We start from the raw sequence: 72,089 nt of genomic DNA on the forward strand, positions 1-72,089 counted from the left end.
AATTAATAATTACTGTCAGTAAATAATGACAAATGCTTGTTGTAGGTTAACAACAGTGTTGAGCTAAGAAGTTGAGAGGTATGTTTCTATCATATTCATCCTGCTCAGTCCTCATTTGCTCACTTTTGTGTTCTGTTTTATGTTTGCTTCCCATTGATATTGGGTCTATATTATGTGATCAAAGAATCTCTTCTTCGAACACATAATAATCGACACATATACAGCAAACACTGTAAACTGCGAATAGCCACGTCCTCGGGGGGAAAAAATCAGTTGGTCATTGTCGTGAATTGCCCTTTTCTTCAATGTAGAGCAATCTTGGAGTTGGTATATTTAGTTAGGGAGGTATGAGGGGCACACTTAATTAGTGTTTTAAAGTTTGTTTTTTTATTTTATGGCCACGTGAATCCCCCCCCCAAAAAAAAATTGAGGACGTGGCCATTCGTGGTTTACAGCATTCACTGTAAACCTATTGATTATTATGTGTTCGAAGAAGAGATTCTTCTATCACATAATATAGACCCTTTTTATCTATATCCTATACTCTCATTTTCAACCTTTAATCTGGTTGAAAGTAGGTGACCACACCAGACAAATAATCTTTCTGTGGCCATACACTTTGTGACAGTTTGCACAGAGCAATTTCAATGCCCACATGCAACCATAGAGAAATTACACTTTTTGATCTATGGCAGAACTGAAGAAAAACTCTTGACAACGCACATGGAATCTTCCCAGCAATCTTGCAACTGTGCTGAGCACAGGTGTACATTACCAAACAATAATGGAATACGGTAAGGTTAATATTTCTGCAATGGCCTCTATGACTCAACATATTCATAAAGTGATAAGTCCATTCTCAGTGGGCCAGGTGCAGGGTTGTAATCCACTGAAGGTGGAATGTTCTTTTACAATGTCACGCTTTCATCATACAGTGTAATTCAATTCTCCTGTAATTTTTTTAAAGCCTTTCTTTTGAGCATGACCATGCTTTGGTTCAGGAAATATGAGTGACTCAAGCATGGATTCAGATCCATTCAGGAGTATGCCACTTTTTTCTGGTGTCATACATTCCATTAATTTGAAACTTGTTTTACTGGCACCATCTCTATGTATGATTTTGTAGCATATCTTACTAATACTCAGTTTTGGAGAATATGAGTTTCACATGCATGATTTCAAATCCATGCAAGTATATTATCTATCCTCTCATATGTTTCTTTCCACTGAAATTAAACATTCTTATCTTCATTGTGCACATTATGCCAGGGACATTGGCACTGTCTAACAAAATGTAAGTATGGGGTTATCATCTAACATTGTAGAGTTAAGAAGTTAAGAGGCATGCATCAGTCTCACCTCCATCCTGCTCATTCCTTGTTATCTCATCTTGTGTTCTACCCTTTGTGTGTTTCCCATTTTCATCTTGATCCTATACTCCCATTTCCAGCCTTCAAACAATACATAAAAAAACAATAAAAATGGTCACAAAATATATAAACCGAGCACACACATACCCACAAGGGTATATAAACGAACTATTGGCAGAGAGCAATGCCAATGGTAATATGTAACACAGAGGAATGGTACTTCTTTCCCTGTGGCAAAAATGATGAAAAAAATCCTTGGAACATGCTATGATCCTGCTATTGGCCATGCAAATGAGCTAAGTACAACTGCATGTCAGCAGGCAAATGTACAATACAGTTAAGTGAATGGCTTTATCCTAGCTGTTCTGATGTCTCAGTGCACTCTCAACATTATTTTTATTGTGTCTGTGTACTGAGTGGAGCATTCAACTCAGATGGGGTTTGAATGCTGTTTTACACTGTTGGGTATCCACTCTGTGAATGTGCTACGTATTCCTGATATGTGTCTTCTTAATGACCTGTTACAAGCCTGACAGCTTCAGTGGCTGCCCTTGCTAATGCACTGCTATGGATAATTTGACTACGAAAGCATTACTTCCAATCCATTGAATCCCTTTTCTTTGTCTTGCTGCTATCATTCTGCCAGTGTGTTACATTTCCCTGATATGTGTGTTTTTTGACTCCTTATATGATGACTGCTTCAGTGGCTCACCTTGCTAATGCATTTCTATGAATCATATCAATATGAATGGCACGGATTCAAATCCATTAATATCTATCAGTTTTCTTCACCCACATCAATCCTTGTCTGCTGCCAAATATGTTTGCATCCCTTTTTCATCTCTGCCCTATACTCTTTCCTGCCTTTAATCTTTTTTATACTTTCCTACCTTTAATCTTATCAAAAAAGATTATCATACCAAACACATGCATAATAAAGGGCTTACAAAAGAACAAAAATCATATTTCTGTAGTCATACATTTTGTGACAGCCAACAGAGACAACTTCAGTGCTCATATATCACCACAAAGAAATACCAGTTTTCATCCTATGGAGAAAATAGAAAAAAAATATGTGAATGAGCTAATATCATAACATCCATTGTGCAACTGAGCTGATCATTGATGTACATCACCAAGCAATGTTGAAATAAAGTGACATTAATAGTTTCACGATAACAGCTTTCATGGCTCATTATAGTCATGAAGTGATGTATATATTGTCAGTACACTAGCTGGAGGGTTTTGATCCTCTGATGGTTATATGTTGTTTGGGTTTTGATCCTCTGATGGTTATATTTTGTTTAACAATGGTCATTATTCATTTTTCAACACTTATTCTAGCATTCCCTTGAAATGTTTGTTTTCTGACAACTTCATTATAAGTTATTCTGTGGCTTCATTTGCTAATGAGGTGGTCCAGACAGTAACAGTTAAGCAGGCAGGGGTTCAAATCCATTGAGTATACCTTGCATCAGTCTGCAAAACAATCCATGTCATGCACTAGTCACTTAAAATGTAAATTTGAAAAAAAAAAGTAAACATAATAAATGCATGTTAACAGTTTCACAGTGATGTGTACATTGTCAGTATGCTAGGGGAAGTGTTTTGATAACCTGATAGTTGCATGTTGTTTTACAATATGCAGTTTTCGATCAGCAATGATTTCTAACATTCCCCTGAAATTTGTTTTTCCTCAGAGTGCTTCTGTGGCATGTCATGCTAGTGCACAGACCTAGAGAATATCAGTCACAGAGGCATTAGTTTAGTTCCATTCAAGTGTATCTCTTTTTGCTTGCTATCATGGGTTGAATTCCACTGAAATGAAGCATTGTCATCAGCTTCTAAATTATGTCAAAAGGTTTAGCACTTTAAAAACAATTTTATATATGGATTCATGTACCTTTGTTTAAGTGAGACATTGAATGCTATGGGTCCCTATCTCATCTCCATTCAGCTCATTCCTTGGTGGCTCACCATTTGTTGCACACTCTTGCTTTCCTTTTTCATCTCTGCCCTATACTCCCATTTCTAACTTCTAAGATAGTCACAACACAGAAACGACATACACTCAAGTGGACACACACACACACACACACACACACACACACACACACACACACACACACACACACACACACACACACGTCCATAAAGGGTTGATAAAAGGTAATCTTTCTGTGATCATACTTTGTGCATCAGTTGGCAGAAAGCAACATTGGTGGCCATCTATAACCATGGTGGAATAACACCCCGCATCCTGTGATGCCACTTATATAAAATAAAACATACAAATGTGTGCAATTACTACATTTATTCTAACTCCTTCAATATCTCATTGTACTCATGCACTTATTTTTACTGTGTCAATGCACTGGATGGGGGTCTGAATCCCCTGGGCATTATATGTTGTTTTGCAATGTTTAGTTTATAGTCTGCACATTTGCTACATTTCCCTAACATGTGTTGTTTATGAGTGCTTTTACTCTGAATTTTGCACTGGCACCCCTTGCTAGGCAACTGTAAACACACTGACATGTAGATTACATTGATGGATGGATTCTTCTGAGGGTATCATATTTTACTTATTTAAAAACAGTAACATTATAGTACAAGTTTACTGCTCACATGCTGATATTGTCAGGACTGCTGCAGGTTGGTGGATCATGTTTCTTTATTGTATCCCACCTCTGCTGTGTAGATTTTACATTATTCTGCATTTGCATATTGCCATACACCTTCTCCATTCTGCTTTTCCATCAGTGTTTGTTGCTTACTTCCATTCAAACTTTTTTTCTGTCCATTTCTGTGGATTCTTTTACTGTAGTATATCCTATACTCTACCCTGATCAATCACCCTTTTATTGCTCTTGACTATGTACATGTGATTGTGTGTGTATGTATGCATGTATATACATATGTGGACATCATTAAAAGTTGCTTATCGTGCACACTGGCCTGCCTGCCTGCATGCATGTATGATTAGCATTGCTGCTTGTCATACGCATAATGTAAATATTGATACCTTGGCTGCATTCACAGACGGGATGTTTATGAACTCTCAGGAGTATGTGTAGGTAAGGAACAAATTCAAGATAACAGAAAATGACATTCAGATGGGGTTTACATGATAAAAATAGAATCAGAGAATATGTTTGACATGTTAGGAGACTGGCAGTCTGATCAAAAGAAGAAAAATGAGGAAGACAAGAAGCAGGAAAAAAAATTCAGTGAGGAAAGAGTGAAAGTTGGAATGAAAAAAATAAAACAATTTTCACACAGTATTTTAAAAGGAAAAAAAAGTAATGTAATATTAGTTACACTGAATGTGAACAGCATTTTGTATGATGCTATGAAAATTTGTGTTTTAGACCTGTGTGGAAAGCTGGATTTATATATATTTACTTACAAGACATGAGATTTATTACTGAAATAAATAGAGTTCAGACAATAAAGCCATAGTAAAGCAATATTTTATACCATATGGATCAGGACAGGCGTTCAGAGGTTGTTTTTCTTTTTACAGAAAATGGTCAAAATATTAGATTACTGCATAGTTTGTGCAGGTAGGATAACTGTGGCAGGCAGAAGGAAAAATACATTTTCAGATTAGTAGGTGTATATTCACATAAAGGAATGAAGGAAATGGAAGAGAACTGAAGCTATGTGTGAAGGTAAATATGGAAATAAGATTAGTGGTCCATTTTAATTGCAATTTAAGGGCAATTAAAAAAAAACTCAGCAGGATATGAAAAAGTTAAAGAATTAATGAGACAAGGAAAGGTAATGCTGGGCAAACAATGCAAACAAAGATGATCTACCTACTAAAAGAGGAGAAATAAAATCAGAAATATATTATTTTTGGATATCTGAAGGAATAGAAGTGGTGGGTGTAGGTGTAATAACTACATGTCTTTTCAGATCTTGAAGCAGTTTGCAATGATAAACTGTAAAGAAGGTATCAGTATCTAGAAACTGACAAGAAAATATTGAGGAATATAGTTTATTAAGAAAAATTAAATAGCTATGGAAGGATCAGCCGACTGATATACTTTTATGAATATTGGACAGAATGGTGGGTTATTTTTAAAGAAAAGTATATGAAAATGTATCTAGAGCTGGAATTAAGTTGTATAAAAAAGAAACAGAAATACATATGATTAATGCATTAAATGGAGCAAGAAAGTAGTAGTATGGGGTATTTAAAGAAGGAAAGAGAATTGTGTGAAACGAAAACAGGAAGAAAGTGGAAATACTATTGTATAAGCAAATATATTATTTATCTGTATTTAGCAAAAATTGTGAGAAACAAAGAAAGTGTAACAAGAGAGTTAAAAGATAAAGAATGCAATAGAAAATATACGTAGGATGAAATTATACAGGTTAGTGAAGAGTACATTATTGAAATTTACAAAAAAAGAAAAAATAAAGAAAAAAATAAAATGAAATTTAAAAAAGTAATGTTTTTGCAGGGAAGAACAGTACATTTACAAAATGAAATCATTTTAGAAGAATTGAATAACATTTTTACTAATATGAATGAAAATTCAGTTCCAGATAAAAATGAAATATAGTATAGGGTATATAAGAAATTGGTAGCTTGGCAGAAAAATACATTTTAAATAGACTTAATGAATAGAAGAATGAAAGCTCTGCTAAGGTAGGGATATATGAAGGAATTATTAAATGAATATAGAAGAAAGGTAATAAAATAATATTCAAAACTGGATGCTTGTAAATTTGAATGATTTCTTCTATAAGATTTTAAAGAAAATATTACTGATGGTGTACAATAATGTTACAGGAATTTATGATTGAATGAGGATATGGTATAAAAGAAATAGAGAAAAGAGGAATTACTAGATCTATTAAGAGAAGTGATAGATGGCATATTAAATAGAGATAGGGATGTAAAGGTTATTGTGGGGGGTGTTAACGAAGCTTTTGATAATGTGGGAGCATGACAGTTTATGAAATGTTCTTAAAGTACAGAATTTAAGGAAGGATATTGAGACTATTATAATCAGCATATGAGACCAAATTATGTGCCAATTTTAATTAATGAATAGCCTACTTCAGGTATTATTGTTAGTTGGAGAGCCAGAAGAGAGTGCCCCACGAGTAGCATTTTATTTTCTTTACCTATTTGTTATTTTATTTTATTGACATTTGTTTACCCCGAAAGTCCAGTTGGATTGCAAGAACCCTTTTCAGTGGAGGCCCAGGGAGAAAAGCTTCATTTAACAGAGACATTTCTTTCAAAGATATTACATTAAAAACAGTTGAAAATATACTTTTCAAAAATAATCAACAACATTGTAAGATATAAAGATATAACAAAACTGTGTTACAAAGATAACAGTGAGAAAAAGCAGAGTAAAACATTATTTACAATTCAGGAGCGCATCCTTTTGGCACTTTACAGTAATGATAATTAAAATAATATGTTTAGCTGAATTGTGGCTATAAAGGGGGAAAGAGATTAGGACAGACTAATATAAATGGGGAAGATGTGATAGGAAGAGGTTATGTAGAGCACTAGGGAGTGTAGGATAGCCAGGCGAAGATAAGGAAGTGGTGATGGGTAGAGAATCAGTACAGATAGGGGTGGAGAAAAGTATTAATGCAATTACATATGAATTGAGTAATACAATGAAAGCTGGAGCATACTGGATGGAAAAAAAGATTAACATCCTAGTCTTTTATCCATTGCAGATGGTAGCATAGTTGTTTCTAAGAATAAGTTAGATAAATAGATGAAAGAGATATTAGTTCATCTAAATAGTTTATTGCAGAAAGAGTGAATAGAAATAAATATATAAAAAGGAAAGGGTTTGGAGACGTAATTAAAATAGTAGGGATTTACTTTTCAAGAACCTGAATTTCTTTGTTGGAAATAGATTCTGGCAAAAAAAAAAAGTTGGCCGAAGAACAGTAGAAAAAATTAACTGAAGAAATGAAAGAAATGAATATGTGGTGGAGAACTTTTAAACCTTCTTTTGAAAAGAAGGCATATTTAATAAATTCAGTTGTAATAGGAAAATTAGTGTATTTGGGAAATGTCTATATGATGCCAAGTATTAAGGAGAAAGAAGTATTACAGATAGTTTTCAGTATTATTCAAGATTAAACCCAGAGAAAAGAGGAGTATTATATATTAGTGACATGGAAATTGGGTAGGGATTAATTAAGCCAGTAGCGTATACTGCTTTATTACATTTATGTTGGTGTTTGAAATGCAGGAAAAATGAAAGAGATGCATAATTGCAAATAATTTTGTTGCAAAATATAAAGAGTATTTGAGCAAAGACTGAAAAACTAGAAGAGAAAAAATGTTATCAATGAATAATTAAGACTGTATCAAAATAAGATGTTTATGTGGAAGACTGATTTACAGAGTATTAAAAATTATGGAACAGTGATGCATCACTGTTGTGGAAAATGTTTTAATCACTGGGAAATTTGAAGTGAAATATTAATGTAGTTAAAAAGAGGGGATTGAGATGTAAGACTATGATAATGTGCCAATATTTTCTGTGGAGTATGTCTGTTCATGAACAACCAGTGAAAGATATTATGTTCTATAAAGCAATAGTAAAAAGATCATGTTGTTATTGCAAACAAGAAGAAACTACATAGTATGTTTATTTACAATGTGAAAGGGTAAAAAATATTAGAAATAGTTTGAGGAATTCAGAAAGAACACAACCACTGGTGGTAAGAGCTGTAGCCAAATGAAACTGTTTCTCTGATAAAAACAACTCAGGTTACCAACTCCAAAAAACAGCTTGAACTCCAAAAAACCTCACGTACAGCTCCCAAACACAGTAAATAACCGTGAACGAATGTAAAACAACTTTTACATTCGTTCATGGTTATTTACTGTGTTTGGGAGCTGTAAGAGAGGTTTGTTGGAGTTCAAGCTGTTTTTTTAAACTGTTTCTCTGTTGTGGGAAATTGCAGTTCAGAAACAAGTTAGCCTAAATGAGGAAAGAGCTCATGATCAGCTAATGTACATGTCTCTGAATCACCTTTAAATACTGCGAGTACAGATCATCATTTTCCTGTGGTACTCAACACTGGCGGCCCATGCTTCATGTTGACACAGACACTTTCCTCATTTGCTCTCCAACTTGCATACATACACACACATGAACACACCATAACTTACCTCTTACCTATCCCCAAGTTGACAAAACATTTCCAATACCTCTTCATATTTTTGTCCCTGCCCTTGTAAATCACGGATCCTTGGAGTCATTCAGTAAAGTGCCAGACTTTAGCTTTTCATTCTTTTTGTTGTTTGTAAAATGCACTATGATGTTGAAAAAAATGATATGTTATCTTTTTAAGTGACCAGAATTCTCCCTGGTATTGTCTTGTGTTCTTCTCAGCTTTTTCTCAAATCTTCCCCCGACTTGGATACACAGACGCACTTCTATCCCTCTCGAGTGCCTGCCCTAATTTTACAAGATTCTCAGGTTGTTGCCATTTATATGTGCTCTGTCCCTTGTAAGCCACAAGTACTGTCCCAAACCTCTCCCACTTTTCTTTTAATTTTTTATATTTTTAAAGATTTAGGAATTATTTGAGGAGTATCGCTGATGTCTGTTGGTGGTTAAGAGGATTAACACACTCTGTGGATGTGCCAAAAATACAGGGTTTAAATCTTTTTTTAAGTGTCTTTCAGACATGATGTAAATGTTATTCCCTGGTGTCCCCCACATGCCCCATGTCTTTTATGATGTGAAGCTGTTGTTTTGTTCTTTTTATGTGTCTTTAAGGCAATCTGTATAGCAGTATCTCTGGTGTTTAGTGTCCTCCCCATGGTGCAGGATTTGTTCATATTTGTTAATTAGTCTAATGTGGAGATAATATAGCCTCTAAATGCACACATTCACACATTCTTGCATACACACACACACAAAACCCTCACCAGCATACCTCTCATCTGTGCAGATTTTTACAGAATGTCCAGATTTTTGCCTCAGATGTTTCATCTATTGGTGTTCTGGCAAATCACAGAGGATAGAAGTCTTAAAATAATGACATACATTTGAGTTTCAGATGTCATATCCTTCAGAAAATACATGCTAACACAAATCCTGTTATTCTATCAACTTTCTAAGTTTACAAGAGCAATATTTATAATCTGTCCTTATTTTTTGGCATTTGCTTCCCTCATTATTTTTGTCTCTGTCCAGACTTCTTGAGCTAGGATGTTGAGAGGCATGCTTACCAGATTGCGCTCATGGACACGCTCACCCATTCCTCCCCCCCACACACACACCTTACATCACTCATACCTCTACATACACTCACACATGCAGGTACATGTACATGCACATGCACACAGCCCCAGGACACTACTTGCCTGCTACACTTCCTGGTATTTACCTCTAACACAATCAGATGAACATGAGCTTTTAGCCATGCTCATTAACACAGGTGACCAATGTAACAGATGCAGCCAAGCCATTCCCTGAATTACTCAGCTGTGTAAATGCCTTACTGCAGGCATTTCCAGTGGGAAAGCAAATGGATAATTAGCATAGACCCCTCCCCAGAATGTCTCATTAGCATGTGTGGTGGGCCATGGAGACAGCCTACGGTTGTGCTGTATCTCTTCATGGTGCAGCACTGTGGTGGGGCTGTCTCTGTGAATCAGAAATAGTTAGCATGAGGTAACCTTTTTGAATCCAGTCGATTGTTTAAAGAAAGTAGATTGGGGATACTAATGATATTAAGAATATTGACATGAGAATGCTACTGTATGGTTATTATGAATAAAGAATTGAAAAAGATATGGAAGATGTCGACACGGATATATTTTGGATAGTCTGGGAACTATGGAAATCTAGAACAAATGAGGTATTATTTAACACAATATGGATGTGATTGGATTTTTTAAATTAAAAACAATAAGAATGTGGGAGGAGGCATAAGGGTAGGGTGAGTACTGAATGGTATTTTCATGTAAGTTAAAAAGCAAAAGAAAGAAAGATGTACATTGAAGTTGTTTGGTTTCTGCATAAGAAAATGAAGGAATATAAATTATGATTTAGCAGTTAAAGATATATACGAAATATAAATGCATGTAAAATGTAGATATGCAAATAAACGACCCCATTGCTTTTCTTTAAGTGCCATGGGATCTTTAACATCCACCCGAACTACCACAAACTAAGGCAGATCGGACCTCAGCTTAATGTCTCATCAGAAGGTCAGCATAATATCATATGTATTGCTAAGCAAGTATAAATATCTGTAAAATGGTAATTTGACAGCATTATGTCAGCTTTCTTTGATACCACGAAGTGCTACCTAAGCAGGGAAACCCAGTAGTACTTATATTAATGTAGCACATATTCATAATTTTGAATGAAAACAAATCACACTTACTGACCATTTAATTTCTGTCTTGTAGCATTCTTTAAGTTTTGTGCTGACTTTGCTTTTGAATTGCTGTTACTTATTGCTTCCAAGAAGACTTGCCTAAGATACTATACTTGGTCATTTTTAATTTTTCAACACTTATTCTAGCATTCCCTTGAAATGTTTGAAATGCCTAAGATACTATCATAAATATGAAACTTATACATATTTTATTTGGAAATAAAGCACAAATATTAACAAAGTGGTGGCAGTGAGTCTGTTAGTGTAGAGTTTTACAGCATTATTCACTCATTCATTTGATGCCATTAAAATGTTTATAGACTCCTTCTGGGTCTGCAGCCATTGTTGACCTGTGTGCTAACTGGGCCTGAGAAATGCTATTCTACAATATTTCAAAGTAGACACTGCTTAAGATATTTATAGACATATGATAATTATGCATATTTGATTCTAAACAGCAAATGGCAGTACCATACCTGGTCCAATTGGATAGTAATCTATTCAGGTGTCAGCACAGCTCATGATGACCTCAACAGAAATGTGAAGCAACGTACAGCATTCAGGTTGAAGAAAGGAAGCATTTCTTAAAAATATATAGAAAAATGGACAAGACTACTTGTTTTGATTATTTCATCTGCACGGCCTTGAAAGGACGCTATGGTGTTTATTCTAGTATCCTTGACTGCTCTCAGAATGCTGTTCGATTGGTATTTTTTTTAATAAGCAGTTAAAGATGCAGATGAACTTGCTGGCCATCGTTGTGCAACCTGAACTGTTCACATTTAAAGTTATGAGTGCAGCAATGAGCTGTAGATGTGAGGGGGAAATTTGCTGTTTGTTAGGCTGCACTGCAGAAGAGGAAAGGATAAATATAGAAATGGTGCTATAATCCAGAAAGAGTCAAAGATCAGTTGGCCCACTGCTGCAGAGATTCTGCTATTTGTTATGATTTCAGCAGGGTACAGTAAGTTCAGGAATGAGTCCAGGTAACGAGATGGCCATGATGATGAGGTGGATGTAGCACAGAAGACTTTTAGCGACTGTCCTCCCCTGTGACAGGGAAGAGGACACAGCTGCTGTGCTAATATCTGCCAGTGGCAATGGTGGTTTATAATGGAGGCAATTTGGGCAGCCAACGTGGCCCACAGCTTCACATTGTCTATCACCTTTGCAGGAGTGCGGTGTTCCGTACTTCTTCAGTCCAGAGTAAGCACTATCTGTTGGATATTCCTGGAGAGCTAAAGCATCTTCTTTAGTAGCCTAGCAGCCTCTGTAAGTTTCTGTCATCCTCATTTACTCAGGACAGTCAATGTATTGATTTGTGCACATCAGGGATGATTGCTGATATGTTTATCTCTGCCCACTTTCTCCCACTCCCTTCCACACCAGCAAATTCTGATAGGTTGGATCAAGTGTCAAGCAACCAAAGCAGTGGAAAGAAGAAAAGCCCACACTAATTAATGAATAAATATATATGAGGTCAGATTATGCAGTATTTATTAATGTTTTGCACCCTGACCTTCTATTTATTGAAAATCTTTGGTACAACTGTATTTTTGGTTGGAGAACTTAAACTGGAAAGATGCAGCGATTAAGATGCTCAGTTGTTTTTTCACTGAGAACAAAAGGAGCACCAGGAGCAGAGGCTAGGAACTGACAGACTTGTGGATAGACTTTGGAAGTCTGCAGGAGAGGGGGGATTTGCTAAGCATGAAGCACTGGGAGGGAGCAAAAGCCAGAAGTCGACTGCAGAGAGGAGTGAACACACAAAAGGAGGCAAGGCAGGCAGGTTATAGCAGGTGCAAGGAAAGAGAATGAAAGGTATTTCATTGCAAAAAGATTTTATTTCTTTAAGTAGACATAGGACATAAGTTAGGAAGGTAAGTGGTTATTTAAAGGGAAATATATTCCTGCCTAAATGTCTCGACTGTACCTGATTTTGCAAAATGTTCATGATTTTGCTGGATTGTTTTGCTGTTGCCCACATAACTTGTTTTTAATTTTTTTTTGTAAATTATTGAAGATTACAGATAGTCCATGCTTGAAGTTTGAGTTTCATCATACTTATTATTGTTTAAAAATGCATGCTGATTAAAACATCTTTTCTTTTCTTAAATGGGATAATCTGACTGAGCCAAAGCCCATTTTCAGAAGAGGCCTTGGAAGAAAATCGGCATAAGAACAGTAATTATACAAACTAGATATGGCACAGGTTGGAGTGATATGATTAAGGGTTAATTATAACTCACAAGGCAAAGCTAAGAGGCCCAGAGGCAGAACTCACCTGTCAATTGTATATTCAGCATGATAAGTGATTGTGTTTCCACCCACTTAAAGGGGGGCGGGGTGCATTAAGCTTCATTATTCTAACTTTATATTTAAAAACTGTAATGATTGTGCCATGGTCTGCTTAACCGCAGTCATTTGTTTACTGAAAAAGAAATTTAAAATTGAAGAGCATAGATTTACATTTGGCAAAAGTAAGCAGTTATGAATGTAACACCTGTAAGGTGGATGCTGCCTCCCTTAACCCAAACCATTTATTTACTGAAAAATTTAAAACAGAAGAATGGCTACATTATTTATTATTGTAACCTTTAGACTTCATGTGTAAGTGTAACATATGTCGAGCAGAATAAATGAATAAATAAAATACATACATAGATATGGATCTACTTTGGAAGCTCGAACTTTCAAAATGTCAAACTTCATGGGGTCAAGACCATAACACTGAAGTTTTGAAAGTTTGAAACTTCATTAAAAAAAACACATTTTTTTAAGTTTATGTGTGCGGCGGGGGGGGGGCAAGTCCCCCCCTACCAATTAAATATACCAACCCCAAGATCGCACTATAGTGAAGAGAATGATAAATTTGCTGTTCTGCACTGTTCAGTGATCTCCATTTAAACCTTTTGAAGTTTCAAAACTTTGATCTTAGGTCTCAAACATATGAAGTTCGAAGTTTTGAAACTTCGAGCTTCCAAAGTAGACTCTACGTGCATAAATGCTAACAAGTGAAAGGGGTTTAATGGGTAAGGCAGCCCCCTCCATTCATATGTATCCTAGTAATATAGGTGCTATTCTTACTTTTTTACTTATTTTATTTATGTTTTCTTTTGACTCAGTGTAGTTAATTGTAGTTGATAAACATGGACTGATTATAATATTGACCAGCAAGAAATCCTGTCATTCATATTGATCTCTAAAGTCTGTATAAATGCATTTCTTTCTTTCTTTCTTTCTTCGCTTGTTGCATTATAGGAGAAGTAAATTATCTCAGCAAACAAACTTAAAGATTAACTGCAGGATTCAGTAAACTCCATGTAGGCTCCATGTAGACCCTACACAAAGTGTACCTGTGTACATGACCACAATGTGGTCTTGGCAACATGCAATGTATATTAATGTTGTGTGGCATGCCTAAGTGAGTTTTTGGGGTGCTCCCCAGTAGTGTTGGCCACAAAACTTCATAGAACAACATGGTTAATGAATCCGTGTACAAGAGACCACAGACCATACTTCACAACCTCTTAGAGCAAGACATCTGTACAAAGCCACTAAATACAGTGGGGCAAAGGCCGGCAAATAGTGGCATCTTGCCTTATAAACCTAGGAACTTGACAAAATGAATCTTTTAAAGATTATGAAGTCCTAAATGAAAACATCTGTCAGTATTTAGTGCCATCCATCCAGAATGATTATTACAAAACGACAAATTTTATAAGGAACACCACAAAAATACCAGCTAAAACCCTGGAAAGACTACCAGAACTAGTTATATCTATATAGTTTGACTTTCTTCCTAATTTTTTTTATTTATGCCATGTTTGTGTAGTGTGCCTTGTGTTAGGCAATGCTTACCTCATTTGCGCAGCAGGAGCACCCATGTATCAGACATGACCCAGACATCCAAAAATAGAAACCAGATGCTTTCTATTGCTATTGCTCAGTATTGCTGAGCATCATGCAAAACTGGTAAGTGGTGCTGCACTGTGCATATACCATCAGCTAAACAGTGAATAGTAAAATATGGACTCAGGTAACAAATCCTGTGATGATATGTTTAGAGTGTTGGACTGGAGTGCAGATGATCTTGGGTTCTAGTCCAGGGTATGCAAACTTTATTTATACTGTTGTGATGCTGTAGCATATGCAAATAAAGTGGTAGTGTAATGAAATAACTATGAAATAGCTTTAGTTGTAAGTTATTTTTGGATACATCTGAAAAAGGTGTGTGGCACTGAGCATTGTGCAAACCAATGCACTTGTTTTACCATGTTTGTGCGATGGTAAGCATCACAGTTTTTATGAATGTATGAAAATGTAGACAATGCGCACTCTCAGTAAGTGTAATTGGCGGGAAAACATGCTATATAAAGTTGAATAGGTGGGAATTGTACTTTAGACATTTTGAGCTTGATCTTGTATAGCAATGTCAGGTGTTGGAGAGGGTGTGCATTTCAGAGCACAGCTCCAAGGGGTCCAGGAGTTCAAGGTATTTATTGGGCTCTTGGTTAAGGATCATGGGCCCTAGCTGCTGCATATCTATACCAGCTCCCAATATAAATCTGAAGCCTGAGATAGCTTGGCAAGGGCCCTTACCAGTGCGACTGGTATCCCCCTGCACTGGGGAACAATGTTGTTACCATTATGACAACCTGTGCTGCAGAAAGAGGGATATCCTTGATCACTGGTTCAGGGATTGTCAGGCAGGGAACACCCCAGAGATGTGTATGTATGCTTTACATTTAGTACTCATAAATATTCAGTCTGAATATGGTAGAAACTGGTGTTCATAATGCTTTTTCATTTTCCCTTTTTCCACATCTGCAGAAGAGAGGGCCTCAAATGTGAGGTCCCATGCGAGGCAATTGGCCAAGATGCGACAAGCATGTGGTAAGTAACCATAATTATATAAAGTACTGTTATTGCAGCATTGACAGTGATAGATTAGTTGCTGTATCATACAGCTATATGAACTTGGGAATGCATGTTTGAACTGTAAAAACAAGTATGCATGCATTACTCTGTAGCATAAGCATTCAACTTATTTCTGCTGAATACCCAGATTTAAGAATCATTGTTTTGGTCTGTTCATTGTAGAATTCATGGTTGTCTGGAAAGCAATTTATATTGAAGTCAATAAGTAATGAGTGTCAAAATGTATGTTAACACAAATCCTGTACAACTATTCATATGTGTAACAGCAATATTTGAAATATGTTCCTAGTAATGGGTCATTGTATACCCATTAATTTATGATATGTCAAGATATCCTGGTCTAAAAGTTGGAGAGGTATGGTCTGTAACACAAAGCAACAGTTGCACATTCTCAGATAACAGTAAACATGAGTCTATAAAGTGTAAAAGGAGTGAGTGCTTGCATTATGTTCTATTCCAAAGAAAAAGTACAGTATTACAGTAGTCACTGCTTGTGGGGTCTAATACTACACTCCACAAATGTAAAGATCAGCTGATTACAATACTGTTTTAGCTTGCCATCAGTAAAAATACAGTACTGTTAAGTAATCATCATTATAGCATTTGAAGGGCATACCTCTAGACCTGTGTCTTGAATGGCTTGCTGTGAAGTATAATCACTGTACATGTATTCCAGTGAATAAAGAAAGTTCTTAGCAGTTGGTATTGCTAACAGTGGAATGTAACAGAATATAATACCTTAGTTGTAGAAAGCTTTCTGTGTTATCTGTGAGGTTTGTGTATTGTCTGTGAGGTTAATAATGTTCCTTTTTCTCTCACCCCACCATTCTCTTCTTTTATTTATTAATGGATTTCTTATATTTATTTATTATGATTCTATTATTTATATAATAAAATTACTTATATTTGGTTTTACATCTTATGTTCTGTTTATTATGTATAATTTCTTAATTCTTTGTTGTGAAATACATTTTCATTTTTATCATTTTGTTCATAATTATATTATTTGAAACTTTTTATACTGCTTTATTATTGCTTATTTTTTATAATTTTCATTTAATGTATTTTATGTTTATATACCTTTTGGTTTTAATTTTATTTCTGTTTTTACTACAGCACAGCAGGGTGGGCCAGTTCCCAGTGATACACCTACATTCACTCTACTGTCTGAAGCACCAAGGCTCAGCACTTCTGGGCTGCAGCTTGGTGGCACCCCCCCCACTGCCCCTGCCCTACCTGGACCCTCAGGTAGTTCTGCAGTTCTGCCTCAGTGGCAGACCTGTGGTCCCCTCTGGGAACAAATGCTTCTGCACCTTCCCAACTTGTGTGCTCCAGACTTGCCTATGTCCCTTCCCCAACATTCCACTTTCTCCTTAAAAAAAGAAAAAAGGGCACCTGTCCCAAAAAAAATGTCCCATATATAGGTCTGCATATCACACATGTTCTACTTGACACAATTGGCTTCACAACACAATTATGTTGTTGTCACCTTCTCTGTGGAGGTGACGGTCCAAATTCAGCTAATAAACTGCACATGTTGAAGAAATGGCTAGCTATGTTTTTTTCTGACACCCTTCCTGCACATTCCTGCTTTGTTTTTCCACTGCTTGCTCTCCAATTCACTGCTTTCCTATCTTCCCAATTTCCTTTCTTTAAAGCATCATTGCACGGTTGTGCTGAATATGCAGCATCACTAAGCAATGGTAAGCGGCTGTAGTAACAGTGAATGTATGTAAAATTATCATACACACTTGTAAAATTTATGCCGATAACCTACTTCAAACCCAGTGCTATCTGACTTTATCAACAATGCATTAACCCATCCAGCCACAGAATCAGTTAATTAGCAGATGTAGTTTTAAAAAGTCAATACTAATTGTCACATATCCTCAGTAAAGCATATTTGAGCGATGTTGCACATCACACTGCATCTCTCAGCAAGGCTGATAAGATATTAAAAAATGTTAGGAATATACCTGTCAGCTTGATAGAGCAAAACATCTAGACAAAGCCATACACAATGGGGGACAAGGGGCCAGCACTAAAGCGACATGTTGGAAATATTGCTCTGACAAACTTAGAAAAATGATAGAATAACAGGTATTTCATTAGTGTTCATTGGTTTACTTAAGAAGCAGGTGTATGCAACAGCACTTTATTGTGCAATTATCTATACAATGTGTAAAATACACCTGCTGCTCAATTGACTGTGTAATGCCTTGCTGGTGTATTTTTTTGGTTGGGTCAGATGGTACTGGGTTCAAATACAGGTGTATCTATTATTTTAAATACATCAGGATTATAAATTGTGATATTTATGAATCTGTGTCATCAGCTGTTTATGCACTCAGTACTGTAATGATGAAATGTCTGTTGCTAGATGGTACTGGTATTCAATAAAAGTTAATAAGCACCTTTTAACATTGCAGTGCAATGCTATGCGTCGTGCAGCATCACGCAATGATCCTTTAAAGAAAAGAAATGGGGGAAGATAGGAAAGTGGTGAAATGGGGACCAAGCAGGGTGGAAAACAAAGTAAAAGGAAGGCAGGAATGTGCAGGAAGGGTGTAGGTAAGAACCATAGCTATCCATTTCTTCAATAGTAACAACTGGGCACATGTACAGTTTATTAGCTAATTTGGCTGTCACCTCCTCAGAGAGGGGTGACAACAACATAATTGTCTTGTGAAACCAATTGGACCAAATTGAGTGTGTCAAGTAGACATGTGTGTGAAATAGAGAGCTATGTATGGGTTGAAATATTTTTTTGGGACAGGTGCCATTTTTTTCTTTTTTTAAGGAGAGAGTGGAATTTGGGGAAGGGACATAGACAAGTCTGGGGCAGGCAAGTTGGGAAGGTGAGGAAGGATTTGTAGACAGACAAAACATACAAGACAAGAGACAGGGTCAGTGAAGGGCACAACAGGGGGGTGAACCTTGGTTGGGTGGGGGTGTGGACATCATGAACCTATGGACATGAGGTTTGTTGACAGTGAGAATCAATTCCTCACCCACTGGATTGTCACCACTGTCACCTCACTGCACCGGTGGCCACAGTGTCTGACATCTGTGTGTCCTTGTATTATTCAGGATGATGATGGAGAGCAGTGACTCCACTTGGCTTAGACATGCACCAGACCTGGTAGTTCAGCTCAGGTGACAAAATCACCCCCTCTGCCTCTGCTCCCATTAGGAACCACAGGCCTATCTTCTAGGGAAAAACTACCTGAGAGTCCAGGTGGGGCAGCAGCAGTGGGGAGGGGGGTGCCACCAGGCTGCATTTCAGAAGTGCTGGGCCTTGGTACCATAGCCAGTGGAGGGAATGTAGGTGTACCACGGGAAACCGGCCTACCCCACCATGCTGTAGTAATAACATAAATACAATTAAAATTCCATTATGAAATAAAACATAACACAAAATAATGGACAGAATAACATTAAATAAAATGTAAACATAATAATAAATGAATGAAAAAGTAATAAATAATAGAGTTACAAACAGAATGAAAATTAATATGAAACGAAAAGGTATTTAACAGAAAAACAATACAAAAATTATACATAATAAACAAACCATAGGTAATAAAAAGAATTATGATAATGAAAATATGATTATACATATCATATAATAACACAAATAATAAAAAATATGAATAACATAAAAAAACAAATGAAGAGAAGGGGTGGGGTGAGAGAAAAAAGAAATAACATTAGTAACCACATAGATAAGATACAAAAGTTTCTACAAATGTACAATATTCTGATACATTTTCCTGTCAGTAATACAAAATGCTAATACCTTTATTACTTTGAATACTACCCTGTTGCTAACACAGACACACTGTAGTGCAGATCATATTGCATCCAACAATCATTCTTGGGGGCATATATTGCATATATGCATGTTTCATGTACACTGATTACATTTGACAACAGGCCATATGAGCCACAGCTATAGAGGTCTGCAAATGCTATGAATATGTAACACTACTGTACTTTTATTGATGATAACCTAAAACAGTTTTCTAAAGAGCTAATTTTAAATATGGGGAATGTGGTATTCAAACCCACAAACAGTGTTTATTGTAATATTGTACCTTTCCTTGGGAATACAGCATAATGCAAGCACTCTTTCCTTTTACACTTTAAAGATACATGTTCAATGTTATAATGATAATGATCTGCAGCATACTGTTGTTGTCCCTGGTTTATAAGTCATACTTTACATTACAATATTTACATAAACTTAAACAAGTGCTGTGTACTTTGGACGTGTGGTTTTCTAAATTACCACACCTGTCTGCTCTGTAATACTGGACTGTTGTTCTAAGCAACATACTTATGCATGCATGCTTTTGCTTTACAATGGAAAAATGCACACTCAATATGATACAAGTGTTTACCACAATAAGCTGTATTTACACCTAATGCTAAAATAACAGATGATACATACCACTTGCTTCTTACATCCTTCTCATTCTTACTTCATAGGTACACACATTCAGTGCTCATTCTTTCTGCATTAGCTGTGGAAAAAACAGAACACAATAGAATACCATTAGGAACAACAATAATGAACATATGCAGCTGCTACCCCCAAAAGTTGTGCCTGTAAGTGATACATACACGTCTGTGGAATGCTATCATTCCCGCACTCCTCAATCCAATTGTCGAGGGTATCCTTCTTTCTCATCCTGAGGTCTCAGTAGTTATTCCTATAGTGTTCGCCAGTGTAGGGGATGCCAGTAACACTGGCAGATCCTGGGCCAAACTATTCCATGGATCTGATTTGTAGCCAGATCCATGATAGCACTCTTGTAACAGTCGAGGACCATAATCATTCACTAGGAGTCCAACAAACACTTTGGATTCCTGCACACCCTACCTTTGAGACCAGAATCTCAAGACTACTCCCTGAACACCAGCCATGTCCAATGCAGATGAACACCAGTGTATAATCACTTTTCCCGCCAATTCTAGTTATGACAGATACTGAGATTGCACACTATTGGACTTTGCAACATTTGAAAATGGTGCGTGCTGCTTAACATTGTGCAGACACATTGCCCATGTTTGAGTGATGGGAAATAATAAAATGAAGTTCATTAACACAGCTATTATCATATCATTACACAACTGACAATATTACTGTCATCCATCAGGAAAGTACATTGGATATGAGAAATACTAGGCAACTGGTATAATTCAGGGTGACTATAATGTGAGGTGGGCCACCACTGAAAAAAGAGAGATGTCTGCTGTAGTAGAACCATTGACCTCATACGTGGTAGTCCTACACTCACAGCTGTTGCCAGTAGAAGGATTAAAGATTGCATGTGTATGTTTAATTACATTTCAGTGTAATGCAAGGACACATTAGTAACATACAAGATGCAATCCTTGTATCAGAACTCAGGAAAATGTGAACTTCAGGGAAACACTTAACATCTGCAGCCACAGGAAGATCTACTACATTAATATTTATCCTGAGGTTCTCACTGTTACACACAGCGTAAAGATGCTTGGCAGGTTTGTGTTATACAGACAGACATTAAGAGAATGCATCCCAGGTCTGTTTGTAGATGTCTGGTTCCCATCTGCTACCTGGGTGGTCCACTTCTACAATTTGTGCGCTGCTGCTGTGTGCGCAAACCAACTGCACATAGCTCGTGCCATTTGTGCTACATGCAGCAATGTGCAAACTCCACATATTGAGGAAAAAAGTGGTAATAGGCAGAATATAAAATCAATGTATCACATACACTACTAGACTATGTAACTACACAGGAAATATCCCCACATAGTTCTACAATCCAATTCACCATCTGATGCACATGCCAAACACAGGATGGGTGCCTTAACCCAGTGTTTTACACATACACCTTTGTAGCAAGCAGCAATAGGCATCCAGCACCATACCTCTCAACCTCTAAGAGCAGGGAATTTGGATAAAGACACAATTAATGGGAGGGACAAAGGCCAATAAATAGGGACACACTTTAAATATTACTCTTGCATACTTAGGAAGTGGATAGAATAACAGGTTATGCATTAGCTTGACTGTTCTGAAGGATATGAAGTCTGAAACTGAAATGTGTGCCATCAGTCCCTGACCTTAGTCCTCAATGATTTGCCAGTGATTTGACAGACAACCACAATTGTAGGAGAAACAGACCAGATATAGGAGTCCAACATCTGGACATTCTGTGAAAAACTGTGCAGTTGATAGGGATTTGCAGCACACAATCAAACTGAAAATAATGTAGTCATAATAAAATATTACATGTTACCTGTGCATTTGGTGACATGTTTCACATTTACAGTACTGGAGTAACTGATTACACACCCCGTTATTATGTTTAGTTGCAAATATACAGCACTACTTCACATGTCTGTGTTTCTTGTTATTATGTTTGGTTGCAAATATACAGCACTGTTTTACATGTCTGTGTTTCTTGGTCATTCATCAGTTATCTGTTCAGTCGTCTAGGGCATACAGTGTGTGTGTGTGTGTGTGTGTGTATACACCATTCATTATCATTGTATTTACAATGTCAAATGATATTAACTAGGACTAATATGATATGTGGCTGCCAACAAAGGAAAGATAGGATGGATCTCACAAACAAGTATTGACTGCTCTTTTGGGGATGGGGGAGCAAAGATTTGTGTCTGCTATGGCACTAACAAGACTTTGTTGGTCTGGTTACCCTACATGTCTGGCATCCTGCCTGTTGTATGATTTAGTTATGGTTGAGAACTGTCATCTCTAATGCATCCCTAGTACAGATGTATAGTGATGTTGGAAGATTGTTTAGCCTCCTAGGTGTTGAGTCAGTGTGCTTTGGCTTGTCTCATAGCCAGTGCAAGGACTTACTGAGAATGACTATATCTGCTTACAACCACACCTGCTGCTGGTTCCTCTCCTGGGTCATCAATGGCCTGTGGATGTGGTGACCTTGCCATTGTCGGAAGGATGTGTTTCTTGTCACCTTGATGATCCTGCTACAGCTGTTTCTACTATATTAACTTGGGAAGCATAGCACATACTATGAGCATTGAGAGACATATCATTGGATTGTAATGGTGCCCTCGAACAGAGGTATGTAGGCACTGGCACTGAAAAACATGCAGCATTGGCTTCAGGCTATAGCACACACAATTGTATGTAAATTGTAGCTGCTACTAACACTCTGTCAGTGCTTACATTGTATCTGTACTCCACTATTTCCTCACTGCACATATAAGAAAGGACATGGTGTCTACATTGCTGCTTTATATTTTGTTGAGTAGCTTCACAGGATCAGTTGATTAGCATGCAATTCAGCAGTGCATGCTGCAGTAAGCATCTCTGAGGGACAAACTAGGTCAGATGCAATTAATTACTAATGTATACCATTATAAAAAGGCAAATGTGTAGGTAGGCAAACCAGTATGGATGAGAATAGTTCTAGAATTCAAACTCAGTGGCACATTTATTTTGGAACAGTATATTTCGACAGAGGAGTACTGTACTCCATTAGGTATGTATCCATTTTGTTGACTAAATAATGAATATGCTGGAATGTACGTAGGAATGATGTGAAGTAAATCAGTAAGCATTTGTTAGAACTGTACTCATGACATGGCTTTGTTTACCAGCCATTTGAAAGGTACAGAGGATGTAGAGTAGGCCGAAGGTCTAATGCTGTGTGATAACTATGTACTCATGTTTCATGGATAGGTTCTTTGAGAGCACTTTTGAATTTACATTGTTGTTTGGTTAGCACATTTGTCCATTAGCCTGTTATATTGTTTTTTTTTTTTTTTGGGGGGGGGGGGGTAGGGAGATGAGTCACTGCTATAGTACAAATTAGAATGGACTGGTGTGTTGGGTGTGTAAGCATAAGTGAGTATCTGTTATGGCACAAACAAGGATATGTTTGTCATGCTATTTCCTTGTTTTGCAGCCCCCATGTTATTTGTTGACCATTGTTGAATCTTTAAATTGTAATCAAGTGGTGAATACTGAGATCCTTCCTGTACTACCTTCTCTTTACACAGTTTATTTGTGCTTATGTGATCATTAGATATGTTATCATTATTTTGTCTTTCAGTAAACAATATGCTCGCTTGGTGTAGGCCCCTGTTTTCTGAGGGAGAGAATGACCTCATCATTGAAGAATTAAGGCAACATCATGCGGTCCTGGTGTCCAGGGGGTGGAACAATATGTTACAACATGCACTCCTGTGGGACGAATTGGTCCAAAATGTCTATACAACTGGATGACAAAATCGCAGCTATGAGCAAGTGTGACACAGAGCCATGGACATGATTCACGCTGTAAAGAGGCATGCTGCTGAAGTGGCACATGCTCATCAGGTCACCAGTGGTGGGCCTGCAGCAGAACAACCCCTCACCACCACCGAGGAATTCCTTGGCAAGCATTGCCACACAGGAAAGCTCCCAGCAGTCCATCAGCCATTCTGTTCTGGACATGGGTGCCCCTCCTGCGTCTCAACAGGAGCTTCCAGGTAGGCTTTGTTAGATCATCAGTAGAATACTGTTGCATTCATAATGTAATAGTGTATATAGTTTTAATGTGTGTCAGGTTGCTTTTTTGGTGAGGGTATTTAAGATAGCTGTAGTTTTAAGGTCATTTAGAGGTTGTCACCCGCATTCTTGTTAACACTGCAGTTATTGCAGATATAGATTATTAAACGTATTACCTCCTGTTATGCTGTTAAATGGGGTGCTGTTTCCATTATCTCTCCCTTTACATTTTTCAGGACCATCAGGAATCCAGATATATAGGACTCCTGTAGTTGATAAGCATGATTTATGTCAGCAATGTAGACAAATTCCAATATATCTGCTAAAGTGTCATCTCAAGCCGGCTGTATGGATTGCTATACTGTCTGCAGATTGTCAACTGTACAGATATTTGCAGAATGTTCAGATGTGTGGCTCACACCTCTGGCCCATATTTAAGATCATAGTGATTGAGTTGTAAACTGTTGACAGGTCATTAAATATTGGAGACATAAAATAATAACAGAGATCTGACATGCAGGTGGCATACCCATTATAAATGTCATGGTGAAGCAATACCTATTATTCTGTCACCTTTCTAGGTTTGTAAGGCAATATGTCACAATGGTACCTATTCTTGAGCCTTTGTCCACACATTATTCATGGCTTTGTTCACATTCTATGCTCTAAGAGTTTGAGAAGTATGAATGCATGCAATACTGGCAGCTGCATAAATTGCTTAACATATATTGCAGCATAGCAGTACAGGTATTAATGTATTCCTGTTTTCCTTTCTTTTGTCACAGGTGAACATGGAAGTGGTTCTGTATCCCCTATGCAACCTGATGTAAGTATCTCATCAAACTCGGATGATGATGGTGGCCAAAGTGAGGCACAGCCAGGGCTTGCAGAGACTGATTCTGACACAGAGGTTGACATCCAATGACCCCCCAATTATCACCAGACACAGCCAATATGCCAACGCATACCCAGTCCACTGAAGCCATGGATGTTGGACAGTTGGAGAGTGAGGACCTTGAACAGGGAAGTGTGGCTACTACTGCAGCTTCACTTACTGTTGACACTGTCCATAGCAAAACTGTTGGCGAAGTGCCACACAGGTGGATTGATAGGAGTGCTTGGTGGAGGCCTCCTGTCCCTCCCCAACCTGTTGCAGGTGTCTCATCACGTCACTCGACATATGTTTAGGGCCGCCATGGAGGTGCAGGTATGTTCAGAAAGGAACTCCAGGAGAATGCTCCTGGAGTTTCCAACAGTCTTTGTAATGTTGGGATTTGGAGAGTAGGGAGGAGTGTCTGTGGATAAAGGTGGGGAGGAGGTCACTTAGAGAATCAGAGAGAATGGAGGGGTTGTGGTAAAGGTGTGGGTAGGAAGTGAGAATCCAGTCAAGTATACTGCTAATATTGGAGTGCTTATGTAGGCGAGTGGGGTAGGGATTCATTTGGTGAAGCCGTAGAGGTTAATGCAGGTATTTGGGGAGTTGGGGGAAATAGTGTTCCAATCAATATTGACATCACTTAATATGATGGTTTCATAGGAGATAGTTTGTGAGATCCAGGATAGGAAGTGTTTGAGGGTAGGGTTGTTGTTACCAGGGGATATGTAGATAGAGGAGATGGCTATTTGTTGTGATTATTTAGTTTGCAGTTTACTATAAGGACTTCTGCTGGGTGGAAATCTGGTGGAGAAAAGCATAGTGGGCAATTGGTGAGGTGTTCTGAGTACATTATAGCTACACCACCCCCTTTTTTGAAGTTCTATTCTGGCATATAATATTATAGCCTGGAGGAATGATGTCCCTGCTAGATATATGGGGTTTTAGGCAGGTTTTAGAGATGGTGAGAATGTCAGGGGAGTGGAGAGATAATTGTATCCGTCATTTAGATTGTACATAGCCATTTAGACAGTTGCTAGCATAACAGTTTATCTACTGTACAGTGGATGCTTTTGTAAGGGCTGTGAAGTCAGACAATTGCATGTGTCTCATTAATATATCTAACTTTCTCATTAAACATTGTTTAGTACAAGCATTTGGGTGCACATCCAAAGTCAACCCATCAGATTCAGAGCTCAGGATTTGTATGACAACAATGAAGACAAATCTCATCAGAATGGTAATACAGTATGATGTTCCTTTTTGCATGTACATCACCTTATGTTCCGAGGTTCATAGGATGTGACTAGGATATGGACCTGATGGTGTTTAAAAGTATAGCCATTCCATCACAATATTATATTCAAAGGTATATATAATGCATAGCCAGTTTGTCTAACAAGGATCACAGATGTCCAGGAGAGAAGCAGCAATGATCCATGCCAGATAACATTTTTACATCAAGTCATCCAACTTGCCCTTCAACAGAGTAATGAAGGTGCTCTGCTTGACATGGATTTGAAGCCTGCTGCAGAGGAGTGACAACCTTTGAGATATGTATCTGTTTCTACAGTATGTCCTGTGTATGTCATGGTGTACATTGAGGTTCCTGGAACAGGTAACTGATACCTCACATTACTTACGCATGTGCAGCATTGTCATCCCATTTTGGCCAAAGATAGTTCTATAAAGCATAAGCAATCTGCTTCAAAGCTATCTATATGATAGTGCACACAGTGATAGCTATGATCCCACATCACTCCTCAGCACATGTCCAAATCAACACAATCCCACCACTCTGTCTTCCTCTCCAACCTGAGCTGACACTGTAATAATGGTTAATACTCCTGTCCATCCTCTGCCCACACAATGCAAACCATAACATCTGGTAATGTGCAAAACCTGTTATGACTCCTGTTTTTTTGTCAGTGGCACCATCTATAGCACATATTACATAGCTGCTGTCACTACCATGTTGTAGAACCTCCATGTCAGTGTTATTGTTACATGTCTGTCAAAGATCACTCCTGACACTCTTCTCCACCCAATCCACCCTGCATGCTCTGTCTTCTGCACCTGCCTTCCACACTCACCATTACTCTAAAATGTTGATCCACAGTATTCCCACCATATGTGCTAAGCCGTAATGATACTATCCAAAAAAACAGCTTGTTATGCAGCAGAGGTTCTGACAGCTAGATCTGCTCTGCTCTGCATAGCAGCAGCCAATTGTGTTTGAAAGTGAGTGTATTGACTTTTCTGCATGTATGAGGGCAAAGTGTTACAGCCTCTGCACACAATCCAGAGCAGGTAATACAAAGACACACTGTTGAAGGCCAAACTGAATCCAGACATAGTAACTGTCAGTTAGATACTCCTGCTGTACACTCATGCCACAAGTGTACAGATGGGGTTTCTCCAAACAGAGATGTTATCTTCAGCACAGCAGATGTTCTGCTTCCATTTCTATGTGTGCTTTGCATCTTGTTGTGTGACACCAACCACATGTATGTCCTCTGTCACCACATCCATAAAGTTTATGTTAGGCCTCCCTATTTTCCTGTTGCCTGGCAGCTCCATCGTTAGCATCCTTCCCTCAATATATGCAGCATCACTCCTTAGCACATGTCCAAACCAACATAATCCCACAACTCTGCCTTCATCTCCAAACTGTACAACCCGAGCTGACACTGTAATATGTGATTAATACTAATGTCCATCATTGCCTCACACAATGCAAACCATAACATCTGGTACTGTTCCAACACCTGTTATGACTCCCGCCTTTTTGTTAGTGGCACCATCTGTAACCCGTATGACATAGCTGGTCTCACTACCATCTTGTAGACCCTCCATGTCAGTGTTATTGGTACCTATCTGTCAAAGATCACCCCTGACACTCTTCTCCACCCAATCTACCCTTCATGCTCTGTCTTCTACACTTGTTTTCCACACCCACCATTACTCTGAACTGTTGCTCCAGAGTATTCCACATCATATGCCTTTACTAACTGTACTCCCTGCATTCTAACCATTCCTGCATCCTCCCTCTCATTCACACACATATATTCTGTCTTAGTCCTGCTGACCTTCATTCCTCTCCTCTGTAAAGCACATCTCCACCTCTCCAGGGTCTGATATACCTGTACCCTACTCTCAATACAGACCACAATATCATCCACAAAAACATAGTCCACAGGGATTCCTGTGTGATCCAGTGGGTCAACCTGTCAATCACCATTACAAATAGATGTCATGATGTTTGTGCATACAGGAACAGTAATGTCACTGTTGTCTGTCTTATATAGGATGAGGTGACATCTACCTGTCTGTCAGGCCAGTGTGTGATCATGGCCTGTTGTGACATATACAGATTCAATAATCTGATATAATTGATGACATCAGCAGTGTCTGTTGAACACAAAAGGACAGAGTCCCTTAGGCTGCTGTAAAATGCTCTAACATCCACCAGCAGCTCACATACACATACAAACACATTTAACTGTACTGAGAATAGAACCCCTTCTTGTGAAGGTTTACATACTACAGATCAGAATACTTAATGCATGCACCACAGCACAAGTCTGATTTTATCAGGACTGCAGGTGATCTTATGGTAGATGACATCAGCAGGCCACTTGGGGGAGAAGAGGTTGGAGGCCAACCAAAACTTAGTGTTTGTGCAAGCATCAAAATAGTGCAAACCCATGTCATTTGAGAACTCAGTGGGAGATACACATTTCCACTTTCATTTACACACACACACACACACACACACACACACACACACACACACACACACACACACACACACACAGTTGTCTGCAGTGAGAATAGAACCCCTACCTATCTAGGTTTACATACTACAGATCAGAGTACTTAATGCATGCACCACATCACAAGTCTGATTTTAGTAGGACTGCAGGTGATCTTATGGTAGATGACATCAGCAGCCCATATGGGGGACAAAAGTTTAGAGGCCTGCCTCAACTGGATGTTTGCACAAGCACCAACACAATGTAAAACCATGCCATTTGTGAAATTGTAGTGGGATACACACTTCCACTTTTGTTTATATATACACAGTTGACTGCAGTGAGATTAGAACTCCTACCTAAGTTTACAGACTGCAGATCAGAGTACTTAAACATGCACCACAACACAAGGCTGATTTATGTAGGACTGCAGGTGAACTTATACTAGATGACGTAACCAATCCATGTGTTTAACAGCAGCTTGGGAGGCCTGCATGGTCATATTGCTTCGTAGTGTCATCTGCGGCTAGTATCCTAGCAGATGAATACTGTTTAGTAGCTTAGTTGTGTAAAAACAATACCTTTATTGAGCCTATTTGTCTGTTTGCATTTAGATGAGCAAGCCTGTGAGCATCATCAATTGGACTTGTCCTTGAGGAAGAACACAACATCGTATATTACAACTTGTACAGTGGTTGATATATGTGTGGAAAAATCAAGGTGACACAGGGTTGTTGTGCTTGTTGGTGTTATTGCAGGTGGAGAAACAAAGGGATGGCTTGCCAATATATGTATATATATATATATATATATATATATATATATATATATATATATATATATATATATAGTGCCCTCAATTTGTAATGTTTCAGCATGTAGTCTTAAGGGAGACGTGGTGCATGAGAATGATAGGACACCATACCTCTCAACTGCCCAGATTTTTGCATAATGTCCAGATGTTTGATTCATATTTTTAGTCTGTTTCACACAATATTGTGGTTTTCTAGACAATCAATGGCAAATCATTGAGAAATGTGGTCAGTAAATAATGGCAGAAATCTGAATTTTACACATCATATCCTTCAGAAAATTCATGGTAATGCAACTCCTGTTAATCTATCACCATTCTAAGTTTGTACATGCAATATTTAAAAAGTGTCCCTAGTTTTGGGCCTTTGCCTCCCAATATTTGTTGCTGTGCCCTGATTTCCTGCTCTAAGAGTTTGAGAGGTATGTAGGGCACTATGGACACGTATAAAAGTTGCCATACCTTGTACCTGAACCCAGGGCCATCTACACTTCAGTCCCATGCCTAACACCTATCACCACAAGAGTAGTTATGCAAAGTGCCTTAGCAGAGTGCAGTCCTGCTTACCAGATTTGCGTGATACTCACTGATGCTCAGCAATATTAATTGAATGCATCTGGTTTCTATTTTTGGATGTCTAGCTCATGTCTGATACCTGTTCTCGTCACACAAACAAAGTATGCATCTCCCTAACCATTTGCGCAAAGTGGAGCACTGGCAAACAAATGCAATACAATTAAAAAAACAATAAATGTACCTGACCCCCCCCCCTCCAATGTCCTCAGCAATCATGGTAAACATAAACACTGTGTAGGAGCTTACACAAAGTGCAGATCCCTACACAGTTCTTGCTTTTTTTGTGAGTCAAGAAATCCACTGATTATTGCACTCATTTGCATAATAACTGTACTGACAGCCTGGAATCTACACAGTTAGTAGCCATGTAAGCTAGGCAACAGCACAGGAGCACAGTTTTAAAGACACAAGGCAAGGTATTACTCTACCCATTGCGACACTACATTATACTCCTCTTTTCAATGACATTTCCATTATTCATTTTTAAAACCTTTTGCTGAAAGTGGCACACTGTGCAAACGTCATAAAAAAATTATTTTAAATGTATACCAATCTGACATACCCCCTGTTGCTTTTAGACATCCACAGTGTATACATCACCCATTATATGTGTGTTGTTTTCCTTTTCATGGGCATTCTGTCCATATTTTTGTACTTTTACATGCCCTTGCTTCTGTGTAGACACTGTGTCCATGTTGGGAGTCTACACTGTTGTGTTTAAGGCTGTTCGATCTCTCCACTGTGTTGTTTCACTTCATTAGCATAAATTTCAGCTACTTATGTTGAAATTTGCATTCCATGAAAGTTTCTGGTATTGCGCTTGAGTGTGCATGATTGCATGCCACTACATGGAGTTTACTGGATCTAAAACTCACTGCTCCATGTTCACATCTTGCCACGATACACACATGGAAGAATTGACAGTGTAAGCTTTATTGAATTTGCACCCAAGTGTGACTCAGCCACAGTAATGCCTGTTATTTCTGCAGATTGCTACTGACAGTCAATTATTCCTTCTCTCAAGTTGTCCTTTGTTATACAACCTTCGAGGGTGAGTCCTAATCTTAGCAGGTTCCCAAGTTGGAAATAAACATACGATATGTATGATTAATTTGACAATACAAACTGAATATAATATAACTTGTAATTAGCATGGTATGTACAGTTTATCTGAAAAAAATCAATTATCAAATTCTTATTAGTGGTATACACTAATTATAGAAGTCTCTTGTTTGAGTATTATGGCAAGTATACATTTAGGAGGAACCTTATTTGAGATTAGAGAATTATAGAGTATTATGACAAAAGAGGATACTGAAGATGGGATGGAGATGGGGAAGAACGCAGGGGTATATGCTGGGCAAGGGTGATATGGATTGTTCATTACAGAAGGATACAAGAAGAGGTAGGTTATCGATTCTGAGGGATGATATGCAGCCAGAGTTCAAGGTGGGTGTGAGGTAAAGCATTTTCCTATCAATTTTTTAAGTGAATTAGAGCAATATTAAAAAAAATTGTCCCTGATTTTGAACCTTTGTCCTCCCATTAATATTGGTTTAGTCCCTAATTCCTGATCAGAGAAGTTAAGACATATGGATGGTATACTTCATTGTGGCTACTGCATGGTCTAATAACAAAAAGCATGTGTGGGGGCCCCATGGTTTGAAAACTGCCCTGTGCCCAAGATACACTTAACCTGCCACTGCAGAAACACTATACTGGAAAGCATAGGGATCTTAACACAAGATAGCATGATATGTGCCCTCTCAGAGAAAAAGAAAAATAGAAAATGATGCAAGTCTCTTGACTGGTGCATGCCACACCCTGTTTCCCTCCATTCTTCTGTTAATGCACAAGCCCCATCCTCTGTATTGTAGGAGCACAGCTATGCCCAAGTTAGCCAGGTCAGATATTGGTGGTAAGTATCATTACATTCACTGGATGGGAAAAACTCTCTGTCAGGGACCATGATGCTAAGGGTCTGTCTGATAGTACCCCACTCTGATAGGGGATGCACTGTGAAGACATTAGTGGGTTCTGGAGGTTGGCACCAATTGGCTATGACCATAGCCATGAGAGGGGTGTGATGGGTAATCGAACAAGGTCAGCTCTGGGGAGGTGGCAGATAAAACATATTAACTTGAAAATGAAGATATAGCCAGTTTCTTAAATCAGGAATGTTTTAGGAAGAAGTTATTGCTTGCATGGACCTTTTGCTGCACATTGTGATTTTGTGTATTTACTGAACATCAAAGTTCATGTGGTTGCAGCTTTACTAAAATGTGTAATTTGTTTTACTTCATTTACTGCCTCACATTTCAAGAGTTTTCTCTTAGTCTTCAGGGAAAGCTACTTTTGAAACAAAATTTGCATTACTTTATCAAGAGGATGTCATGGAATTTTATGCCTTATTAAAAGCCAACTTTAAACCTGCATAATAGCATCTAATAAAATACTTTCAGCTTTGTTTTGTTTCTGCAGAGCAGAATGCTAGGATCTGTGTCCACCAGAAAAAAATATAAAGAAAATACTTGGTTTGGTGGAGACATTTGTGTGAAATCATTGAAAAAAAACAATATCCTTATACATTTTACTTCACTTTATTATGTTTATTTCTGCTTATTAATTGCTTTTCATTGTCATTTGTTAACCAACCTAGTACTTTTTGATGATGACACCCAATCATAATCCTATTCTTTATGAAAGGAGTGTTTCAGAAATCAGACAGAACTCATTTCATCTTTATTAAGCTACTACTGACTAGATGATGGAAGTGCTGCCTCCGTATCCAGTCTACATTCCATTCTGACACACAGTGCTGAGGCTATGGAAACTACTGCCACACACAACTGGTTCACAAGGAATGTTAACCAAAAACATAGTGTGGGAAAGGAGACGGTACTGTGTTTTACTTGAGTCATTACATTTTTTCTTACTTTACTGTACAGTTTTGGTTGACATCAGACATTTTCCCCTAGCTCAACTGTTTTTTTTTTTCCATTACTGTCTGCATAACTAGGAGGATATGACAAAGCCAGCAGGGAAAAAAAGGCCCTGCCTAATGTCATGGCTGGATAGATTTACAAATTCCTTAGTATCTACTAACACAGGTACTTTTTTATAATGTTTACTTCCTGTTTATTCCTTCTGTACTGTAGCTCTGCATTTCTAACCTGTTTTTACATTTACTTGCCTTTCTTAAAAGTATGTTTTATTTCTAGGGAAATTACTGCCTTATATCTAATTCTGTTAACTGCAGATTTCTATGTGAAAATTATATGCCGCTTCTAAAACAACTATTAGTACAGATTATTTAATTGGCTAAATGGTATCTCTTATTGGTTGTAAAGTACAATAAAAGCTCTGTTCAGCACAAAGATAAATTAATTTGAACTTGCTGCCAACAACACGTGGGTTGTAAGTTTATGAAGAATGTCTTAATATTAAAAAAAAAAAAACTTCCAGATTGCATATTGTCCCTAAATTAGATGAAGGTGGATACCTTTAAGTATATTTTTCTTTAAAACTGAAATCAAGTTACTGACTGCCGGAAACATGCATTCATCAGACTAACGATGGCATGAGCTACACAAATGCAACACTCTGCATGTTTGGAGCAGCGCATTGATGGCATGCTCTTGTGTAGTCTGTCTGAAAAACACTCCCACTTTTGAGTTCTGCAGAAACACTCAGCTACAGAAAGGACACTGGTTGTACAAAGCAGCTGTTTAAGGAGGTTCCAGATATTTTTTAAGAGTTCTGTTATATAATAATAATGATATTTATAATAATTATTATAGTAATAATCACTTCCATGTCTGTCAGCCATGCCTTTTATCCACTCCTGGTTCTGTTTACACCAAACTGAGTCAGATGGTAGGTAAATCAGGTATGGCTGCTAGGCTTGGCAGTGATTATTAATAAACTAGGTTGGTTTTCATTCTTCTTCCCGCTCACATTGTTATTACTCCCACTAAGGCTGAAGAGGATCTCAGGCTAGTTCTTCTGAAACCTTTATTTATAATGTGAATTACTATAGCAATAACCCACGCCTGGGTGTGGGTAATGCTGGATTTACCCACGGTTGGCATGGTTTGGTCCCGAGGGCTTCCGGACCAAACCATGCCAACCGTGGGTAAATCCAGCATTACCCACACCCAGAAGTGGGTTATTGCTATTATACAATGACATTATTTAAGAAAAAAATAATTACTTTTCTTAAATAATAGCATTGTATAATGCCTCCTTGCTGCCCTTCCGCAGCTGTCTGGTATTCCGCGGCAGTTCTGATGTACTGCGCATGCGTATGCCTACGCAGTACATCAGAGCTGTGGGCAAAAACAGCGGAGAAAGCAAGATCTCCATTGCTTTTTACTGTTTCGCTATGTTAAATGGGTTTAACATAGTGAGACAGCGTTGAAAAAAGCAACGGAGAATCTCCATTGCTTATTTTAAAGCTGTCTCACTATGTTAAACCCATTTAACATAGCGAGACAGTTTTGAAAAAAGCGATGGAGAAAGCAAGATCTCCGTTGCTTTTTATAAACTGTTTTGCTATGTTAAATGGGTTTAACATAGCGAGACAGCTTTAAAATAAGCAACGGAGATCTCTGTTGCTTTTTTTCAACCTGTGTCGCTATGTTAAACTCCTTTAACATAACAAGACAGTGTTTTAAAAAAGACTTATATTAATGGAAAAATTCCGGGCGACCGGACCTTTTTCCATTAGTATAAGTCAATTTACAATGTGCACGCTGGCCAATCAGCGTGCACGTTTTGGAATATTAATGGGGGGGGGGTCATGGTATAATTTTCATTACTCCACCTCTTGCTTGCCTGTCTTTATACTTTTACCTAGGGAACACCTTTGATTTTTTTATGGTGTTGGGTTGCACAAATAACAATTTACTTTGCTTTCTTCTCCTCCCTTTTCCCTGGTATGTGCGGTTAGGCTACGTAATGGAGGAAATCCTGGCAGCGTTAACGCACATGAAGCATGCCTGATTCTACATTAACACATCTGTATGCCACTTCATTTTATTGCCTCTTCTCTCCCTTTTCTTTGTTAGCTTCATCAGTCAGTGATTCTACTTAGAAATTAATTGCATGGCTGGCAAGTCTGACTTTTGCAAAACTGCCTTTATCATGAATTTCATCCTGCCTACAACAGTTTTGTGATACGTTTTACACCTATATTGTATTTCACAGTGTGGTCCATAGGCTTATAGGTTCATAGGTAGGTACTAGGCTATCTGCCCAAAGGCATTTATAAGCCTAGCCAGAATGTGTTGACTTTTGCGACCCCCTTAGATTAGTTCCCTGTGCCTTTGTCCAGCAGATCCACTGAAGTGATCCCCGGGATAAACTTTCTGTTTTCCATCCACTCGTCAAGGTTTCTCTTGAAGAGTGTTAGCGAGGAGCTCTGCCTAATGTAGATTGGAATTTTGTTCCAAAGCATGGGAAGTCTCTGGGACAGGAATCTATCCCTCCAGCACGTCCTATTTATTGTTGTGGTGAGGTTTAGATCCCTAAAACGTGTGGCATGAGGGGACAAGGTTTTCTTTAGGTGGAGCATGTCCATCAATTCTGGGTTGGACATGGCCTTGTATGTCAGGCAGAGATAACCTCTGAGCAGGCGGTATGCAACCGAGTACATCTGGAATTTCTTCAGTCGAGCTGTAGAGGGCATCTGTTTGAGGCCAGTGATCCTCTTGGTGAGGTACTTCTGTGTCTTTCCAGCCGTTGCAGGTGTCTTGCAAGGTACATCCCAAATGGGGCATTGTACTCTATGAAGGGTCTGATGAGTGATGAGTAGAGGGGCACAATGACCTCTTTTGATCTGGATGCAAACCCTTTTGTGATTAGGTGGGCCATGTAGAAGGATTTTCTAACCACTTTGGCAATGTGATTATCAAAGGAGAGATTACTATCTACTTGGGTCCCCAGATCCCTTATTATGTTTTCCGTATTTAGGGGACTACCACCTATGTGGTAGTTTGTGGGTACTTAGTTATTTCCAAAGGGAATAACTATGCACTTTTTGGCATTTAGCTTGAGGCCATGATTTTGACACCAGGTATCTGTCTCAGTGAGACCCTTTTGGAGGATGTCTGTGTCAGCCAGTGAGTCAATTATAACCCCTAGTTTGCAGTCATCAGCCATAGTCCTCCTGTGCTTGTCTGTACTTCTGAGAAGTATATGCTGAACAGGAGGGGTCCTAGGACTGAGCCCTAGGGAACACCATGTGTAACCGGTTTAGAGTCAGACCTAGCTCCTGCAACTCTCACCATGCGGGTTCTGTCCATGAACCAGTTGGCAACACATCTTGTGACACAGGGGTTTATGTTCAGGCCAGTGAGCTTGTCTATAATACCAGAATGGGGAATGGTATCAAAGGCCTTTGCAAGGTCTAGGTAGGCTGTGTGTGCCACCTTTTCCTCGTCTATAGCCTTGGTAACTGTCTCAAAGAAGTCCACCAGGTTTAGGAGGCATGATCTGCCCTTAACAAGACTGAATTTGGTAGGGTCCAGTGTTTCGAGGTTCCCAGTATCTCTGTTAATGAGTTACATGATGATGCGCTCCATAGCCTTGCAGACCAAGCTAGTCAGGCTTATAGGGCGATAGTTCCCGAGGTCTGTTGTGGCTCCACCTTTGTGGAGTGGAATAACCATTGCTGTGCACCATTCTATGGGTATGTAGCCTGTGGAGAGGCTGAATTTGAACAGTGTGTTTAGGTGAGGGGTTAGTTCATCTTTGAGCTTGTGTAGGACGCAGCCTGGGACACCGTCCGGTCCCATTGATGCTGTGTTTTTGGCTTTGGAGAGGGGTATTTTAACTTGAGTGTCTGATTTCAGGGGCTCTACATTTTTCTGGTATGGCTATGGGCCCTTTTGGGAGTGAGAGGGGGGTGAAGTTTGCACTGAACCTGTCTGCCAGGATGTTGGCAATATCGGTTGGTTCAGTGTATTTTGTGCCATTCTGCACTAGCTCCGAGCAGATCTGAGCATTGCCACGCAGATTCTTGACATAGCTAAAGAATGCCATGTGGTTATCTTTGGAGTCCTTGGCAAGTTTTCTTTCAAAGCATCCTTGGACGATTTTATGAGGGACAGTAGGCTGTCTCCCAGATGACTTAAGTGATCATATCCCCACCTTCCTACTCCACAAATACTCCAATCACCCCAAACCAGTAGTCTACAAACTCGTACGAGATGACCATAACCTTACCCCACAATACCTAAATACTGTCCTAAGCCACTGCAACTGGGAACCACTACAATACTTGGGTTAGACCAGGCAGTAGACTACTTCAATACTACCTTCTCTAACATCCTTAACAGTCTAGCTCACAGCAGAAAGATCAGAGTTAAAGCCAACTACACACCCTGGCTAAATAGGGACACCAGAGCCTTACTAAAAGCCAGAGATAAAGCCTGGAAAATCTAGAAAACTGACAAAACCCCTAGCTCCAGGCAACACTATCAACAGCTTAGAAACAAGGCCAAGGCTGAATCCAAAATAAACAAACAAAACTATTTTCTTAGTGCCCAAAGGAAATATTCAAATAATCCACAAAATTTCTGGTATGCCATTAACTCCCTACTAAAGCCAAGCAAAACCACTACTTCAGCACCCAGCTGTACTAACAATACCCTAGACATAGCTTCTCAATTTAATAACCATTTTACTAAATCCATCTTAGCCCTGTCCAGTCAAATAACCAAAAACAGTCTACCTCAATCACAACCCAACCTATCCCACATTATCCGCTCTTTCAGCCTATCACCAGTGCCCACTTCAACTATCAAAGAACTCCTCCTAAAACTAAAGCCAACCACATTGGCAGCTGATAACATACCTGCCGCATACCTAATAATGGTTAGTGACTCCCTATCATATCCTGTATCCATCCTAATCAACCGCTCCCTACTAGAATCCTACATACCCAAACTCTGGAAAGTACCTCATATCATTCCTCTCCATAAAGGAGGTAACTCCTACGGATTCTCCAACTACCGACCTATTGCCATCCTTTGCCCCCTATCCAAAATTCTTGAGAAATGCATCCACTTGCAAGTGATAACATTTCTTAACACGCACAATCTACTATCTACCACACAACACAGTTTCCGTCCACATCACAGCACTATCACAGCCCTTCTATCCTTCACTAATCATATAAACCTTCACATGAATGATAATAAATATGTATCAGCCATTTTCCTATACCTCTCAAAAGCATTTGATATGGTCTCCAACTCCATTCTACTAGATCACTAACATCATTATCTTTCACCCCCTCTACTATAGCCTGGTTCAGAAACTACCTATCTGACAGGCAACAAAGAGTCCAGTGGAAAGGAACTCTGTCTACACAACTTCCAACCACCATAGGAGTCCCACAGGGCTCTATACTGGGCCCACTATTGTTCTCTATTTTCACAAATAACCTTAATAGATCTACACAACATGCCACACTCATACAATATGCGGATGATTCAACCCTGATCTGCTCCGCCTCATCTCCCACCACCCTACATACATTCATTAAAGATACCTTTAACTCAGTAGAAAAATGGATATTAGGTATCCAACTAATTCTAAATCCCAAAAAGACAAAACTTCTACTACTTATCCTATTAGATCAACGTTTACCATAACATCTAAGGATGGCACCACCATCTCCCCTTCTAACCACACCAAACTTCTGGGCATTGAAATAGACAATAATCTCCACTTTGATGTTCACATCTCATATACCATAAAACTAGTACACAAAAAGCTAGGCTTCCTATACAGGCACACGTCACTCTTGCACACAGCCACCTCCTCTCAACTCTATTATACACAGCACCAATCTTTACCCAAATCAGACAATGTGATCTAAAATAGCAAAGTTTGCTACTAACTCAACCTATAGAGCCCATCACTGTACTGCACTAAAAGAACTAAAATGGCTTGAGCTACCACAGCTACTTAACTATCACCAGCTGGGCACAGCCTACAATATTCTCAAATATCCTGAAAAAAACCCTCATTATCCAACCTACTTACTGTCTATACTGCAAACCGGTACCCAAGATCTAGTGAAAAATCCCTCCTCTCCATCTCCAAGGCTAACAATAATGCAGGGAAAGCGGTCTACTCCCACACCATTACCAGAAATTGGAACTCTTTTTCCCTATCCATGTCCACTAACCCCCTCCACATCCATATTCAAAAACTCCCTCAAATTGCATCTTCTTAGTACCTGGTTATGCCCTTGTATCACATAACCCTACCCATGCTGCTATTAACTCCCCAAACTGCTCTCTGATCACATGGTGGATCTCTGATCCCCTGTAGACTTGGTCATCTGAAAGGGTACTTTTAACTGTAGAATCTTACTTGATATATTTTCTTCTCTTACCAATGTATAACTGACATTGTCTTTTTTACCTATCTTCTATATCTTCTTTTACCTGGAGTGTTTTATTAATTTCTTGTTATATTACTATGCTCAGCATACATAATGTAACCTGTTTTTGTGTATTATGCTGGATGTACTGTATAACTTGATGCCGGAGCTTTTCTCCCCGGGCCTCCGCTGAAAATGGACCTGGTCCAGTCTGAATTTCCCGGTTAACAAATGTAAAATAAATAAATAAATAAATAAAAGCAACTCATACATTCTATATATCCTGTAGAATAGGGTGGGGAATCAGGTGTATGTTCCTGTTTTACACCAGCTCAGAAGTTTCTTTTACAGAATACATCAAAGAATTCAGAAATTTAAAGTGGAAGCCCACACTCCCAAGCAGATTCCTTACATAGCTGCTTGAATTGGTACCTGACTGAGAAAAAGAAATAGACTGAAGGCTGTTCTGTCAGACCACTGTTTTCTAACAGAAGGCATCCCATTAGCCTAAACCATGTGGTGAACCTTCCCTCTATCACAACCATTATGCATGTATTGTAAGAGGAAAGATACTACAAGAGCATGGAATTACAGCTGAAGATTTATGATAGAGCACTTCACAAAAAGTTTTTATCTAATACTTTGTGAGCCTACAAACCTGTCATCAGTGTTGAACATAGACTGAAATTTGGACTGTTCGTCTTCATTGCAAATGTGATACAGAGAATCTTATGCTGTCAGCCATAGTGAAGACCTACAATTTTTCTCTGCAATGCAATAACATAGTGGTGGAGGTGAATAGTTTGAAGCCATGCAGTGTGTGTTCTTCTGTGTAATTGGTTGCAACACCCTTTCTGTTTATTCAGTCAAAGCTACATTGAGAAATTATTGTTCATTATCAACCACGCCTTGTGATTCCTAGTAATTCTCTGCCATTTTCTATATTTTGTGGTTGTGCTTGAAAATGATCTTTCCTTGAATTTTTACAGGTTACACAAAAGAATATAAAATTAAAGTAAAAAAAAAAAGATGGCATCATTTTAACACAACACGTTAAGCTTTTGTTTTCATTTACCTGGTGACAGTGCATTCAACTTTCCTCTAAATATTTTCTTTTGTGTGAGCAGTGTTAAGAACAAAAACTAACTAAAATTGAAATAAAATGCGGATATTTCTTTATGAAATAATTTTAGATATGGCAGAGCATCAAGAACTTTGAGATTTAGGATTAGATCTGAGTTAAATTGTTTCTCTTGAACTGACATCAGTTTCACAACACTGGCAAAGTTCTTGGCCACTTATGAAAATCTAACAGAGAAACAAAAGTAGTGTTTGTTGTATAAATGCCTCCTACAAAACTTGGTGAGAACTCATGAAAAAAGTCCTCATTACAATTTTTTAATTGTTTTATTGCTATTCTGCAAAATTCTAACAAGCACATGCTGTTTTAACTTTCCCATATCTGCCTACTGCTTGCTTTCTAAAGTATACTTTTTCCATTCCTGTATGTCCCCATGTTTTTCACCTACTAATTTTGTTGAATGCTTTCCTTCTACCATTTATTAAATCTGTCCCTTATGCCCTAGTGTACTTCTTCAAATGTCTTTGGTTTGTCCACCATACCTGTCTTATATTACTCACTCTTTCATTTCCACCTTTCCAGTTCACCACCATCCAATCCTATAATACTCCTTTCTCCTTATGTCACAGTTCTCATGCTGCTATCCTATTACTTTCCTACTGTATGTCCATCTAAAGCCCATCACCTGTGCTGATCCTCTGGCATCTCTTCTTGTTGACATTCCCCATATCTGCTTGAGTATCTGACATTTCATTATCCAATGAAACAACACTGTCTCCTCCTTCCCACATCTACAGCACAATGACTTCCCCTTCTACAGCTCAATGTCTGATGCCATACATGGAGCCCCATGTGTTTGCCATAAACCTTTCCTGAAACTCTGCTCCTTTCCCCACTCCTTTCCAAATACATTCACTGGTACTTCTCTATTCTCTGCTTGCTTGCCTATTCCTTTTGGTTTATAGATTCATAACTTCATATGAGTTTCAAGATAGTTGAGTCAAAAGACCATGCTCTCATTGCCAGCACCTCCCCAATGCCAAAACCTGTCCTTATGCTCTAACTTCTTTCTCAAGAAGGGTAAAGCAAGTCAGTCTAGGGGCAAATTTAGGGGCATCCATCCACTCTTCCAGGATTGATTTGAAGCATTCTGTGTTCTCACATTTTTTAATTGCAAGGGAAGTCTGTTCCAGAGATGAAGTAGCTGTTGGATAATAAATGCGTTCCTCCATTGAGTTTTATTTATCTTTTGGTGGAGATTTGGGTATCTTCTTCCAGTCCTAGCACACGTATTGGATTTGCTGAGATGCAGGAGATCAAGGATAATGGGGTCTCTAATGGCTCAGAATATAAGGTATAGGTCTCCTAATAAGAGCCTATTAGACACAGAGTAAGGAGATAGCACTTTGAGCCTTTCCTGCTAGCTTGTGGTCTTTAAACCAGCAATCTTCTTGGGTAAGAACCTGTGGGGCCTTTCCAGTTGCCTAATATGTCTTGATAAGTACATCCCAAAAAGGACATTGTATGCTAAAATAGGTCTAATTAGGGTCTATGCACAAATGTATGATAACCTGATGATATGCCATTAGATATTAGTTTTGCTTAATAGAATGATTTTCCGACTACTGTAGTTATATGATGGTCAAATGAGAAGTAAATTGCTGAGCCAGATTTCCAAATCCCTAACTGCATTGCCATTTTCTTGAGGGGTATTAGCTATACTGAATTTTGATGGGAAAGCTGCTTCCTTATAGAGACAGCACTATGCTTCTTTGTATGTAATATTTTAGCCCCTTTTCAATGTACTAGTCCAGGTTATAATGAGACGGTATTGGGGGGTTATAATAACTCCCAGATTTTAGTCATCTGCAAACTTAGTTAACTAAAGGTGCTGAATTCTGGTTTGGAGACTGAAGAAGTAGATACTAAAGAGAAGGGGTCCCAGTACTGAATGCCAGGGACACCATGCTGGTGACACCACTAATTACCTTCATTCTTACAGAGGAGGCATCTGCCACTCTGATAATACGGATTCTGCCTTTTAGCCAGTTTGCTCTCCACCTCACCACACTATGTTTAAGGTATTTGGCTTATTAATGATGCCAACATAGGTAATAATGTCAGATGTTCTGGCTAGATCCAAATATGCTGCCTGAACAGGATGACTACTGTCTACAGCCAGACTGATCGTTGTGAAGAAGTTGGCTAAATTAAGTAGGCACAATCTCACTTTGGCAAAGTCAAACTGGTGTAGATCTAGCCTAATAAGGATTGTGACATCATAGTTAATGAGGTCAATTATGTTGTATTCTATGGCTTAGCAAATCAGACTAGTCATGCTAATGGGTCTATAGTTCTTTCAGAAAAGGATATGTATATAGCAGCAAACAACCTCAGTACAAATCTCCTCCACCTTCAAGACAAGGTCTGCCCAGAAATAAGTCTCATAAACCCACCTGACTAAACAAAGAATTCAATTAATTTTTAAAAGGTAGAGATTAAATGTGTCACAAGTGGAAAGTCCACCCCTCCCCAACAATCTTTGCTATTCTACTGCCTTTACGAACTTAGCCAAATAATCCATCAGGTGACCCAAATCCTCCCTACACAAAAACAAAATGCCAATCTCTGATACAACAGTCATACAACTCTACAGCCTTCCTGTAATGTTGCAAATCCAAGCTGATATCCAATGACTTCCTCCAATAGTAAAACAACATGTCCTCCTTATTCTCCCACCCGCTCAGCTACCCCCCACCCCCCAACGTTCATTCCTTCCCCTCTTCTCCTAAATCCACTGTCATGATCACCTTTCCCTCCAACTCATATCTATATACATTGTCTCACAAAAAATGTCATGCCAGCTATCTAGAACACAGTCATAATCCAACCACTCCCAAAATAATCCAGTCCTAGTTGTTGTTCATACTTTTGCCCCATCTCCATCCTTCCAGCTCTTGGTAAGGACTGTGAAAAAGTTGTTTACACCCAACTTTCTCACTACATTCAGGAGTGTTACCTGCTGTCTCACAAACAATTAGGGTTCTGTTTGCAAATAAGCAGTATGACTACCCCCTGTTTTCTCACTAATGCTATCTTGCAAGATAAAGACAAAGGTAAGATTATAGATGCCCTTTTCATGATGAAAGAAAACTAGGATCAGTTCAGTGTTTGGATGTTTTTTATGTTCTTATTGATTAATTCTATAATAAATCTTTTCATGGCTTTACATATCAGGCTGGTCAGACTTATGGGTCAGTAGTTACCTGGGTTGGTGAACGGCCCTCCCTAGTGCAAGGGTATGACTGCTTCAGTCCTCTATTCACTTGGTATGAAGCCTATTTGGAGGCTGATGCTGAACAGTATTGTTAGGGGCATGGATAAGTCATGCCTCATGTTATTCAAGATACATCCAGGAATATTATTAGTGCCCACAGATGTAGTATTTTTGGCCTTTGAAAGAGCTTCTGGGACTTGGTTCTATGTGGTAGCTGAGGGGAGCTGTTGGTTTCTGATATTTCTTGTGAGATATTCTGTGGTGGGGGATTGAAGTTGGAGCTGGATTTAACAGCCAGCAGGTTTGCTATATCTTCATCTTCAGTATAGGCAGTGCCATTCACAATCAGCTCAGTGCACTGATGTGTAGAGCTTTTGACATAATGGACATAGCTGAAGCAGACCTTGTGGTTATCTTTGGCCTTGGTGGCTACTTTTGCCTCAAATTTGGCCTTGGTTATTTTACGTAGGCTTCTGAGTTGCTTATTTAATTTATTGAATGAGTTTCTAACATACTAGGTGTTGCACTTTTTATTTTTGGTCACAGTTTTCTTCTTTCTGTTATAAAGCTTACTGATATTGTAGGTCCACCAGGGAGGTTTGTTTTTAGGAGTCACACTGCTCTTGTTTCTACTCCATACAGCTGCTTCTTTAGAGTTATTCACGTGCTTATATAAGTTAGTGGTGAACATTTCTGCATAAGCAGTAGAGTTTTCTGAGTTTGCAGGGATTTGAAACTTGCCAGGGTATCACTTAGAAGTAAAAACTTGCCTTTGAAAAATTTCTAAAAGTCCAGAGACAGTAGAGATCAGGTTTTAGTTTTATTTCAAAGGAGACCACTTTGTGGTTGGAACTGATGAATGAGGATGTTACACAAGGGATGGAGCATGATTCCCCCATATTTGTGAGGACAAGATCAAGGATGGTTTCCCCCATAGGTTCTCTTGGTCCAGAGTGTTTGTGTTAACAAAGTTCATGACTCTCTGGGCTTGCAGTCTAGTGGTGGTATATATTTCTCAGTCTGTAGCTGTAAAGTTGGAGTCACCCAGGAAGAAGGTATTGACTTTAATGCTGAGTGATTCCAGTTCATATAAATAGGTGTTATGGCATTCCTGGGTTATAGAAGGCATTTTGTAGCTACTTAGAATATAGTAAGGAACTTTACTGATGGTGAGCTGGACTTGAAGAAGATCTAGGGCAACACACTGCTTTACCAGCCGTGATGTGAGTCTCTTCTGAATGAACATTGAAACACCTCCACCAGTTTTCCCTTCCTGCATAGTAGCTTGTCTAAATATGTGAACAGTATCATAGTCCTGCAGAGACAGAGTACTCTCTGCCAATTTAAACCACTTTTCATTCACTACATAGATGTCTATGCTGTCCAAGTTGTGGCGGGCTTGCAAGAAGTGGAGTTTCTATTTTAGGTTCTTAGAAGTGATCAGCAGCACCTTTATATATATATATATATATATATATATTTTTTTTTTTTGCTTGTTTCATTATGTTGGTAAGTTTATCTGTTTGGCTTTGTCTAAAAAGGCATTATGGTGATAGAAATGTTTTAGCCAATATTCAAATGCCTAAAGGGGTCAGTTGCAGAACATCCTTGGAGAAGTAGCATGACCTAGCGATCATGCCCTACCAGGCTGACAAATATTGGAGTGACACTAAAAACAAAGTTAATTATTGAAGTCAATTACTTTTAGGTCATAATGAGGCATCATCCTTGGGGAAGGTAGAATGCTGATCGAAGCTAGGCTCATACATACCTGTGGACACATAGTCCAAGGGCTCCATCATGTCTGTCTTCATGTAGTCCAGCAAGTTATGTCTCAAGTTGTTTATACCCCACATGTGCTATAGCAGAATTATACTGGTACTTGTTGTTCAAAGACTTGTGTGTGTCTATGTGTGTGTGCGTGTGTGTGTGTGTGTGTGTGTGTGTGTGTGTGTGTGTGTGTGTGTGTGTGTGTGTGTGTGTGTGTCCTTGTCTGTGTACAGAGCAATGCTTTTTAGCCTAATCACACTCCCAATAATTCAAATGCCCTACTTTGGCAAGGCTGCTGATGTCATCCACTTTGAAATACACCTTTGGGAAAGGTGTAGCCCAGTAATCTCCATGGCATGTACTATAACTGCGTACTGCTGTTATGTGATAAAATAGTTAGGTAGGAGTTCTAATCCCAGACATAACAGGTGTGTGTGTGTCTGTGTGTGTGTGTTTGTGTTTGTCATTCATATCCTGTGTGGAGGTGGTTGTGAGTGTGTAACAACTGGACTCAATGTGGAGCGGGTTTTGCAAACTTCATATATGGTGGCCCAAGTATATATCACAATGTCCACTGTACAGGGATAACAGTTGTAAAATAGCCAAGAGGTTGGGGTGCAGATCTATACCCCTAAATGTGACATCAATGCCAGCTGAACAATGTTAGCAACCCATGTATTACCCAGGGAACACTCTCAACCCATGTCTCATACACACACACACACACACACACACACACACACACACACACACACACACTTGCCTAGGCAACAGCCGCTATGTTGGTAGTACCCTGCATATTGCCCACTGATAGTAACCATGGTGTGATTGCAGTGGGCTACAGAGGGCATGGCACCCTGTCCATCAGTCCAACAGGCATGTACATGCTGACAGTGCACCTCCCCCATGTTCCCCACTGGACACCTGCAACACCTGTGGTGCCATCAAATGTGATCCACAAAGGACATACCATGCCTGAAACACAAGCCCTGTATGGACAGATGCCACTGACACCAGGGAATACTGGTATCATGCTATCAATGTAGGTGCAGGGTCAACCTGCTGTCTATTAACAATTCCCACCACATAAGGCCAGGACTGGCACATCTGATGATAATCTCTGCACACAACATGGGCCAGACACCCCAGATATAGTTCCACATGTCACTGTACATGCATGTGGGAGGTGTGCACATCCTAGACACTGTCCATATCATGGACTAAGGAACACATACATGGCAAACAATGTACAGCATTGGCCACATGCAATAGTCACCCAGGTGACTGGATGGTGAATACAATACCCACCTGTGTGGGCAACTCTAGATACTACACCCCTGAGCCGCAAGGCAGAATATTGTAATGTGGCCTGATGCCAAGGCATACCCATCACCTAACCTTGTATAGCCATCTGGCACCGTCAACCACAACACACCCGTGAAGCGGTGCACCCATACATGTCAGTACTGGCACCTGTGTCTGTGTGTGTGTTGTCTGATGCGTATGACCACATTCGCACTCACTACAACCCCCATTGTCATACTGAAGCATGCTGTCTGATGTCAGACTCCTCCACATACCCTTTGCACATATAACCTCCATGTGACCCTGTGGTGCATGTGATACCTGCACAGTACTGTGTTATGGCAATCCCACAAGTGATGAGTTGTGTTACTGGCCCGGCCAAGTGTTTCAATGTGTGTGCATCCCTGTGAGAGTGTGGCTGTGTTGACACTGACACCTGTTCATGCAGACAGACATGTGTACTACACCTACCGCATAGCTACCATATCCCTGTTGCAGATGTCACTCACCATCACATATACGTTCTGAGGGATTTTCAACATGTAACCTATGTGGCGTATCCAATAACTGCATGGACATGAGATAGCACTACATAGTCATCAGGGGTTTGATATCCTGTACTGGTAGGTGTGTGACACAAGCATGCTTAAGTTTTTCTCTCCCCCCTTCCCTAGCTTTTCTTTGTCTCTGTCTGCCTCTCTCACTCCCTCTCTGGTGGATGTGGAGACTTACACCTGCTTTGCTTAGGCAGCAGCATGTGTATTTTAAGTGATGCTCAGGATCAGCTGATGGCCTCTGTATGAATTGCAGCCCTCCTCTAGCTGACTGCATGTGGAACAGCTGTGGTAACATTCCCATAGCCAATTGCATGGAAATGCTCTCCAATATCTAGGAACATCATGCTCTAACAACATACACTGTGGAAACAGGCCAACACACAGGAGTGGGATGTGCCTGACCTGACTACAGACTGTAAGTACTGTTATACTGCATTTGGAGTAATGTTGGTTTAACAGGGTGTGTGTGGATATGGCTGTCCTACATGTTTTAATACCTGCCATGTCAGTGCTATGTTTATGAGGAAACACCCATCTGTAGGGTCATCTGCAGACTGATCAGTGTGTGGTGCCTTTTGTTTCAGCTGTTATCCACAGAGCACCCATCTGTGAACTGCAGAAGGTAGTGTGAGGATTGCAGTCTGTAGATGGTGACAGCCATGAGAGTTACTGACTTCATATCCCTCATGGGACATATGTTGCAACAAACCCTGTTACAACAGTAAATGTATGAGGTTATCACAGCAACATATCAATATTGGCCCTGTGTATGTGCCTCCAGCCACAACCCTGTCAACCTTTGTACATATGACATGCAGTAAGGGGTGCATATGTGCTGTACACCATAATTAGTGACATCATATCTGATAAGCCAGTGAGATATCAGACTGCTACACATGTTATGTATAGTAGGGGTTATATTTGATGACATAACCTGGACATTCTTTGATTGTATGTACAGTGCTGAGGTCTATGTACTTATGGTGATTGTCGTCAGTGTGTGTATTGTTAATATGTACCTTGGCCTGTGTACAGACTGTGGTAGATGTAATTGTTCTTGGTCCTGTTCTATCTGATGTTACATGCTGCTCCACTGTATGTTACCCTATCGGCTTACATGTTTGTAGGGCCATACACATACATGTCCCATACCGCAGACAGGCATTGGACCACACTGTGTAGTGGCCCAGTATATGTAGATTTAGTGTGTAAGCAGCACATATGAGGTTGGTGTTCAACAGATAGTCCATATACTGTAATACTATGCTAGCATACCATATGTGGCTGTGTTCACATTGGTTGTGGTTATGCACTTTAACACAGGTGTATGTTACTCTGTGCTGTGGCATGCCTGTAGAGCCTGCTATATATGCAGGCACATGCGTATTCCCCCATAGGAAATGTAGGCCAGTGTTCATGCCTAGCAGCTTAGTGTACTTACCCAGTAAGATGGAATGTCAAGATACTTGCCAGATGTACTGCTGCTGGGCCACCATAACAGTCATGTATGTCTGACAGAGCAGTGGGATGCTGTACAGATGTATGTCAATATCTAGTGGTAGTATGTGGCCATGGCACCTCTGTGCCAGCAGTTATTATGTAGCAGGACAGACAGGGATGTATGAATGCATAACCTATGGGGGCACATGTATACCAGTAGTTACGTGTTATACCCATCTACATGGCTGTTAACATCCACATTGTCAGGATTGGTCCACATGTCTTGCACTAAGGGGTTATGTGTACACCTTTGGACTGTCCAGAGTGTGTCAGACTGTCCACATATATTGGCCATTATCTCTGCTGTAGTCCACAGCAGCATTACGTGCTAGCAGTGGTACTGTACTATGATGTCCTTAGGATGTCTGCCAGTAGCCAGTGGAGCACATGTTAAATGCAGATATGACCTTCCACACACACCATGTCTGTAAAGACACTCCCTATTACAGTAGCAATAGTCTACAAATATATCTGCTATACATACCTGACATCCCCTTGCACTACGAAGTTGGGACTATAGGGGCTGAGGTAGGGCTACACTCCATGTTCAGGACATATGGTGAAGATATATGTACATATAATTATCCAGATATCTATATAGACATGCAGATATCAACATACATAGATGGATATGTGTATGTACGTAGATATACATATAAACACGCAGATATATATACATACACAGAGCAATATATGTCTACACATATACAGATAGAGATGCATATGCACATATACGTATAGATATCTACATATGTATTGAAAGTAGTAGGTGTATCAGACTTGATATGTATGCACATAGTTATTGATATATACATATATACCAACATAACTAGCCATATCTGTACACATAGGATGTGCATGCATATATAGCTATATATACATATACATATATCTATATATACATATATGTATATAGGAGCACTACAGACTCCTGAAAGCCCAAAATCCTTAAGACCATCAGGGGTGACCTGCCTTAATGTATATGGATGTACATTACCATACATTCCACCTTGGGTAAATGCAGGCCTACTTCCACCTGCCATACAGGCTGTTCTGTTTGTCAGTGTGCTTGTGATGGTGTCAGTTATGCCTTGTTATGTACCAGTTACATCCCCTTGTGTCAACTGAGGTCGTTACCCCCTAGGGATTGTCTACAGAGTGTAGATAGAGGCTGCTGAACTATACATCTGCATTACTTACTGTTGATTGTTTGGTATCCTGTGGCCCAGTCTGTCTTTAGTATTGTACTACTTGATGGCCTTGGCGTGGACAGCAACATTTGTTAACATTTCCAGACTACTGTATTAGTATAACTGTTTCACAGTTGCATTACTCAGTTTATATGGATGTCCGTGTCTAAACAGCTATATGACATGGCATATACAACTGTAATAGTACACAAATACAGATTTCCCATTTATGCAAACATCTGTGTGGTGTTACATCCTTTGATCTCTCTGTGGGTATATGTTGCAGGCAATGATTGTCATTTGTATGGGTGGCTCATACAGTCTCCAATTGATAAAGTGGTAACTGTAGGAATAGTGGCTGTTCTATATTGTGTGCACCTTCTACATATGTAGCTTACTATAATATCTCTGCATGTGTATGTGTAGTTACATATATATCTATAATCTGTATCTGCATATATGTGTCTGTGTATAAGTATCCTAGGGGTGTTGATTGCTACCACATTGTACATTCCCTATGGGAGCCAGACTGCACTGCATGATATGTTGCTGATACCAGCCTGACATCGTACAGGTGGGATGGAGTACTGTTAACATCTTGTGCCTATGCCTTGTCAGTTCCTGGGTATCCGGGCTCTAACAGATGTTGTCTGGGGCCTCTCAACCCCAGTAACGGTGCATGTGGACATATCTGTTTATGTTATGTTCCCATTGTTATCTACAGATGTATGTCCGTATATACCAATGTAGATACATATATCTGCTTACATATATATATATATCAATTGCTGTATATATGGAGACATATAGATGTAGACATATATATCTATAGATGTGTACATTTGTATGTATATATGTTTACATATATGTATATTATATCTACATATATAGATACGCTATATCTATTTAGATGATATCTATACACACACACACACACACACACACACACACACACACACACACACACACACACACACACACACACACACACACACATACATTTTGGTATACATTCCCTGTACTGTTGAATGACTGGGCAGGATGACATATTTGTGAAAACATCAGGTTTATGTATATCTGACATGGCTTAATGGTAAATCACTTTGGCTATGGTGTACAGTGTCCTGGGTTGGATCCTTGCAGAGACTATTTATTTTGTTGTTGGGCAGATCAAGGGCCATTGGATACAGAATGATTGAAGCACATTTGAGCAGTTGTAAGTGGGTTTGTGAGTTTGTGCAGAGGTAAGCACTGCTAACTTCCGATTACAGTTTCTTATACTCAGCTTCTAAATTGCTTAACCTGTGTAGGCATTGCTTACCCCCGTGCAAACAGACTTAAACCCGCTTACTGCTGCTTAAAAGTGCTTCCTCCCGCTAACTTCTGCACTAATTTCTTTAAAAGAAAATAAAAAAGGGTTGATAGGAAAGTGGTGAAAAAAGGGCACAAAGAGGGAAAGACAGTAGGAAAAATAGCTAGGGATGTGCAGGAAGAGTGTAGGGAAGGTCCATAGCTGCCCATTTCTTCTACAGCAACAGCTGTGCATATACACTGAATTTAGAGGTAGATTTGGACACTCAAACCCCTGAAAGAGGGGTGAGGACAACAGTAATATGTTGTGAATCCACTTAGACCTGGTTACATGTGTCCAGTGGACACGTGCAAAATGGACAGCTATGTATGGGGGATGATTTTTTTTTGGGAACAGATTGTCCTTTTTTATTTTTTTTAAGGTGAGAGTGGGATGCTGGGGAGGGGTAGTAGATGTGGGGAGGTAGGTTGGGTAGGTTAACAGACAAGACAAACAAGATGCATTCAGGGGCGGTATATGACACATGTTGGGGGTAAACACCTTGATAGGGAGGGGTGTTGGGAAATCGGAAGCCCATGAGCCCCCTAGTGGAAACAGTAGGACTGAGGTCCCCACCCATGGGCAGTCACCACTGCACCTTCACAGCCCCGATGGTGGCTGTGCTGGGGGCTGAGTCACAGAGCCAGACTGATGCTCTATCATGACATGCGGCCCTCGAGCTGGCATAGAAGATCACCCAGCTGCTAGTTGAGATCTATACGCACTACGACCCGGACCTGGCGATGTGGTTACAGGTATGTGTCTGCGCCTGCTCCCGGGGGGGGGGTGAGCCCCATCCCCTGAGGTGGTTCCAAGCGAAGGTGGTGCAGAACCAGAGGACAAGGAGGTCCCAGGTTGGGCCCCAGACATGCTGGTGCCTGGTGCCATGGCCAGCTGAGCTGGGACAGGTGGATCTGCTGGGACCAGCCTTCCCAAATGTGCTATAGTGTTTAGATTTTATCATATGTGGGATAGTCATAGTCAACACATTCCAGGGTTAGGTATAACAGTATGCATAGATATTCCCATTAACCCAGACACCAGATATGGAACAGTTGCATAGCAAACAGAACACATGCATATATGAGACCACAGTGGTAATAACAACAGCATGCAGGTACATTGATGCCACCATGCCTCCAGTGTTGGAATAATTCAATATAGCACATGCATGGAAACAAATATAAATATTTATTAACCAATATGGCATAATCAGAACATTGGAAACATTACATACCAGTTGCGGTGGGTATATAGTTTATTGTTGGAGATATGGTGGGGGGGAGAAAGATGTCAATTAACAACTAGTATATTCCTGTAGTCCACATTACTTTCCTAGTCAGTGCTGTTATCTGTACCTTACAAGTATTACTACACTACCCTATAGCCCAGGGGTGTCAAACTCAATTGCATAAGGGGCCGAAATAAAAACACATAGGCTAAGTTGCGGGCCAAATTTTTAATTTTTTTATTAAGTTATATCTATATATCTACTAAGACTAGTAGGAGTAAAGATACTTCATCATCCTGAGAGACCATATCTCACGCCATCCTGGTGCATTAAATTCCATCAACGCCATCACTGTGTGCCTTAGCAAGGTGCATTAATCATGTTCTGAAAATAACAAAAAGCACAAAACAAACTGTAAGCATACTATAAGCAAAAAAGTTCAAAAACTGTTGTTTTTAATACATTGAAATTTAGGTTTTGAAATTTCTCACCTACTTGTTTTCTGGCCAGATGTCTGAGACCTTTTTCCCCTGGTCAGTGAGTCAATGTCTGGTTTTATGTCTTGTGTTGTGGCAACCCGTAAAAGAGCGTGGAGGTTTTCATCAGTGATGAGTGATCTGTGCATGTTCTTGTTTAGAGTCATTATTGAAAACATCTGCTCACACAGAAAGGTGCTCCCAAACATGGACATAACACGGGCAGCATGATGTCTTAGCTGTGGCATCAAGTCAGGGATCAGTAGTAGACGGTAAAAGTCCTCTGTCTGGACATCCTGAAACTTTGCTCTCGGGCCACTATCGGCTTGAAGCTCTATCAACTCCATCTGAAGGTGATGGGGTGCACTGTTGATGTCGGCTGTGAAAGGATTGGCAAAGATGTCAAAGCCACAGTGCTGTGCTCTGAAGTCAGAGAAGCACCGATCATGCTCATCAATTAACTGGCTCACTTTAATAGCCAACCGAGCACAAGAAAAAGCAGTGGCTAAGGAGGCCGAGATACTCTGACAAACAGAAAAGTGGGCAAGATTGTCCTGTTCTGGTTGGAACTTCCATAACAGAAGTTTACACTAGAATGCTGTGATCATATCAGACATCTTCGTGATGACTACAGGTTGGATCTGACAGGTTAGGCAAGGGCTTTCCTTTACTTTGCATGAAAAGAGTGATTTGCTCCCTGAGCTCAAAAAATCATTTGAGGACTTTGCTCCTGCTAAGCCATCTTACTTTTGTGTGGTATGGCACATCTCCAGGCTCTGCACCTACTTCCTGTAAAAACAGTTGGAGCTGGCGATGATTCAGGCCACGTGCTCGTATAAAGTTTACTGTTTTTGTGACTGTGGTTATTATATTATCCATTTCAAGAACCTTACCACACATAGCTTCTTGATGAATAATGCAATACTGATAATCAGTAATCACATGTGTGTGGCAGTCATTATTTAGCATTTTCTCCTTCATTAGTCCAACCAAGACTTTTTTTTCCACCACACATTGCAGGTGTGCCATTGGTAGTTAGCCCCACCAACTTTTCCCAGGGTAATTTAATATTATTTATGGACTTCTCCACAGCCTCAAACATTTCCTTCCCTGTTGTCATCCCATGCATTGCAGCTACACCCAAGAATTCCTCAGTGACAGAGAGGTCCATCTTCATGGCTCATATAAAGATGGACAACTGCTCTGTATCAGTATTGTCTGTGCTTTCATCGACAGCTAATGTAAAAGCTAGATAACTGCATGCCTCTTCAGCCAGCTGTGTTGTTAGATTTCCTGCAAGATCTCAAACTTGATCTGCAATGGTATTTCTTGACAAACTGACATTTTAGAAAGTCTGCATCTGGTCAGGGCACACCTGCTCACACACTTTTAGCATGCATTGCTTCAAAAAGGCACCCTCTGAAAAACACCTGGAAGCTCGGGCAATTTCTTCAGCCACAATATAGCTAGCTTTTACTGCTGCATCACTTTTTGCTGTAGCTTTAGTAAACATGTTCTGCTGCGATTTCAGTGTACCTTTTAATTCTTGGACAATTTTATGTCTTTCGTGAAGTGTATATTTAGCATACTTAGCTCTATGTTTGGTTTCAAAATGCCTACGTATATTGTGCTCCTTCATCACTGACACCGTCTCATAACACAAAATACACACCGGTTTGTCTTTGTGAAGTATAAACATGTATTCACTTTCCCAGCTTTCATTAAATTGTCTCCCTTCTGCATCAATTTTTCTTTTGAACATTTTGATTACCAGATTCACAGATGCTGGCCATGGGTAGAGGTGCTCCATCAGGGATGACGCTCGCCACCATATTAGAATTAAATGTTACCATTTCAGCATCTTCTATCGAAACTAGGTAGGAAGTGCACCACCCTGCATCAACTTTTCTCTTGGACATTTGGCCTTGGGTAGTGGTGCTCCATGCAGGCACACAGGGATGACGCTGACACAGTCATCTGATGATCACTTTCCTCGCCACCACATTACGCACCATTCACACAAACAGGAATGACACTGAGACAGCGCACCTTATAACAGCACAATCTGCTAGAAGATGTAATCTTTTTGACTGCAGTGAAGCTTCCATTTTATGACTGTGTGTGTGGATACTGCCAAATAAATACATAAAAAAATGAAAAAAACCCCAAAAGAATACAACTCCTCTGCCATTCACTTCTTTTCAGCACTTGAGTAATTGCTGTATGACCCATTCAGGCAGGCACACAGGGATGATGCTGACACAGCAGGCCGGCTCTCTTTACTGTGGGCCACATAAAATATCCAGGCGGGCCGGATTTGGCCTGCGGGCCTTGTGTTTGACACATGTGCTACAGTCTTAGTTTGGACAGTGATATGGCTGTTTTCATCATTATACATGAACTGGTTTTACCTGCAGTATACACCTCTTACCTGGTATACCTGTGGAGGAAATGTTTGTTAACACTAACTAACTGTTTCTACACATACTCCCAGATTCCAGGTTGATGATGTGCACATAGCTGTCCAACTCTTTCTGCACAGACTCTGGCCATGTCTTGATCACATGCAGGTGTACCAGGACATATCTAGACTATTGCCCTCTTCTACCTTTATTGACTTGACACACACATATACATGCTTTACTACACAGTTATATTATGTAGCACAGTGTGGGTGAAGGTGATCAGTGATACTTTATTATTCAGGAAACTGCAACTCTCACTATTCCCTACAATACCAGAGTAAACAATACCAGTACAGGGTATGAAGGGTTTTATTTCTCGGCACAGTGTTCGTATCCGACGTACCTGTGGAAGCAATGATTGTCAGCACTACCTGATTGTTGCCACACAAAGTTCCAGATTACACATTAGTATTATGCACATACATCTCACTCTGTTACTATACACACTCTGGTCACAGCTTGACAACATAGGGGTGCGGATAGGACATATTTGGCTTATTATTCTCCTTACAGTTTCAGGAGTTGCTACAGTGACAGGTTTGTTCTCATAGATGTTTGACAATCACTTGTATTCCCTGTTGGCTGGCTAAACATCTGAGATCATCCCACAGACTTCCCAGGGGGACATGGGGACAGGCAGCAGACTTGGGTCCATATACTGGACATCCTGGCTCCTCTTATCTGTACATTTGTGGAGTATGATTCTTTATGCAGCCTACTTCCACTCCCAGGATTCAGACCATGGCTGTGTCTGCTACAACTTACAGGCTGTCCATCAGAGTTGTGTGTGCTATATAGATATTGCTGTATATCTGCTATCTGCTTTCTGTCTTATAATTCTCCTGTGCTTTGGCATTCTGACCTTGTATTACAACACTCTTATACAGATATCCTAGACAGTTATATTTTGTAGGACAGTGTGGGCAACAGTGATGATTACTACCTCGTTATTCAAAGCAGCTGCATCAGTCATAAAATACCACTGTAAACAGTACCAGTACAGGGTAACATTCTTGTATTTCTGGGCACAGTGTTGGTATCTGACAGACCTGTGGGAGAACTGTTTGTTAGCACTCCCTGAATGTTGCCACACACAGTACCAGATTACACATTACTAATATGCACATACATCTCACTCTGTTACTGTACACACTCTGGCCACAGCTTGACAACATTGGGCTGTAAATGGGACATTTGTGGCTTCTTACTCTCATATGGTTTTGGGGGGGTTGCTAGTGTGCCAGCTTTGTTCTCATAGATGTGTGTCAGTCAGTTGTATTTCCTGTTTGCTGCCTATACGTCTGGGATCATCCCACTGATTTTACAGGGGACAAGTTGACAGCCACCAGATATGGGCCACTTTACTGGACATTCTGGACATATCAGTACAGTTATGGGGTATGATTCTGTATGCAGACTACTCTCACTGCCAGAATTCGAACCATGGCTGTGTGAGCTAAAATGTAACATTTCAGGTCTCAGTTGCATGTGCTATTTGCATTTTGTTGTCTGCCTTTTCCCTGTTTTCTGTCTGTGTGTGTCTCTCAGTTGTACTAAATGGCCACTGGGGATTACACCAGTCATGCTCATATAGAACTCATCACTGTACTGCTTTGAGACAGCTCCACTGGCTTGAACTGCCCAACCTCCTAACCTACAATCAGCTCTGCCTCTGTCATTCTATCTATTACCTCCCCAATAAGTGTCCTGCCCTCAAAAACCTAGTACAACATCACCAAAGCCAAAAAGGCCTCTTAGATCATCAAGCAACTACTACTAGAAGTCACCAACAGCTACAATAGCTTTGGCACTATATAGTAGTTGTTAGTCTAAAAATGGAACTCTGTCCCTACACTCCCCAATAATCACATCAAAAAACAAAGCTCCAAAAGATCCCATCAAAGACCCAATCAGGCAACATTGGCAGTGCCATGATTGCTCCCCCAGGCTAGTGTGCATACCAAATCTAGAGCAATTAAATAGTATTTCAATAAATCTTAGTCAAATGAACTTATTCCACAAACTGGCTACTCAACCTGTGTACTACTTATGTATGTATGCTGTACACCACAAATCTATTACTTACCTTTTTTTTTTTAAAATTAATTTCTTTTTGATTGTCTCTCTCTGTTGCTGTTTGTGCCCACACACCAAAAATAAATCTGTCTCTTTGTAATTTGTGTTTATTATTGATAATGTCTAAAAAATGTCTAAAATTTTTCTTTTTTTTTTTTTTCTTTTTTTCTCTCTCCCCTCTGCTGAAAAAGGGCCTTTTCGGCTCAGTCAGACACCCCCGGTTAACAAATGTAAAATAAAAATATACAGGCATTCCTACACATTCTCATTCTATTTATGGTGCACAGTGTGGGTAACAGTGCTTAATACAACAGTACTATTACGTGATTGCAAATCTACATTACCATATGATACCAGATTATACACATGCAGTCCAGCAGTTAAAACTTTATTGTCAGACTATTACGCTTTTATTTACATACATACTATATGAGACTCTTCCTGCCATATTTCTGATGTATGCAGTACTTGTCTTAAACAATACAGGTTTTATATAGGCAATTAATTTACTAATTCTTTTAGATTTTTTCCTATGACAGTACATGCAAGAGTATTACTGATCTGCCTCACGTCACAACCTCTCCAGGTGACTTCCATGGGCCTCCTGGTTTGCGGCTCACTCAATTGCAGCTGTGGAGGACATAAGAGGAATATTTAGCCATACCTATCCATGATATACATGAGCTGGCAATTATTACACACATAGTGGGGTGATACTTACACACAGCTGGGACATCCCCTTCTGCTCTAGCCTCTTGGATCCACTGGTCCAAGAGGACCCCCTTACACTGCTTCAGGTCAGCATAGTGATGCCTGATCTGCTTACCGGTTCGGGGTATGCCAGTGGCACTGGTGAGGTCATGGGTGACATGGTCCCAGGCCTTCGCCTTATATTGGGAGCCCTGGTACTGGCCCTGCAACAGTCTGTGATCATCATCTTTGACAAGGAATCCTGCCATGACTCTGGACTCCTGGATGCACTAGCGCTGTGCCTGAAAGCACACATCTTCTTCCCTTCCTGACATGGTGCCTGCAAGGGGAAGCTACAACCAGTTATGAGATATATTCCCACCTCTTGGGTTTAAGTAGGGCCAATTTCCTGCACTTTTCTGTGATTGGCCAGTTTTGAAAAGGCTAAGCTATGGACAAACCTGCTTACCTAGGGTTGGCATTGTTTAAAGGGGTATATCTCTGGGCACACTGAGTTAGCCAGCCTACACATTGCTTACACCTCCTAAGCTGGCCTGTGCAATGCTTAGCATTACTTACTTTAGACTTTGCATTATATTTCCTTTTTGGCATTGATTTATTATTCATTACACCTTATATGTATGTATGGTATCCATGATTCATGTGTACATACACTGTATGGGGTCCTTGTGTTTTATTGGGGACTTCAACACTCTATTACAATTACACCTGACTTCTGGGCTTACTGCTGTACTCCAATTCACATATTTATGTTATGTAGTGGGTTAAGGCACATATATCTGTATACTGATTCCTTTCACAGGTTCAGTTTGATTTTACTATGGTGAAGACTTGTTTGCTGATACCTCATTCTTCTGTACTTCTGTGATGCCTTGGTGGTTAACTACTGTAATTATAGTGTATAGGGTCCTGGGTTCAAGACCTGCAAGGCTGTTTATTTTGTTGATGGGCAGAACAAGGGCCATTGGATACAGAGTGATTAGGGCACTTTTGAGCATTTGTAAGCGGGTTTGCAAGGGTTTTTCGCGAGGGTAAGCAATGCTAACCTCAGGTTACATATGCTTACAGACAGCTTCAAAATTGCTTAACCTGTGTGCGCATTGCTTACCCCCGCACAAATGGGCTTAAACCCACTTACTAGTGCTTAAATATGCTTACTACGCACCTAGCCTCCCTTTCCTGTCTCACACTTTGCTACACACCATTCTGAAAAAAAAAATAATATTTTTTTGATTATAGAACTTCATGTATGTATTTTATGTATTAACAGCTTTGTAATTGTTCTCTTCTGTACTCAACTTTGTTATTGCTTGTACTCAACTTTGTTATTTTTAACAGCTGTGTAAATACTTCAACTATGTTAGTACTATACTTCTGCATGCAATCAATGTACTATTATGCAAATTTTCTGGAGCTTTTCTCTGCGGGTCTCCACTGAAAATGGGCCAAAAACCCAGTTGGACTAACCCGGTTAACAAATGACAATAAATAAATAAAAATAAATAAATATTGGTGCTTAAACCTGCTTACTAGTGTTTTATTCATTATGATACTGACACCTCACATGTGCATTTACTGCAGTACTCTAGTTCATAAGTATATCTTATTTAGTGGGTTATGCAACATAAATATTAGTCATAACATGCTTTGCCATGGAAAATGGAATGTGCTGCAGTGGGACTCGAACCGGGAATGCCTGCTCGTAAGGCGAATGCTCTGCCCACTACACTATTGCTATGCTACTTCATTTGCATATATCTTCCTTGTTATCCTCTTCAGCCATTTAAGCTGCATTAACCATAGCTAAGCGATGGGCACACCTGCACACCTATGGTTAGCTTTAATCTGATTTAAAAAAAAAAAAAAAGAGTTTGTTAATTTTATTTCTGTATACTTGCTGTTGTACATGAGAGGGACTGTTGGTGGGGATATGCAGACACCTCTGAGTGGTCTCACTAATTTCTTAGCCTTTTCTGTTGTTCTTCATTGTGGGGGCATGTATATTCTGAGAGCTCTGCTCTCAGACATGCCCCCTGCACTCTTACATGCTCCGTGTAAGATTAGGAGCCCAGGCAGCGTGCCTCATTAATATGCATGGCGTGCTGCCTTCCTGCTCCTAAACAGTCACTTCTATGCAGGACTAAGCTAGTCCTGCACAGAGAAATAGTAAATCCGGGGATTGTCTTTTACTAAGATACCTAAACTGGCTGGAATTACCTCACCAGTGTCTACTCTGTCAACAACAAATAATTCACTCTATACTATACCTGAAATCCTTCTGACCTAGCCTATCTCCCCACATCTCTCAATATTCCCCTACTAGGTCCCTGTGTAGCTCTGACCTTAACCTACTACAAATATACAAACCTAAGACTAAAATTGGCTGTAACCTCTACAATCCTACCATATCATGGAACAAATTACCACTAGAAATCAGGTCCCTCAAACATCCAAATCAATCCAAAACTGCCACTAGAGAGTATCTCCAAACTCACTGGTCCAGCCACTGCACTCATCCTCCCTGATCTATCCCATTAATTCATATGTAATCACCAAAACTTCAAATCTTTTTAGCTTGTAAACCTCTTCAAAGTATCACCCTTCTTCTCCATCTCTTCTCTCCATTTATAATGTACCATAGCTCATGAAATAACTGCATACACTATGAACTCTTTTCACTGTGTATTGAAAATGTTTGTTTTGAATAATTTCTCTTATGTATGCTTATTATGGTTGTTTCCACTATTATTTTTCTGATAAAATGTATTTCATTGTAAATATACATTGTAACCTGCTGACACTGTTAACACTAAAATTGTAAAGCTGTGGAGCTTTTCTCCCTGGGCCTCCGCTGAAAAAGAGCTACTTAGCTCAGTTAGACTAACCTGGTCAACAAATGTAAAATAAAATAAATAAACAAACAAATAAATAAATAGTGACACTAAATGTAAACAACATTCAAAATGATATTAGAGGTATGGTACTGACTGAATGGTATAAAAATATGTATGGATGTTATATGTTATTGGATATGAGATATGTGAAAGAAGAAAAAAAGAAATGAACTGGGGTAGTAAGGTGTAAAAAGATTATATCGTCAGTGGGGAGTGACGTATTCAGGAAATGGATTTTGTAAAGTGAAGAGCTAAGAATACTGGCTATGATGATAGTAGTGCCAGGAAGACTAGTGGTACTTAATATAAGGAAATGGGAAAGTTGTGCAATGATAATTGTGGTTTCATGCATATGCCAATATGACAGAGAGTATGCCTGAGGATCTTTATAACTGTGTCTTATTAAATATGTTAATTAATAATATGCTGCTAGATTTTAATTGTAAATTGAAAAAGGAGCAGGGGAAAATAACATAAGCTATTCAAGTAATAAGAGAAATTATAAGACATAGAGGGTTTAAATAGGAAAACATAGAAAATGAACACATAAAAGGGGGACTTTGAGAACTGAAATAGATCATGTGGAGAATTCAAAAGATATGAAAGACATATCAGGTGAGATAAACATGTATGAGTTTTCAAATCACAGAGTGGTATTGGTTAGAACAGGAGATGACAGCGAAATAATAAAAGAAGGGAAAGGAATAAAAAGACCGACTTAAGAGATTCAAAAAAAAAAAAGATGAGATAAAAGGGCACAAAAGGTTTTATGGGAACAGCATATAACAATGAGAGTAGATAATGAAAACTATACAGACTGGTGGAGTGTTTATGAAGAAAATACAAGAAAACAATGTTGATTGTAGAAAAGGACTAGGAAAGTGTATAATGAAATTATATAAAGACATGAAAAAAGAAAACAGTGTGACAACAGAATAAGAAAAGAAAGCTGTATGGGAAAAAAACAGATGTAGGAATTTGTGGTGAAGCAATTAACTTTATATGGAAAACGATGAAAAAAATATTTAGAAATTTAGAGAATTTTGTCAGATAATTTACCAGTTAAAAGTAATAGAAAATATAGGATACTGGATGAAAGAAAGTAAGTCTGATGATTGTAATGAGGAAGAAGTAGCAAACAATGCTTTTTAGAATGAAAAAATGAACCGTTTTAGAAAGGAATAAAAATGGAAGGATTTAAACATGTAACAATAGATATAATACTATATGGATGGATGAGAAAGAAAAAATGTGAAAGTGAAAAATGGGACAGAATATTGTTTGAAGCAATCTGGATATTATGGAAAAGATTGGATGGATTATTATACAATAAAAACAGATATCATAAAGATATGCTAGATGGAATAAAAGGTAGTTGTGGAAGAAAATAAATACTGACGAAATTCAGCAACCAGTCCAGGAAACTCCCACCTCGATGGAAATAGTATGCACGAAGCAGTATTAAAAGAGCTCACAATAAGGTATCCCAAGCACCACACAGTTTATAATACAGGTGTATATTGTACCCAGTCCTTGAAAGTTATGAAGGAAATGACAAGAAATAGGTTATTAATATGAATGTGTAAATAATAAAATATGTAAATACATTAAGCAACCCCTACTCTTTTTGATAAATGCCATGGGATCACTTATCTGTCTGAGCTACTACCAACTCAGGAAAATATGATGTTCTGCATCCCCTGGCCAATAGGGGTAAGCAGGTTGATTAACTGCGTTAGTTAACCCGTGAGCTGTCGGAAATCACCTGAGTCAGACCGGCTGACTTATCGGTAGAATTACCCAGACCGGCTTCCATACCAGTAACCAAATATAGACACTGCTGTAAAAACAAATACTGACGAAATTCAGCAACCAGTCCAGGAAACTCCCACCTCGATGGAAACAGTATGCACCAGCCATTCTACATGACAACGCTCCAGGGACATCAGTATCAGGTAATTCCGGTGGTTCAGGAGTTTCGGCAGTGCCGACGTCCACCTTCAAGGACTGGGTTCAGTCAAAACCTGTATTATAAACTGTGTGGTGCTTGGGATACCTTATTGTGAGCTCCTGCTTCGCATACTATTTCCATCGAGGTGGGAGTTTCCTGGACTGGTTGCTGAAGAAAATAAATAGTTATGTTGGCTTAGAAAATTCAGTTTTTGTTTTTTTCTTTTTCTTGAAATGATGAAAATGGAAATATATCTTTTATGTGTATATTGTATGTCAAAGTTATGAAGGAAATGACAAGAAATAGGTTATTAATATGAATGTGTAAATAATAAAAAAATGTATTAAGCAACAAAACCTCTTTTTGATAAATGTCATGGGATCACTTATCTGTCTGAGCTACTACCAACTCAGGCAAATGGGGCCTCAGTTTAACATCTCATCCAATGACTGCAGACCCAGAAATGCAGCACCCCTTATCCTATACTGCTGAACTGGAAAAATTAATCCAAGTACCTGGCTTGGGAATAGCATCTGCAGTTTTCAGCACCAAAGGCGAGTGTTCTACCTGCTGAAGTACTGAAACTACAAATAATTGCATGTGAGTTTCTCAGTCTTCTCCAAGGAAAACACCAATAATTAAAATAAAAACTGTACCAGGCAAATTCAGCAAAATGAACCACACTAAGACTTAATTTCTGGTTTGCTGAAATAACACCAATACAAATAATTTAAGTCTGAATGCTTTGGGGTACCATATTACCCCTCAACTTAGTCAAGATTTCTGCAAAGCTAAAAATAATGAGGAGGTAATAAAATCAGGAACAGTTTTTAAATATTACTCTAATTTAGTTAAACGTTAATAAAACAACAAATTGTGTATCAGTATGCATATCTGAACAAAATGAAGTATAAAGCTTTGATGACTGGCATTACTGACGGACTGTAATCATGAGTGATTTACCAGAAAATAAACCATGTTATGAGACACAGGACAAACAACTGAAGCAAAATCAGGGATATTCTGCAGAAATAGGGACAGTGGAGAGGAATGGGTGGCAGTCAAAAGGGAATGTCAGGTCACAGTTTTCCATTTCATGATTTGAATACTTTTTGGATGCTGGATTCCAAATGATGCAGTTATGATTTTTGTGAATGTTGTTATAATGTCTAAATACCAGCAGAATTTGTAATTTTAATGAGTGAGATAATTAAAACAACATATCCTTAAGCTGATGTTTATTCATTTTTCAGACAGTTTAGTATGGTTTGACATTACCATAACATCCATAGCAACAACAAGCAAAACAATTAAAGAAATGGCAGCCATAGTCAACTTTTCATCTTCAAAATGTGGGACACTATAATACTTCTCATAAGGTGGAACAAATAGGTAAAATATGGAACATTTGCTAACAGCTAGGGAGGGAGCTCACAGCATGGTTAAAATGTTACTTTATACTTGTTTTTACCATATACCCAGTTCTTTAACCATTACAGACTCTCAGGAGAAACATCTCAAACTGCAGAAGTCCAAGGTCCCAGATGGGCAAGTCAAACACCCTCACCACTCCAATCAAACGCCCACCCCAAAAAAAACACAACGGACTCCACATAAAGCAATACAGGTTAGAGAAGACACACATGAATATCATATAATCCATAACACCAACAAGCAGAACAATTAAAGAAACTACAGCCATAGTCAACATTCCATCTTTAAAATGTAGAATACGTAATACACTATATTTCACAATGTGGAACGGATGAGTAAAAACTGACACATTTACTAACAACCAAAAGGGAAGTTCACATCACAGTTAAAATATGACTTTATATCTATAAAAGGTTCCTTTATACCATAGTCTCTCATTGTTTGCCAGAACAGTTCGTCCACTACAACACAAAAGTTCCTTTTGCACTGTTTATAAGACAAAAACATTATACAGCAGTTATAATACATTGTGTTTTACCATACATTCAGCTATATAAATATTAGAGACTTGGGAGTAACAACCCCCCCCCCCACACACACACATATGCAAAAAAAAAAAAAAAAAAAATATATATATATATATATATATATATATATATATATATATATATATATATATATATATATATATATATATATATATATATATATATATATATATATATATATATATATATATATATATATATATATATATATATATATATATACATACACAAGAAAAAAAACGTCCCAAACCAAAGTGAGCAAAATCTAAAGATATATATCAGAAAACATCCCAAGGTGTGAAGACAGACACACTGTTAAAGATTCCACAAGTCTGTTTATTATTCCAGTTTCACAAAAATGTACTGTGTAAACACTTTCGTAAAAAATTACTTCCTCAGACACATCATAACACTTAATAGAAGACTCAGTTTTTATACCGTACCTAATCAACACAAACCAGTTTCCCTCCAAAATATTTAAAGGTACATACATATTTAAAACCACTGTTCATTCATATAATGAATCAATTTAACATAAAATACAACTTCAATAACATGCTAAAACATATAATTAAAAAGTTTTCATAAAACCTCTGCCATGTAAACTCATTTCTTAATATTCTTATTTCTTAAGACAGGTAAGAGGGATAGTGTATCATTCAGCCCATACCCTCTGTGGGCTCCGAGCCTAAAAATCCATTTCAGTTCTGTGTCATTTACTAAATCACCACGTCTTTCATTGGCATATTGTACATGAAGTACTTGGAATAAGAACGTGTGTTCATTCCCCATAGATATAGTATGTTTAGCCAATGCACTATATTCTTCTCCCCTTTTTGTGCAATATAGATGGTCTCTAATCCTGGTTTTGAGATGGCGATTGGTTTTGCCAACATAACATTTATAACACTTAACACAGGAGGCTAAATAAAGTAAGTCTTTACTATTGCAATTGGCTTTAGCTCTGATCTTCCATAAATATCTGGTTTTGGGGTGCCTAAAAAACCTAGCTATATCAATATATTCACAGTAATTGCACTTGCCACACTTCTTTGTGCCTTTTTCCAAATCATGGGTGATTACATTAGACCTCAGATAACACAGTTGCTGTTTAAGACTTTTCCTGTTTTTATATGTGAATTTAGGCTTCTGCCCTACCCACCTTTCAGTTTGCTCATCAACTAATAAAATGTGCCAATTCTTGTTAATTATGCTTTTCACACTACCTATTTCCTGAGCGTATGAAATAACTAGGGGGATTCTTATGTCTATGGCATCATCTTTATCTTTACCAACTACTTTCATTGAGAAATATGGCTTGTCTCTTCCATTCCATTCCAGAGAATGCTTTATTAGCTTCTGTAGGAAGAGCGGAATTATTTGTTTATTTATTTGTTTGTTTGTTTGTCATTTGTTAACTGGGTTGGTCTGGCTGGGCAGTTGCCCTTTTTCAGCAGAGACCCAAGGAGAAAAGCTCCAGATACAATGATTACAATTCGTTATAACATTGAATTACAGGTATCAACAAAAATGAACTAAAATATACATATAAACAAAATCTATAATGAGAATAGCAATTGTTTTAAACATTTTTTGAAAGGTAACAATTAATGCATTTATAGGAGTGAGAGGAAGGAAGGACTAGAGGATAGACAAGTCCTATTTATAGGATAGAGTCAAATCCAGGAGAATAATGGGGAGGGGGGTAGGGTAAGAATAAGAGAGAAATAGGACAGAGTTATCTGATGCAGTAAAAGTGTTAAGAAGGTGGTAGCAGTGATTACTGAAATAGAGGTAGAAATCTTTTAAACAGGAGAGTCTAGGATGGAGGAAATAGAGGCAATGGTTTGATGGGAGAGTAGGGCTGTGGAAGAAGATTGCATCATGTAGGGTCTTTGCAGGCGCAGGTCCAGGAGTTATGTAGGTAGCCCTTTAGTGCCAGTTTGAAGTTGTGTGAATTATGGAGAGATCTGATGTGGAGAGGGAGCTTGTTCCTAGGTGTTGAGACAACATAACTATAAAGACCTTTACCTATGGTTTTATTAGGTTTAGAAATGTGGAGAAGGTCTTGGTCATAGCTACCAAGCTCATGGTTAGGGATGGAGGGGGAAATGAGAGTTGTTAGTGAAGGATGAGCTAGTGTTTGTAGTAAAATGGAGTGAGTCATGTGAAGCTGTGGTAGAAGGTGTTGGTTATGGAACTCTAGCCAGTTTAGTTGTTTTAGGGAGAGGCAAAGGTGAGAGCAGTAGGGGAGATTTGTGGCAAACGTAGCTATTTTATTATATGTTAGTTCAAGTTTGTTTATGAGATTTTTTTGGAGGTTAATGAAACTAGGGGTAGCATATAATAGAGTAGGGGATTTTTTATTTCTGTATAGCAGTCCAAGTTTCTGGTGGGTTATTTTTGATACAGTTGGTAATGTGAGAGTCAAATTTTAGTTCATCGTCTATGAGTATACCAAGAAGTTTAGTGTGAGACTCGGCTAGAATAGTTGTGTTGTTTAGGGAAGCAATGGAGAAGGCAGATTTGAGGTGTTGGAGAGATTTGGGAAGGAAAACAAGAAGTTTGGTTTTATTAGGATTAAGTAGGAGTTTATTTGTAGTGAGCCATCTTTCAACAGCGTGCAATGTGTCTTGTGTGAGGGTCTGTAGGTGTGTTAGATCGTCACAGGTAGAGAGATGATCATAGAATCATCTGCTTATTGAATGTGTTTAGAGTAGGTGCAGGATTGTAAGAGATCGTTAGTAAAAATGTGAAATAGTAGGGACCCAGGATGGATCCTTGGGGGACTCTAGTAAGGACAGGAAGGAATGGAGAAGTAGCAAACATCCATTTGATAGGTATGAAGAGAACCAGTTGAAGGTGGAGGTAGATAGGTTGAAGAAAGTGAGTTTGGAGAACAAGAGTTATGTGAAACAGTATCGAAAGCCTTAGAGAGGTCAAGGAAGAATGAAGATACAAGTTTGTTGTTAATAAGAGAAGTGGCAATGGAGTTAGTAAAGGACAGAGTAAAGACAGAGTAACTTCCAGAAGCTGCATCAGATCTTAGTAAAGCTCTATGTGTGTGTATTATTGACACATATTTGCTAAATCCTGGCAGCTTCTAGTCAAGGGTGTAGTTTGGGAGCCAGAAGTCATATGACCAGATATATGTGATGTCATTCTGCAAGCCAGCTCTGTAATTATATTTTAATACTAGATGAGACTGAAGTCTCAAAGCACTCTTGGAACCTGACAAAGAAAGACCCCTCATCTACTTCATCTTGCCTTGCTCTAGTAAGTGACCAGGGAACAGTAATTCTTTAGATCAGTCAGGAAAATATAGTGAGATTAGTTCAGTACTATATTTCTGTATCAGTGTGAATCTATTCATCCATGTTATTTTAATATTTCCTGTGACTGAAACTCTGGTGTTTATTGTAAATAGATATTTAGTATTTTCATGTTCTTTTATTGTTTATTATTAAATATATTTAAACATTTTCATTGTGTCTGGTCCTTTAGAGTATATTTTAAACTTTGAGAGTACTTACAGCTATTTGGTGACTATGTGGCCACTCCTGAAAGCCTTACTGCATTGGTCAAAACACTACCATTTGTACTAATATTAATTTCACTCAGTATAATTGGAAACCCTTGTAAGAGCCTTAGAGTAGTTGGATTTGGAGTGTCTGGTGGCAGTAACTACCTTATAGTCTGGGCAGAAGGAGGCATAGCTAGTAAATATGTGCCAACCTTTCCCAGGTTTGTGTGTGTGTGAAAATCAAATCTCAAAGAGCGTGTGTGTGTCACCTGCTTGCAGCAGGGACACAAAGCACTAGTTTCACAGAGATGGTGTTTGAGGACTTGGCTTGGTCACTTGGCTGAGGGCTCATCTCTATAGCTGTGCCAGTGGGGAGTCTTACTGGGGACCTGGAGGGAGACAGAGAGAGAAATCCAGACCCCAGACTGAGTATGCTCCCTGTGTGCTCTTTAAGGGATATTGTACTTGATGCAGAGAGCTTCATATGTAAATATTGTGTGTATCTATTTTTGTTACTAGTGAACGTTCCTCTTCAGTGTCTCTCCTTGATTACTGGCCCAGACTGGTGATGTCATAAGTATACTGGATGATGCATTTTAATTCCCTTCCCTGCAATTTAGTATGTTGTTTTCTGCTCTTCATTTTTACTTTTCAGCATTGGTCTAACATTTCCATGAAATGTGTGTATTCAGACCTCTTTAATATCTGTTTATTTATTTGTTATTATTTATTTATTTACATTTGTTTACTGGGTAGTGTCCACTGGACAAATAGTCATTTTTCAATGGAGACCCAGAGAGAAAAGCTCCAGTGACATAGTTATACAATGTAGATAGAAGCATAAAAAGGTTACAGTTTGCAAGAGATGCAGCTATTACAAATAAGACAGTAAAAAACATGGTGCATAGCATAAAACATAGTATATAGGATAACATGAAATTACAAGACAGTAAAAAACATTTATATAATATAACATTTAACTATTTACATTTTTTAAATTGTATGAAGGGGTGCCTTCCTCAAATATTTTGAGAGCTGTGGTCAGACTAGCAGAGTAAATAAAAGGGGATATAGGTTAGTCTGGAGCACAGCATAGACATAGCCAATGGGATAGGAGATATAGCCTTAGTTCTCATTTAAAGTTTTGTGCATGTTCAATTGACAGAATTTGTTGAGGGAGTGAGTTCCAGACTTTTGCAATTTTGTGGTGGTATAAAGAGTCACCATGAGAGTTATGAGATTTATTTACCTTAAGCAGGACTTTGTCAGTTGACCTAAGAGAGTTAAGGTTTTTGTAGGGCTGGATAAGGTTAGTTAGGGTTGGGCAGCGATCAGGTTTATACATTACTGTGTAGGTTATTAATAATTGGTTTAGGGTGAGTAAGTTTTGGAGTTCAAACAATGTAATTGTTTGAGGGCAGTACAATGATGTGTTTTTTGGGGTAGGTTAGTTGCAAATTTGGCTATTTTGTTATAGCAGGATTCATGGTTGTTTATTTCTGTTTTACAAAGGTTTGTAAATATTTGGGAGCAATAGAGAAGTCAGGAGACCAAGTGGGTTCTTGCTGTAGCCAGTCTAGCATGGACTAAGAGATAGGGCTTTGCTCTGTAGCATGTACCTAGTTTAATATGGACTTTTTAAATAGTCTCTGCTATAGGTTTGTCAAATTTCAATCCATTATCTAACCCCAAGACGTTTAGTGTGTTCAACAGGTTCAATTTTAGTACCATTTGAGGAGAAAATAGTGAGGGGTTGATTATTAGCAAATGATGAAGAATTTGAAAAGACCATAAGCTTTGTTGTATTGGGATTTAGTATAAGTTGATGGGCTGCTAGATATTTTTCAATGTTTCAATGTTGGAAAAGGTGGTCTGGGTCTTTTCTTGAAATGTTTCTATTGTTGATGCAGAGCAGATAAGTGAGGAGTTCTCTGCATATTGAATTATTTTGACAGGACTAGCGGCTGTAGTAAGGTCATTGGTAAAGATTGTAAAGGGTAATTTTCCTAGAATTGATCCTTGGGGGACTCCTACAGAAATGGGGAGGTGGGGGGAGAGTTTATTATCCCATATGGTGGCTTGCTGCCTGTATGAGAGGTAGCTATGGAACCACTCTAGGGCCTCAGGGCAAAGGTTGTAATTGGCAAGTTTGTTTGATGTGATATGGTGTCAAAGGCTTTTGACATGTCAAGAAAGGTGGCAGAGACAAGTTGCTTGTTATTTTTAAGGTTATTTGTAGAGTCGGTAAAGCTAATAAGAGCTGTACTAGTAACAGGAAAATACGGGTAGGAGATAAGTGCAGACAGTAAATACAAACTGTTGTGAAGATAAATAAAATTTATTTAAGTGCTTTTCGTCAGCCTCCAATGCTGACTTCTTCAGAATACTAACTACCATCGAAGGTTGGTGTATAAATACAAGAAATCCACTTAATTGATACAGAAAATTTAAAAGGGCAACACATATCATCCATCAATTAAAAAACACTACTCATTTTTTCATTTATAAAATCAAAAAACAAGTAATTATTGAAAGTATTACAATTAATATTACTAAAAATAACCCATAATGATAACCCGAATAATACATATAAGTGGTACTACCACTCTTATGAAGAAATATTAAGCTGTTCCCATAATTGCATAGCTTACATTTTTTATCTCTTTAAACTAGCTAATTTTAACAAGCTACTGATCGTACAAAAATCATTAAGCCCTGGGAAGCTGTAAGAATTAAGTCTAACTTGCCAGGTCAACTCAAGCTCATCAAGTTTAAGGCTTCTTGGTTCACCCCTAGGGTTTACCTTAACTTGATCTATCACCATAAACTTAAAGCTATGGTTTCTATTACTATCTTCATGTTTAGCAAGTGCATTTTCTAGCTTAAGCTTTTTAATAGCATATAAATGCTCGTACACCCTGTCTCGTAATCTCCTTTCTGTTTTACCAATGTAAAAACATGGACAGGATGTACATCTTTTTAAATATGTTACAAACATTGAATTACAGTTATATCTTCCTTTCAATTTGTATGTTATTCTGTTCATTTGAAAATTATTAGTTTCATCCATACACTTGCAATAATTGCAACTCAAAC

Source organism: Protopterus annectens, chromosome 3.part0 (genome assembly GCF_019279795.1).
Source record: "Protopterus annectens isolate FY-2018-M chromosome 3.part0, PAN1.0, whole genome shotgun sequence".
Classification (NCBI taxonomy): Eukaryota; Metazoa; Chordata; order Ceratodontiformes; family Protopteridae; genus Protopterus; species Protopterus annectens.